The sequence below is a fragment of the Zea mays genome, chromosome 7, assembly GCF_902167145.1.
Source record: "Zea mays cultivar B73 chromosome 7, Zm-B73-REFERENCE-NAM-5.0, whole genome shotgun sequence".
NCBI lineage: Eukaryota > Viridiplantae > Streptophyta > Magnoliopsida > Poales > Poaceae > Zea > Zea mays.
In genome coordinates, this window is record NC_050102.1 from 78,366,519 (window position 1) to 78,438,424 (window position 71,906).

General features: G+C 43.6%; 3 protein-coding genes and 1 long non-coding RNA gene across 5 annotated transcripts; 3 read left to right on the forward strand and 1 right to left on the reverse strand.

Moving 5' to 3' along the window:
• The first annotated feature begins 4,538 nt into the window (after positions 1-4,538).
• On the forward strand, positions 4,539-7,576 carry LOC103632484 (uncharacterized). Its single transcript, XM_008654286.2, has 5 exons — positions 4,539-4,834; positions 5,075-5,211; positions 5,317-5,393; positions 6,924-6,971; positions 7,337-7,576. The coding sequence occupies exons 1-5, from the start codon at positions 4,539-4,541 to the stop codon at positions 7,418-7,420; spliced, it is 642 nt and encodes a 213-aa protein (XP_008652508.1). The 3' UTR covers positions 7,421-7,576.
• Positions 7,577-7,769: 193 nt separating this feature from the next.
• On the forward strand, positions 7,770-10,528 carry LOC103632485 (fumarate hydratase 1, mitochondrial-like). The gene is made up of 7 exons (XM_020541574.1): positions 7,770-7,783; positions 8,159-8,227; positions 8,331-8,361; positions 9,068-9,217; positions 9,532-9,642; positions 9,721-9,804; positions 10,364-10,528. Exons 1-7 carry the CDS (start codon positions 7,770-7,772, stop codon positions 10,526-10,528), a joined length of 624 nt encoding a protein of 207 aa, XP_020397163.1.
• An 817-nt stretch (positions 10,529-11,345) lies between these two features.
• Positions 11,346-14,148, forward strand: LOC103633936 (probable mitochondrial-processing peptidase subunit beta, mitochondrial). Its single transcript, XM_020540963.1, has 7 exons — positions 11,346-11,365; positions 11,453-11,603; positions 11,734-11,842; positions 12,635-12,733; positions 13,071-13,136; positions 13,235-13,342; positions 13,711-14,148. The coding sequence occupies exons 2-7, from the start codon at positions 11,599-11,601 to the stop codon at positions 13,795-13,797; spliced, it is 474 nt and encodes a 157-aa protein (XP_020396552.1). The 5' UTR covers positions 11,346-11,365; positions 11,453-11,598; the 3' UTR covers positions 13,798-14,148.
• Positions 14,149-25,432: 11,284 nt separating this feature from the next.
• Positions 25,433-28,559, reverse strand: LOC103632486 (uncharacterized). 2 transcript variants are annotated; one of them, XR_555951.3, is made up of 3 exons: positions 28,254-28,559; positions 25,877-26,191; positions 25,433-25,788 (listed from the first exon to the last, which is right to left on the reverse strand). It is a non-coding gene; the product is annotated as an uncharacterized lncRNA (long non-coding RNA). The 2 variants fall into 2 exon arrangements; XR_004851446.1 differs by having other exon boundaries at positions 25,433-26,191.
• Positions 28,560-71,906: the final 43,347 nt, after the last annotated feature.

Consider the following 71,906-nt stretch of genomic DNA (forward strand, 5'->3'; position numbering starts at 1 on the left):
CAAGAACAGCCAAATTTGGAGCCTGATAAAACTTTTGTTTCTTAAAGCAAATGCAAATTCGAAAGTCAATATCGTCTCGCAACTCCCATCCAGACTCATTTATTTGGACTCTCGATAGTTGTTATGTTATCCAATCGGTGTCCAAATCCGCTTTATCGATAGTCGGTCTACGTCCAAATACTTAATCTGAATCTGCATTGTCCCGCATAATCTCTTTGTGTCAACCTCTAATTAATTCTTATGCAAATCGACTTGTTTTCTTTATATCATAATTCCTCTCTATCTATCAAGTGTATTCTAAAGAATTCTAGAAGTTTAAAGCAAATACTCACATGAAAAGATAAATCCTATACACGCTTGAAACAGCTTGTCTGAACAAATGCAAATTTTGAAATTCAACAAAACCTTTTCATCTTGCTCAAACAACTCTATATCAACTCTACAACAAAAGTTATTAAGGGTTCATGTAGAGAAAATGCCAAGAAAATGTCGAGAAAATACCCCGATTGCCTTAAAAATATAGTTTGAAGCTTTATAATAATGCTACCTTGACCAAAGTGAAACTTTAATTTATATTCAAGATATGAGGTTTGCCTTTAATACAAATTGTAGAACCTGTGTTATACAACAAATTTTATATTTAAATAAAGCCTTGATTCAATCTCTAAGTATCCCAAACAGTGCCATCAATACAGAATAAAAATCTGATTTCAGAATTCGAATTCTTCTAAGTCTGAAATCAGCATCGTTCGGGTCGACGTTTCGCGTTCCCAAATTTTTGTTGAACAACTCAAGTTTCCCCAAATATAAAAGTTGTTAATAACTAATAGGGGCACAACATATTAAAAGATGACATTCATCCGATTTCGTTTGACATGCTTTGACATTCAGTTTTCACGAGTTTCCACTGTTTTCTGACCCACTGACAAACCAGTTTTCGTGGATCTATAACTTTCTAACCAGTGCCCGAATCAACTCAATCTCTATACACTATTTGTAGATTATACATCAAGGAAGATATTTTGTGCAGCGACCAAGGTTCAATTCCAAAAGGAAAATGCCAAAACTGGACGTCTAAAGTCGTCCTGCCATCACCTGCCAGCAGTCTGTCATGCCAGAGCTCTGCAGCTGCCGCCTCCAATGGCTGAAGCTCACCCCCTCCTTTTATACCCGTGCGCCAGCAGGTCCCTCGCCCCCCCTGGCATTTGCCTTCTCCCCGGCTTCCTCCCAGCCGTGGCCCTAGCGCCCTCGGCTCCACCCCCGCCAGGATGCTTAGCCCGGCAACCTGCTGCTCGCCATGGCTGCCGCAAGCTCCAGCAGCTCCTCTCCACGGACCGCAGCTCCTCTGCTCTTCCCACTTCCCCAAGACGGCGCCCTCCCCCACACCGGCTAGCCGCGTCGCAGCCGCAGCTCTACTCCGGGTCCGGCTCTGCGCGCAGCAGTGGTCATCTCTATTTTGTGCGTGGCATGGTGGTAACGTCCAGGGAAGTCCAAGGTAGAAGAAGCCCCTTCTCTGGATGACGTGTGGGCCCAAGGCAGGGTAAGGGTGTTTCAAATTCCAGATTTCGTAATATCTTCTAAAATTCATATCTTGAGTTTGGTAGCTCCAAAAATCACGAAACTTGTTTTGTTGCCTTCCTTATAAAATTCTCTGTCTATTAGATCTATAGGTTGGCATGTTTTAGTGGAAACGTTTTTCTGTAGAAATTCGTATTTAAAACTGGTTTAGAGAATAAACGAACTTGCATCTCTCCATAGTTTTAATTACAAAAATCCAAAAATGATGAAACTTGTTTTGTTAGTTAGACGTTGTCATACCCCATCAAGGAAAAATATAAAACTTATATGTTGTTCACTGTTTTCTTGGTGTGTTAATTAAAACAAGTTAATTAGAGAAAAGAAGGTTTATTTGCTCGTTATTTTTGGATCTGTAGCTCTAGTGCTCCAAATGGATTAAAATTTTTACAGTAGACCTTCTGTGTGATGCTTAGTGACTGGTAAACATTTCATGAATTGTGGTGCATGTATGATTAAGTTAGTGATTTAACTTGTCTAATGCACATTAAGTAGTTTTAAATGATTTAAAAATAATGTATAGATGTAAAAATGAAAAATGGTGTTCCACTGTCCTTGCATGACATTATAGTAGGCTAAGAAAACTTAATATGGTCATGCATTCACAGAAAATAATTAATTTTAAAATTAACTTGCTCTCACATGCTTTATTGCATTAACAAATTGTTATTTTTGTAGTAAATAAAATATAAAATCTGGGCATGTGAAATTTATACATTGGTCATGATTTGTTATTACCTATGCCTCATAAAAATTCCAGCCCCAAATTAGATAGTTTCATATGGTGCTAAAATGACACACATTTTATAATTATAAGAACAATTAGTGAAAAATTAGAAGTAAACAAGGGCATGCATGTTTCTTGAAATACTTAAGTGCCTTGATATAAATTGAAACTTTACAACTAGGTCATAATGATTTGAATTTAAGAAATTGATGATACTATCTCTCTATAAGTTTGCTTGGTGATTTAGTTAAGTGCTCTTGTGCTAGCAAACTGAAATTTATAGGTGTGCAGTTTTGGTTGTGTGAGTAATCTAGTAAAGTAAAGTGTGTTTTCTGTAGATATATGCTATATAAAATTTGTAGTTTACTTGTGTATGTAGCTTGTCCTAAAAATGCATGAGCTAAGAATTGATTGTTTAGAAGCTATACTTTTCACAAGTTCAGTAACTAAATCTGTCCAATTTCTGAACAGATTTCAGAGATTGCAATGGTTGCTTAATTTAATGTTGAAATCAGTTATTGGTGGTCACAAGAAAGTTGTAGATAACTTTATTAAATTTCTTGTGTTAAAATTTGACAGCTATAAGTCTGGTCGTTTAGAAGTTATGCTTTTCGCAAGTTTAGTAACTGAATCTGTCCAATTCCTGTACAGATTTCAGAGGTCGCATTGTTTGCTTAAGTTATGTTTAGAATCAGTCCTTGTCAATTATAAGAAAGTTGTATATAATGTTCTTATCTTACTTTTGTTAAATTATAATGACAATAAATCTGATAGTTTGAGAGTTATGAATTTTATAAGAGGATTGTTGTGTTCTGTCCACCGTCAGAACAGATTTCGAAAATTGTATTGTTTGATTTAGTTAAACATTGAATCACTTCAGGGTGATTATAAAAGTTATGTAGTGCTTGTGCCAAGCTTTCCAAAAAGTCTTGGATCACTCTTTTTGGTGATCTGAAGATTAAGTTGTGGATGTTTGAAGTGTGAAGTCTGAATCTGTCCAAATCTGGACAGCAAAGCCTTCTAGTGTCTTTTACTCTTGATACATGTTAAATCAACCTAAAATGTTCATAAATGATATGTAGACAATTTCATTATCTTTCCTGAAAGTCTAGGATCACTTTGTTTGGATACATGAATCTTTTGTTATGGATTTTTGAAGTCGCAAATCTGAATTTGTCCAAATCTGGACAGAGCTGTCGTGTTAACACTTTTTGACCTTGCTAAGTATTGAATCTTGTCGAGGTAAAAATACCAAAGTTGTAGAGCACTTTTTAAGCTTTCCAGAAAGTCCTAGTTTGCTATTGTTGGATTAATATTTGAAGAGTTATGATTAAAACAAACAACTGCTGTGCTGCTGTCCTAAATGTGTTAGAAGTGATTGATTGCTCTACTCTATTGTGTTTGACTTGAGTGACTGCTTGCTTGTTTTGGTTTTAATTGAACATGAGTAATAATGAAAGTGACTAATATAATTTGAGTTATATACAGGTAAGTAGTACATGTCTCACTAAGTTAGTGAACTAATTTTGTTGAGGTCCAATAAGTAGCTTGGCTTAATCAACACTTGGCAATGCAGTTATATGTTCGGAGAAACAAAATGATAATGTCTTGTCTTTGCCTTTCTGCTAATACTAGTAAGTAACCAACGTCATTAAAGTAGTATAATATGTAATTATGATTAAACTATCTCCTCATGTGTGTTCTCTAGGGTGTATGCTTGCAGTAGAATGCTGTGAATGATTGTGAAACCCGATTAAGTAACTATTCCTTTTTAACTAAGTCTGTCTATGTGTAAGTCATCGTAAATTTATGTGTACTTAACTAGTTTCATAATAAGTAGCCAATGAACGATTAAAGTGAATGTGATAAATGCTTGCACGTGTGATGCCGTGTTGCGCTGGTTAATTCTAGAAAGTAATTATCGTCTTTCTAATGGTATTGGTTACGTATACTCGATGACATGTAGATAACTAATGCTAGTGTGTGGTTGTTTACGGTGTCTTACGATTTAATGTTTAGTTCACTGCCATCTATTTTGGGATTGTCTTGTGATATATTTCATCATATCTCTACTACTTATTAAGATGGTAAGGGTAGCCTGCCGTTCTGCCATCCTGCAATCTCAACCGTCCGTTCACCGTTCTGCGATCTTAGCCGTCCGATCCTGCCCACCAATCCCACACGGCCTCTCCCACCCTGCCTTCCGCCGCCAGCCCGCATCTCGCAACCGTCCCACATGAGCAAAGAGCCCTCGTTCCCCTCCCCTTCCGCTCGAGTCCGTCGCCGTCGCCCTGCCCTCGTATCTCCTCCCACGACACCGGTGACAACCACAGGCCACCGTCCTGATCCTCATCCGGGTCATCCCCAGGCAGGCAGGTCGGCGAGGAGGGCAGCAAGATCGAGCCGTGCGGGGGCTCGGGACGGGAACAGGACAGGACCCCAAAATCTCAGATCCTTCCTGCTCGCCCGCCCGTGCCCGTCGGCGCGTCGTTCTTGCCGTCCGCGCCCCACCTCCGCCCTCTCCTCCTCCAGGTAGGTGAATGGTGATTGTTGCAACCGACCGTCTTTGATGGGCGGGGATTCTTCGGTGGGGTTGGTACGCGGTGTGGCGGCCGGATTCAGAGAGTGCTCTGCATACTCCCGCGCGCGCATTGGGTTTTGGTGTTTGGGATTTCATTTTCCCGAGGGTTCTCGTCTTCGCGGTGGCGACCATGGTTCATTCGGATTGGGACGGTGGATTTTTGACTCTCGTCTCTGCATCTGTTTCTGCAGGGGAATCAGATATGCCACAGGCTGCGCGATGGTGTTGTGGGTCTTTGGCTACGGCTCCCTCATCTGGAACCTCGGCTTCGACTTCGACGACAAAATCCTCGGCTTCATCAAGGGCTACAACCGCACCTTTAATCTCGGTATGGATGCTTGTTTTGCAGGCGCTTGCTTGGGTTTGGGTACACCCTCGTTGACGCGAACCTCAGCCTCAACTTCCTCCCTTGTTCTGTCTCCCACCCCCGCAGCTTGCATTGACCACAGAGGCACAGCGGAGCATCCGGCGAGGACCTGCACGCTTGAAACCGACGACGAGGCCATATGCGTGAGAAACCAACCACTTTGTGTTTATCCTTATTTTCCATGTTTGCAGTGTTCTTGTTGCGAAGATGAATTATCTAGCTTTTACTGCAGGTGGTGACACAGTATTACATGTGCAATTTAGATATGGATTTGAACGACTAAAATCATTTACTGAAATGTACCTAAATAATGTTCTGTTTGTGTAGCATCTTTGCATGCCCCCCTTTTTACACGGTGACACAGTGTTACATGGGCAAGGTACTTTGCATGGCCTATCGTCATGATTTCTTTCTGACAACAGATTGGTTCAACTTGTTTTCTTGCCATTAGCCATAATTACAGAAAAATGTTTTTAATGAATTGTTATTAAGTTTTGCGTCACAATTTCCATGTTCTCGCATGAATATGTAGCTCTGCATTGGCCTTGAAATCTTATCGAGGTCTTCACTTTGGACTAAGGAATTAGAAAACAGTGGAAGAATAGGGTAGGGAGTAATTTCTTTTTCTACTTGTATAGTGAGCTGTGTAAAATCTCATTACTTTAACCACTCCAATAGCTGTTAGCTTTGCACACCAGTTTGGCATGTTGGACCCATGGATCAGCTTTGCGTGACGACACAACATGCAGCATTATATAGAAGACATTGGCAGAGTTCCTGCATGTCGTGCCAGTGTTCCTGGTCGGTAAATGCAGTTGCACATGAAATGGGAATCAGGGTGATAATTCAGTGTTACAGGCAGGGGAAGGGAGCAAGAAGCAGCCCCACTTGGTCAGCGTTGATGATAGATCATCCGTCACAGACTTGGACTTCGACTTGGATGAAGAGGGGGCCATCACGTTATACAATTTTATTTTTTTCATTAGTTGTTGTGTTTGTTTACAGATAGTTCCAACTCACTTGAATTCTTGACAGCCTGTTGTGGTTCTTGCAAATTTGCTCATCGTTACCATCTTTGGTTGTCAAATATATTTCTGTGCTACAATTTTAGCTTAGGACCCTTATGTGTATCATTTCTACATAGAAATATTGTCCAAGAAAGGACTTGAATAGGTTGTCCATTTACTACTCTCACATGGCATCATCTGAAGATAACTCTTTGGCTTACTATTTATGTAGTATGCACGTGTAAAAATAAATGCCAAGCCACTTAGTTGAGTTTTAAAGTATGATTCATGCACCAAGATACTTGTAGAAGATATTATTGCAGCTTATGATCTGTTCGGGATCTCTACAGTGCAATTGTTAAGAGAATTAGACAATTATAGTATTGTTTCTTCCCAATTATTATTTGGAAAAATAGGCGGCATGCACTAGAATCAAGCCTAACCGCTTGGCTTGTTATTACATTGTGCTTCTACATTACATTGCTTCACTGTTTGAATTTCATCTCTATTTTTGTTAGTAGTAATAGTTAACATGTTTGTGTTATGCATTAGTAAACTTTTTTTGCTTGTAAGTTTCAAAGTATACACACTATTTTTAATGTGCAAAGTGGCATGCTACTTATTTCAGTTTATTGTTGCAAAATTAACCATTTCGGTTTGTTGTAGGTCAGCATGGTACAAGCCTACAAGGAGAAAGTTTATCCAAAAAACAAGGTATGTTTGGTTCATGCTAATCCTCACCTCCTTCCCTTGCTGCCGTCTCAGGTAAATAAGATGGAACTTTAAAAGAAAGTTCAGTTGCTATTTATGCATCAATTGCTTAACCTGTTTGTTTTGGTGACAAGCTACTATCAGTCGCGCCATAACTTATTGCATGTTTTCTCATGTATCGCTTTAGGACCGGTATTGCTTTAGGATGTGATATGGCATTTGACAACGTTTTTTTATTTAATTACTGAAATTCGAACGACTGGAATGCATTTTGTTACGTTTATTACACAACATTTTTTATTTGTTTGTTGCTGAAAGTAACATCAATTAGGAAATGAAATTTGTACTTGGTATTCGCCTCTGTACAGTTGAACTGCTGCAGCATGAGCCAGAAGTTGGTTATGAGCTACAATATAAGGTTCCCTTCCAGAGTCTCCCATGCTATATCGTGAATTTTCCCAAGCAAAGCACCTGCCAGGCGCCAATATGCCACCGGGGTAGCCATTAAAATACTTAAAATCAACTCCAAGGCTCATCGAACGTTATCCAGTGCTTCACCGTGTTTCTGAACTCCCTAAAGCAGATGTTGTCATGTTGGTCAGTTTGGTGTTGGTTTTTACTTGGCTTTTCTTGTTGCAGAGAATGTTTGAGATGTTTCTTAAATGATTTTATCTTAAATAATTCTACATGGAATTTGTTTTTACTCGTTCTGTACTAGCTTAGACCATTATTGAAGTTGACATTTTGTCAACCAGAATTGCAGGTTGTGGTGTCCACCAAAAGTCCAAAATTAGATAATCAATGTGTGTGGGAAGGTATGGCTGACAGTAGGTCTTATTTCATCAAGGAAGAGACTCTGGTCTTGAGAAAATGCTTACATGTGGAACTTAGATTAGACTGTTCATAACAGTATGTTGATATGTTCTTGTGATATTCCATGAAATGCTTTTTCTTTCTTAATAGTAACCTTACATTAATATGTATTCTACAGCCTGATGATAAGTATGAGTTCGCAGACTTTTCAGTTTGTGTCTTTCCCCATATACAGGTAGGAAAAATCAAGAATTATTGAGGTAGAGTCTTGACAAAGCTTCTTGCTTATCCTCTTGACCATACCAGTTCTTTTGATCTATGAATTTGTATGGCCTTTTCATTTATTTGACTGATGTAACCTCCCTCTTGATTCATAGGTTGAAGAGGATGAAGAGCCAAAAGAAGGTGAAGAGGCAAATGGTTGCTGAAGCTTCACGTAAGATGCTGTTAGCAAATCATGGGATTTCTTGTTGAAGTATGAGCTTTTGTTCAATTGCAATGGTAGTTTCACACTTCAATTTTAATGATAATTATATACCTTTCAATCAGTTTGATATTGAATTTTCTTTTCCTTGTGCCAGTAAGCTCATGCAAAAACGGACTCAAAGATCATACAAAGAAAGACACTTGATGTTTATAATCTTACATGAGTTTGTTTATAAATAAAGTTGTATCTAAACTTCAATGATCTATGAAAGATCACTCTTGGTTTTTGTTTTTAAATAAAGTATACTTAAATGATATATAGAAATCGTAGCAACACACGAGTATTTAACTATATATCTTAAAAGATGTAGGACTACTACAAAGTTCTAGAGGCAACTTAATTTTGATTTACAATACAATATATGGTTATACATATGTTATTGTTCCACTATTTTTTTCTGTTGCAACGCACGGGTATTTACCTATTCATATTGAATTGTAAAAGCACACGAAGACAGAATGATGATGAACATGAAGTTTAGGGCCACAGTCATAGTTTCCAGCATAGCAGTAGTGGTACCTTTTCTCGAGCAAGATCCGCAAGAACAAGAACATATTGATTCAGAGAATGAAGTCTTGTAATATAATCAGATGGTTTCCCTCGTCTACAATCCACAGTGGCTCTCACTTTTTTTATCAATTTCAGATTGCTCTGTAGATCACATTAGACACAATTATTTAGTGCCAGCTCGAACTTTTCTATATACTTCTAACATTTCACTTTGGTATTTTGTAGGCTACTTGGAAGTACTATCGTTTATGTATGGATTAATGGATACCTTTTCCTTTTTCTTTTGAAGTTGAATATGGACTATGGCCTTGATCCAACAATAGGGAAGGCCATAATACAGGCAGCTGAGGAGGTCGCAGAGGGAAAGTTAGATGATCACTTCCCACTTGTTATCTGGCAAACTAGCAGTGGCACACAAAGCAACATGAATGCCAATGAGGTTGGTGTCCTACAAATCCAATATTTTTTACCTAAAATCTTCCATAAAACGTCAATTTTAAAGTAGTATAGCTGTTGTTTGGAACGGTAGTCCCTGCTAAAGTGTGAAAAGTTAAACTTCAGTGTCCAAACACATGGTAAACTAAACCAACCTCCATTTGTGCTCCACTCTGCTGATTATCTCTAATTCTCTAATCTCTATGCAAAATAGTATTTAGTTTTCCTGTAAGCTAATGTTCATGTGAATTTTATTGTGAACCTAGCATGTTTCTGCCAGCTGTGCTATATTGTTTATGATCTCTTTTCTGAATTCAGGTAATTGCAAATAGGGCATCTGAGATCCTTGGACACAAGGGCGGTCAGAAGTATGTGCACCCAAATGACCATGTGAATAGGTCACAATCTTCAAATGATACATTTCCCACTGTAAGCTTTAACTATTTTTATTTCACTATTACTATTACTGCTGCAGATGTTTATTATTCATGGCGTTGACATTTCTAGGTAATGCATATAGCGACGGTCGTTGAGATACATTCAAGGTTTATCCCAAGTTTGCAACAGTTGCATGATTCACTTCATTCGAAAGTATTAACTTCTCCTTTCCTTAGGAATTATTTTACTATGCTTGTCAAATGCCTTCCATAATTATATTATGACTGTTTTGTACTATGCTTGTTAGTTGTTAATTGCCTTTTGTATAACTATATCATAACCTATTAATATTATATTATCCTACTGTGAATTTGTGCCTATTGATTATATCCATCTGCTTATTAGGGATTCAGATTGAAGTTGAAACATTAGAAATTTAGAAAATCATCAAAGATCTTAATATTTTGGCATTGCTTGTACAAGAACTACATAGTGTGGCTCCTAACTCTGTACAAGTTCTGTAGCAGTTCATTAGAGTCGCTTAATTCTTTTCCCGATTGAAGTTCGTATTAATAATTAGGTGTTAATTAGGTAACCCATAGCCTGGTGACCACTTCATACCAATTTGTACATGCTAATGCTAATGTGTAGGATCAGCTAACCTGACTGTGCAGACTGTTGAGTTTAAAGACATAATTAAAATTGGGCGTACACATACCCAGATGCCACCCCATTGACTCTTGGCCAAGAATTCAGTGGTTATACTACATAGGTAGGATTTATTCTATCATCTTTTGTTGTCTTATTTATTAACCATGGTCACAACTCTTGCTTCTGCTGCGACTCCGGCTACTGCTTCAGCTCCGACTACGGCTCCAGCTCCTGCTGCGGCTTCTGCTGTGTGACCAGCTCCTGCTGCGACTCCTGCTCCTACTAATTCTCCTGCCATCACTTCTTCTGTCATAACCCCGTGACCGGCCTGTCTGGGTTGTGGCTTCCCGACCACCAAACATGCCTGGGCTTTCTTGGACACCAAATCCACCTGGGCCCTCACGACCACCAAAACCTCCAGGACCCTCCCTAACACCACCATAACCAACAGAGCCACCAGCACCAGGTTCAAAACGACTACCACCAAGCCCATCCCAGCGACTCATCCCAGCAGCCTGTTTCTTGGACCTCCAGAAGCACTGCGTGCAGCCATGTCACGCAGCTGTGGAGGGACATGCTGGTTGGCACCTTGCAAGAGTTTCACCAAATCACCAGCATGTTTCCACTCTTGTTTAGAGAAAAAGGTGTACGAGACTCCAGTAACGCCAGCTGTTTCTGTACGCCCTATGCGATGCACATAGTCCTCTATCCCAGTTGGGAAGTCATAATTAATTACCACTCTGAAAAAACACATTGTGCAATACAAATGAGCAACAGAAATTTGTTAGTGTTCAGTAAGGTAATATTGGACAGTTGGACACTAAAATACTTTAAGGATTTAATATCTCACAATCAAATAAGCCTCGTCTGATATCTTTGATATCAAGTCCATGAGCAGCAACATCTGTGGCTACTAATATTGGAGCCCTGCCAGTTCGAAACTGATTGAGAACATTATCTCTTTCAGCCTGTAATTTATCACCAAGGATGCTTAAAGCATTAAAATTGCGACCAATGCCACGAGCAAGCTGGTCACACATGTGTTAGTGTAATCACGTTCTAGGTTTAATAGCATTTGCTAAAACTAGAGAACACATGTGTTAGTGTAATCACGGGTTCTGAGGTGGGTTCTACAAAATTTCACTCTATACTTAGTTGTGCTATTTGTCATGAACCCACATTATTTCACCATTGTATGCTCTCTTGGTAGGTTCGAATCATTGACGATGACATGCCCCTTGCTCAATTTGCTGTTGCTTTCAATGGAGCATCATGGGTAGATCCTGATTCTGTTGCACTGATGGTTATGCAATCAATGCTTGTTCATGGAACAAGAGTGCTGGTGGAGGAAAGCACATGGGGTAAGTTCACTCTTTTTGTCTTGTTCTTTGTTTTCACTATCATGTGTAGTGTGTACATGCCTGATCCTCATTTTCCATATTCTGTTACTGACCATATCTTTGCTATGTTACCCTGCTTTACTGTTTACAATTCGGAGCTTGTACAGAAAGCAGCAATCAATGACATTGCTGAGAGTGTAATGTCATTCAACATGAATTACAAGGACACTAGTCTTTTTGGTGTCTATGCTGTTGCTAAGGTTACTGTTGTATTTCTACCTTTGGTGAAGTATCCATAAATTGCCTGAAATAATATTTTATCCTATACATATTGTGTAGTTATATATGCCATCCATATCCGTAGACATGAAAGAAATGTGTAAACGCAACTAATTTATTTGTTAAAATTCCTTGAAAAGTAAGACAAATAAACATACCTTAGATACACACTATCTACATTCTCTAAGTATGTTTTTAGTGTTGTGCCTTCTCTTCCTATTAAATTCTCCCAGCTCACATAAACTTGTATATAAGTGTTACACAAGGTGTTGCAGTTGGGTCTGTTAGTGACAACAATGTTATTGGCACAATTCTAACCCCTTACACTTGTTGCAATTGAAACCAGGAGTTAGCATTTTTGTTTGCCATTGCTCTGATAGTTTTTGAATTTTGATGACGAAAGTTGGCTTCATTCTGAATTTCTGATCTTTATTTACATATCAAAATGATGGTTCTTTTTTCTCCATGTAAACAATAAAGAGAGGGAGTTTTGTTTTGTACTTCAATTTGAAATACTGAGCCCCCATGCGTGTGTGTACTTGGTAAATCCACTGCAGAATAGTCAAACTAAGAAGACTTATTTTTGTCTATTAATATAGCTTGCCCATCCCACAGTTCAATGCTGAATCAAGTTTTATTTCCCACTAATCTGTTGTAAACCTTAATTTTTGCTGGTACTGTGTGATGTTGCTTTTGTGCAATAGTATGCCTTATTTGTCAACCTTTTCCAGGTGATCATTGATCTTATTTGACCTTGCAAACTTGTTTTTCAGGCTGATTGCTTGGATGATTTGGCTTTTGCAATTATGCATGAGATGAGCAAATTGTCATACCGGGTTACGGAGGAAGATGTTATCCGTGCACGTAATCGGGTAATGTTTGAAGTTGTTATGGGAGAAAATTGTCATACCCATATTGTATCTCAGTTTACTCAGACACTGCATGCTACAAAGCTTGATGTATGGTGTTCTCTTTCTTTTGGGCTTGAGAGACAATCATAGCCTGATGATAATTTTTTCATTAATATGCTGGCATACGTTCAGCATAGTATCATGCTATCTCCAGCAGTTTACTCATCCCCACCCTCATATTCAAACTTCAGTCTACGAATAGTGCAATCTTCAGTGCAAAACTGTGTTTTATGTGACCATATAAGTGAACTGCTGGAGACGGTCTCACATTTTCATTGCTTTGTGATGACAATTTCAGCTGAAGTCCTCAATCCAACTCCACCTTGATGGTTCAACTGCTGTTGTCGATGACATTGGCCGCCAGGTATTATTTTGCTCCATTATTTTGATGTCCAACCAATTATTTTACACCAAATTTTAGTGATCAGCACCTACTTTTTTTTCGTTCCTCTCCTGTTCCAGCTGCTGACCTATGGACGAAGAATTTCTACCCCAGAGCTTTTTGCAAGAATAGATGCTGTTGATGCAAGCACTGTGAAGCGTGTTGCAAACCGCTTCATCTTTGATCAGGTACTTTTTTTTGCCAACCTACAACCTTCATCTTTATGCTTCCTTCTCTGGTGAACTCTAAAAGCTAGCCCGATTTCTCGCTGGGCTTAAGATGCACCCCTTTTGTTGTGAAGCATTATATCATGATGTTTTTGTGATCGACCTCTAGCGATAGGATTATTGTATGGTTTCATGTTGTGCTTCTTATGCTTACAACCAATCAATTGGATGATTTGAAAACAATCATGTCTCTTCAGCATGCATTTCAACGCTAAACTTCTACTGTCACCAGTAACTTAGTTTGGAAAAAAACAAAAACATGTTCTTTGAATTATTTCCTATCAGGCTTGAGAAAGCAATATTTAGTTTGTTTGCTTTTTTTGTTTCAGGATGTTGCTATTGCTGCGATGGGACTGATCCAAGGACTTCCAGACTACAACTGGTTCAGACGCCGGACCTACATGCTCCGTTACTAAGATCAATCTGCCGGTGTACCATGTTTACGGTGTGCAAGGACAAAGATAAAATTTGCCTCTTACGACGTCTGTATATCAAGGCCTCAGCACTGCACATCGCTTGCTGCGACAGAGGTTTTTTTCTTCTTCAGAATTTGTTTTATTTCTTTTCTTGCTCAGAATCCACAAATCTGCCAATAATGATAGGCAGGTTCGACTGACGTGGCTTACTTGGGTGGTCAGCCTATGTTATTTTTCTTACAATGAGTCATGACCCTTACCGTTCCATCTTTTGTTGGAAGGTTTTTACTTTGGCAAATAATTTGATGTGGCTCGTTATATGTAAAGATGGTACAGTTTTAGCTTGTGCAATTTTTTTTAAACCTTGTTGGAAGGTTATTACATAGAGCAGGTAACTGTTGCGAGAACTAAGCAGTTTGTACTGCTCCCAACCCTTGTAAACTAAGGTTTTTACTAAGCTATAATGGCGCCTCTGTCGCTGTTGTCCGACAAACCATCACTCGAGCTATTATATGATACCGTTGCAACGCACGGGCACTGACCTAGTTCATACATATGCATCATGCATCTCATTTAGGACAGAGAGATGATGATCGTGCAAGTGATGTGGTGCCAACCACAAGATGAAGTTGGTGGACGACCTGAAGAATGGACTTAACCAGTGGATGCTCGCCAAGCGAGTACCTCCCCCAGCAAACACTATCTAAGTGTTAAATTAAAGGCAAGCCCCGGTTTTATGCATAACCATTTATATATGCTATTTTACTACACTTAATGTTTGTAGGCTTGTACCGTGCACTTAAGTATAGGAGTTGCCTGAAACCCTAGTTGCATGAACTCAGGATTCCTTTTGAGATGGATACTAGTATGATAGGTCGAGTAGCTGCTATGCTAAATCAGGATCTCGGTAGAAGTCGAGTGATTTTTCTAGCACTCGCGCGAGGTCAGGAATTGGTTGTATCCATTTTGATAACAGAATGATGATGGTCTATGGACACGGATCCATGGGGATGCGTTGTCTATGAGACAAAATTGGAATAAGGATTAACGTGCGGATACCTGTGTCAAGCGTTTGAATGTACTAAACACATGTCGGGAAAAATGGTAACCGGTAAACCTAGTACCTGAGTGAAGCCGGGCGCAGACTTTATCCCTCATGCGACCTGAGACTGGGTCTCCCATTCTAGATATGGTGGGTACAAGTGCGGCCACTGCACGACGGCAGTCGGGGTCAGTGGAGCATTGTATGCCAAGGCAGTGAGGCCTGGACGCGAACGGGGAATCGATGGGGACGGTTGACGTGTGTGGGGACGGAGTGCCCTCACATGTCGTGTGTTTAGGTTTACCTTGCAAGGATAAAACTCGATTCGAATCGTCTGCTTCTCGCAGCTAATGAGAGTGCTTGATCCATTGTACTGCATTGAGTAATAAGTGGAAATGAGATACTGGCAAAATATGTTGATTGATATAATGTTTGATATCATGTATGAATAAATAGGTTCTCATCTAGTCTAAAATAATTATTCTATAACTTGAAAAGCTAAAGCTTGATTTTAGACTCAGCTAGTGCTTTTGGCAAACCAAACCCCTCAGCCAAATAGCTGCATGTCTAGAGGTAGAGGAGTAGACTCCTCACACCGGGTAAGTCTAGCTGAGTATTAGTATACTCAGCCTTGCTTGTGGCATAATTTTTGCAGGTACCTCCTTGATTTGGTTGATGGTGTGACTTGGCCTTCATCCCTGCCACCGGGATAGACGGTCAGGTGGGTTATTGCTTCCGTAGGAGAGGACCAGGAGGAGTAGCATGGCCAGGCTTCGCCATGATACTCGGTTTTCTCCGTTAGTTATTTCCGCTGCATTAAAATTTATGATTATTATTTCTGAAACTCCGATAATGTAATCACTAATGATACTTATTAAATTTGTGGTATTATGTTTTATTGTATTTCTCTGTGTCTCACCTTCGTGTGAGCTAGTGGTATTCGATCCTGGTAAGTGGCTTTATCGGACTAGATCCGAGGGACTGACGGGTTATTCCTGTTTAAGTGTGTTGCTCCCCTTAAGGGTGCGATTGGGCACTTAAGCTGGAATAATTCGGGCGGTTCCGTCACAGCTGGGGCTTCGGAAGTTAAGGGCAATGGGAATAAAAAAAGCCATCCTGAAAACTGATTCTCAAGTCATTTCTGGCCATGTGGACAAAAGTAGCAAGGCAAGAGACCCGAAGCTTGAAAGATATCTGGATACAGTTCGAAGGTTGGAGGCTTCTTTCGAAGGTTTTTCTGTTAAGAATATTCCAAGAGGTGAAAATGAGCATGCAGATTTACTAGCCAAATCAGCGGCCCAGGGGCTCCCTCTACCTTTGGAAGTATTTTTTGAAACAATAAAGGCACCTTCGGTTGAACTCATGGAGACAGCAGTGCTTACTATTTCTCCAGTACATAGTGAAGATTGGAGGACTGAAATTATATCTTTCCTCCAAGGTAATTGTCTTTCAGATGACGAAGCTTATAATAAGAGAATGGAGGCAAGGACAAGGCCATATGTGATAATAGAAGGGGAATTGTATAAACATGGAGTCTGTTCTCCACTTTTCAAGTGTTTATCAAGAGCTGAAGGTATTGAATTAATGAAGGAGATACACGCAGGTCTCTGTGGATCTCACATTGGGGCTAGGCCCTTGCTGGGAAAAGTGTTTCGACAAGGATTTTACTGGCTGAAGGCAGCTTCGGATGCAGCAGAGCTAGTCCAAAAATGTGAAAATTGTCAAAAATGTGCAAGAGACCAGAAACAACCTTCATCTCTCACTCAGCTAATACAGCCCACCTGGCCATTGTAAAGATGGGGCCTCGATTTGCTAGGCCCACTTCCACTAGCACAAGGCAATTTAAGATATGTTGTGGTTGCTGTAGAATATTTTTCTAAGTGGATTGAAGCGAAGCCTTTGGCCACAATAACTTCGGTCACAGTCCAAAAATTCTTCTGGCAAAACATTGTTTGTCGCTTCGGCGTGCCGAAGGCTATAACTGTTGACAATGGAACATAGTTTGATGCCGAAGCTTTCAAGGAATTATGTGATCAAATTGGCACGAAGATTCATTTTGCATCAGTCAGGCATCCGAAGTCAAATGAACTTGTCGAAAGAGCAAATGGCATCATAATGACGGGAATAATGAAGTTAATCTTCAATCAGCCCAGAGGTAAGTGGCCAGATGAGTTGATTAAAGTGGTGTGGAGTCACAATACAACCATATCAAGATCAACAGGTTTTACGCCGTTCAAGCTATTATTTGGTGACGAAGCTATAACCCCAGAAGAAGCTAAAGCGGGGTCAATAAGAACAACAACTTCGGCAAAAGACGAAGTTGATTATCACATGGCAAAAGATACTATAGAAGGGACTAGACTCCAGGCTGTGGAAAATATCAATAAATATCAAGCCGAAACAATAAAATGGCGCGATAGAAAAGTCCGGTTGAAAAATATTAAGCTAGGGCATTTGGTGCTTCGAAGAGTGGCTAATCCGGACACAGTAGGCAAACTACAGCTGAAGTGGGAAGGGCCTTTTCTGGTGGTATCTTCGTCAAGGCCCGGTTCTTACAGGTTGAAGGATATGGATGGCAACGACATTCCTAGATCTTGGAATGCGGATGAGCTTCGACGATATTATGTGTAAGTTGATGTAATCTTTTTTTCATTTTTTCCTATGGCACCCTTTTCCTTTCCTAAGGGGAGAAAGGTTTTTAATGGGGCCATAGCTTGTAATTTTTCTTTTCTTATTCAGCTCTACGAGAGCAAAATCCCCCAAAAGAATGTAAAATGTAACATCTGAGCGGGCACCATCGAGTGCAGAAAAAGAAAAAACCAGGGAGAAGCTCAAAAGTCGTCCCTAAGGGGATGCAGAGCACGACGAAGCTACAAAAAGTCGTTCCTAAGGGAGCGCAGCGTAAGTTTTTTGCTCAAAAGTGGTTCCTAAGGGAATGCAGAGCCAAATACCGCCGAAATAGAAGGCGAAGAAGTTCAAAAGACGTTCCTAAGGGGATGCCGAACTTATACCGCCGAAATAGAAGGCGAAGAAGTTCAAAAGACGTTCCTATGGGGATGCAGAACTTACACCGAAAAATAAGCGGTGAAGCCGAAAAATAAACGGCAAAGAGATTTCAGTCATTCCTAAGGGAATGTAGAGTCCGGATGTGGCTTCGAAAGCGTGTGTTTGGACATTCATTTGCACAATACATCACATCATTCATTGCATTCATACGCATTAATTTAGACATTCGTAGGATCATCATCATTATATCATAGAAGTACAGACAGTTGCTTCAGCTCTAAATGACAAGGCTTCGGCGAGAGAAAAAAGAAGCAGATTTATGCTTCGTTGTATATGAAAAGAAGGGAAGGTGTTTTTCGCCTTTGGCTCAAAAAATACAAGTTTCGTCCACATCAAAGCAGTTCATACATGGACGGAAAGGTAAAAATATATTACAAGGTATGGACAAATTTACAAAGTAGTGTCTGGTTCCTAAATTACAATATTTTTTACAAGGTTAATTCAAGAATTTCTCTAGAGTTTTTTCATAACAGTGTCTTCAGCTTCATCACTTCATCATCATCCGCCAAACTTTAGATCATTGCTCTTCGGCTTCGTCATCCTGAACATAACAAAGCGTTATAAGGTAAACTCAAGTTTCAAGGAGAAGGTAAGCACCAGGTATGAGTTTATTACCGGCTTGAGGTGACTTCGAGCTGTCACCAGCTAAGCTTTGCCCACCCTTCATCCAAATTTGTGTTATGAATCTATTTCCTTTGCTTCGAGCCAGGTTGGGGATATCAGTTAAATCTGCTAGTGATAAGCTGAAGTTTGGTCTCTTAACGATTTTCCCATGTGTGCAACCAGTTTTCATGAAAGCAACAGTTGTGCCCCGAGAAGCTAGAAGAGCACAGAAGTCACCATGCCCAGCTATAACTTCGTCAAGTGCATCAACTTCACCCTCAATGTGTTCGAAGGTGCCTGGCAGGTCTTCAACCGAAGGTTCAAATTTTTCAGAACTAGCTCCAACTGAGTTGAAGACCTGCTTCAGTCGTTGCACGCATCGGTTGCCGAAGTCTAGACATTTATCCTAAAGCTCCTTCAATGATTTCTGCAAATTTGAACTCTTTTCAACTTCAGCCTCAAACTTCGCATCAATTTTTTGCTTTTCTTGTTCGAAGCTTTCTGACTTTCTAAGGAGTTCACTATTCAATATGGCAATTTTGTCTTGGGCTTCTGCCAGCAAACCCTCCATTGTTTGAAGTTCAAAATCTTTCTTTTCAAGAGTAGCTTCATGATCTTTTATTTTGCTCTCTAAGCCTTCAATTATAACCTCATGTTTTTTATCTTCGAGGTCCTGTTGCATCCTCAAGGCTTTACTTAATAGCATACTCTGTGCAGAACAACCTTCGTAAGAAAATACCTTCAGCGTTAAAACAATGAAAAGTCGAAGAAAAAATTATTTACCTTGAAATTAGAATAGAATAAACTACTGACGATATGATGTCGTCGGTAGTGGCTGATGTCAGCCTCAAGCTTCGGGAAACCAATACTCTTCAACAGAGTACTGATAACCTTCACTCCAGTTCGGTCTCGGAGGCATCCTAAGCTTTCGTCGTCAATACCGCCGAAGAGCAATGCTCCTGGTTGATAGCCACATGACATAGCATAATCTCTCAGGTCCTCTTTTTCAGCCTTAGATAACTTTTGACCTATTATGTTTTGAAAATTGAAGTCCTTTTCCTTCAAAGTATCTTCGACAATCTCCTTCCCTTTTTCAGGCACTATGGCCAGGGTCTCTTCAGCAGCTGCAGTAGCTTCTTCCGCGGCCATATTCAGAAGCATTTTATCAATATCAGAAAATGTGCTCTTCAGATTTGTATCTTTGGCCGTTGCAGCTTCGGTAGTTGCAGCTTCGGTGGGAGCAGCTTCGGTAGCTGTAGCACCTTTGGCAGCAGGTGTTATCTTCGACACTGAGGCCGGTGGTGGTGTTTCTTCAATGGCTTCGATTATAGTAATAATCCTCCGCCTTTTCAGCCCAGCAGACTTCTTCGCTACCGAGGGCTCCTTCTTCTTCTGTAAAAGCTTCGTCAGATGTGGCCCCAGTGGACATAGCTTGATAGGCAAGGATTCAGTCATTACCTTTAGAATTTCCTCCACATCGGTAGCAGAAGGTGTTGAAGGAGTCTCTTCCTCTATTTCAGTTGTTTTTGGCTTTGGAGACGCATCTTTCCTCTTCTTCGGAGCAGCTACCTTCGGCTCAGGGCTCGATTTTCTCCTCTTTAGAATTTCTTCGTCTTCTTTCACCTAGCAGCTTGTCTGCTCAGAACACTAACAATCTTTTTTCTTTTTTGCCCTTCGGCACCCTTGTTCAATCGCTCATAGTCAGGATATTGAAAGTTCAGGGCATCCATCACCCGATTCAACCTTCGCTTCGGTCGGGTGCCGAAGGCCGCAGTCATCAGCTGATCTTCTTTTTTAGTGTAATTACCCAAAATTTCGTTGCACATGGTTTCTATCATTTCTAACCATTCTTGACATGGCCCTTTGAACTGTTTCTCGAATTTAAACTTATAAGGTAGTCGCACAAGTTCATTCTTCTCCTTTGTCCCCTTTAGCTTCGGCATATTCCATTCACTCAGCGTCGGGAACACCTTATAGGCCAGATATTCTTGGACTAGATCTCTTGTGCTGATCTGCTCGGCTACCACCCGGAATTCTGCCACAGCTTGTCGGCATGGTGACCCCGGCACCATACGGCATAGCGTCCTAGTCAGCCCGAAGCTTAAGCTCAGAGGGCTCAGTACTAGCGTCTTGAGCTTCTCCCTCTTCTTCTCATCGACCTTCACATAAAACCACTCATTTTTCCAACCAATTGGCCACTTGGTGCGATAGCTAACCACCGGAGTCTTCATATCTTTGCGGTAAGCGAAGTTGTAGCAACCAAAATTCTCATGAAGACCATCTTCTCTGGCCTTCGTCTGATAATGAAGCTCGTGCACTCGGCAAAAGGCTTCGGCATTCGGGTCTATTCCTTGGCTTCGGAGAGCCCAGATGAAGACGCTGAGTCTAACAATAGCGTTAGGAGTCAGCTGATGAAGATAGATTTCGTAATTTTCCAAAACTTCCCCAATCATTTCATTCAAAGGAAACCTCAACCCCGCTCTGAAGAAACTACTGAAAACTACCACCTCATCATTTTCCAGTGTCGGAGTGGTTTCTTCCCTGCCAAAACGAATCAGCTTCTTCTCAGCTTCTCCGAAGTAGCCTAGCTTTATCATCATAGGCATATCAGCCTCAGAAACAGTAGATTTTCCAAAGTCCAAGTGACTGGGTTTGGCTGGCATGAGAGTATTATAATCTTCCTCTTCTTCATCAACAACATCTTCTTCAATGTCAGCATATTCAGCTTCGGCAGCAGATGCACCTTCGTCAGCATCTACCTCTGTCACAACCATTCCCGATTGTTTCATCACTTCAGAGATCGGGGCAGTCTCTGTGGCTTCGGCCTCCTCTCTGTCATGGGTCACCCTAGCAGTTGAACGAACTCTGGCCATCAGGTGTTCAATTCCTTATAGTTCTCACGAATGTTGATGATTTTTATAGTTCTGACGAAGCTCCATCTTATGACGAAGCTAGATCAAAATGATGCTTTGCTTAAGAATGTGATGAGAAAGCTTCGGCTATGGTTAAATTTTTCAGCAGCACAATAGTGCAATGGCAATGAATGTTGTGGTAACTTCACACCTACCCGTCTGTTTATATAGTGCTGCAGGTGTGAAGGTGAATCGTCAAGTCGCTCGTACCCGCTCAACAGTCACCCGCACCCACTGAACGGTGGACCACGGTGCGTGGGAGATGAATCGCCAGATCGCGCGTACCCACTGCATGATGGGGCCACCTCGCTCTTGGATTATTTTAATTGTTTCTCGGCAACGAGCTCAGGGAAGGTGTTTTTCGGACCTTCGGCATTCCGAAGCCTAGGACAATTTTTCACGGATCAAGCTCGTTACAAAAAACGATCTAGCACCTCGAAGGGGCTACCGTTGGGGGTCTGCTTTGTAGCCGAAGGTCCTGTAAGAAGAAACACCTTCGGAAGATCAACACGGAAATAACGCCGAAGCTACCTTCTAGGGAACTTCGGCATAACGACATGCCTAAGACAAAGGGTTGCACCGACTTAAAGATGAAAGGACAGATTGACCCATGATTGTTTATGTCATGATTGTAATCTTTTGTAAAGGGTATAAATGTAATTTAACACAGGCTGCGCCCTGTGCCTATAAATAGATGAACAGTACCCCCATACTGCTAACGCTGATTTGTACTCGCTCGTGCATCACACTTGTTCTTTCTCCTTCTGTCAAGCCCAAGGTACAAATGTAATTCTATATTATTTCTGTTTATCAATGACAATATAATAAAAGATGAGTTAATAATATTATATGATTATTCATATTGTTTCTTATATTTTACATGCTTCTTCTTTCATTATCATATACTGCGATGATGAAGCTATGTCCTTCATGACCTTCGTCTGAAAATCATTATATCCTAAGGGAAATAAAGCTTCGAAGGACGAAGGGCTTTAACCTTTAACATTTTGTGTTGCCTTGTTCTTAATTCATAGCATTTGAGAACAAGTCCCCAACAATCCCCTTTTTGCCTTCTCGCCTGGCGAAGCGTCCACTGCATCGCACGGTGCCAGGTCAGTCCAGTCACCTAGAGAGACTGCACCGTCGCCTGCACGAGGAGCAGGAACGCCGATGCCAGGACCAGGAGCAACAGGACTCTTCCCCCTCGCCTCAGCAGGAGGTGGAGTCTAGGAGGCCGCCTTCACCTGCACCTCAGCCAGTGATGCCCCCTGCACCACCATAGGGCATCCCGGCTACTGGAGGAGACCCTGACGGAGACGGAGATGACAACGATGCCGGTGGCAGTTCGAGCCACAGTATAGAGCTCTCGACACCTTGTCGCGTCGGGCCTTCGACCGACACACTTGGTCTCTCGAGTACCGTTGTGTAGTCTACCAGCACCGTCGCGGGTTATACCCGGACCAGTGGGAGGCTACTTGCTTGGTGCGCCATCCGGACGATGATCTTCGGGGTGCATAGGCCTTCTCAGAGTACTATTCTATTACTAAGAGGATACTGCCGACGCAGCCATGCAAGATGCAGCACGACAGGCACTTTCCTAGTATGGCTCATTGTTCAGCGGGTAGCTGACGGCCTTGACCTGAAGTACTACCCTCCCTGTTCGACCGGCAGTGCTGGAGGTGTGATTGTCTCGCCTATTGGTGAAAGCAATCTCAGGCTGAACAACATGGTCAACCTGGCTGCCGTGCTCAACACAGAGCTGGACCACACCCTTGACGAGTTGGGCGAGGTTCGGGTGGAGGTTGCGGAATTGCGTGTTGAGTGCGCATCACGTCACTATTTGGATGGTGGTTCTCCTGCCCATGTTGGGATTCAGCACCCTTACCGCTCACCGCCCTGTGGTCGCTTCGACTATGGTACCCCAGACTGCAGGACCCGGATAGATTTGGATCCATAGATCGACGGAGTCGGAGTCTGTAATAATACTTAATTTAGTGTCTTAGTTTAGTCAGTATTAGTTAGAGTTAGCTTGCTTATCATATGTTGGAATGCTTGTCGTGATGAACATGTAATGAAGTTGGATCTTTGTAATGATTGTCATCAAGGTGTGGGAATCCCTTCAACTTGGTGTAGTTATTAATAAAATCAATTATTTAGTTGGGTAATCCATTTATTTCCACTTTCCTTTTTATCAGAGTGTTAGAAACTGGTATATCAGCCGAGCTCACGGTTAAGAGCAGCCTTGGGATCCTCTTTGATTAGAAGAACTTTGGTTATTTTTATGATGATGGTTAGCAATGATGGTTATAATTTTGATCCATGGTATTTCCTCTTGGAGGGAGTACTTTTGGGTAATAACTGGGTTTATTACTAAAACTTGGCTCTACTAATTGTAATAAATGTTTGACCAACTAAAACAACTGCTTAGCCTCAACCCCACATACAGCTAGTCCACTTTAGCCAAACGGGACATTTGCTGAGTACGTTGATGTGTACTCACCCTTGCTTTACAAAACACCCCCACCCCAGGTTGTCCCCACTGTACTCAGTGCTCGGGAGGTGATGCTAGAAACATGGAGGACTTTGAGGAGTTCCAGGACTACGACGAGTTCTAGCTTTTCTTAGTGGCAAATTCCCAGTCAGCTGCCTGTGTAGGCTTATCTTCTACGTATCATTTTCTGCACTTTGATATTAATGTTGAAGACAATGGTTATGTATTAGACTATGTGGATGTCTTGGACATCTTGATGTAATTAAAGTACCTTTCCGCTATTTATTTTGAGCAATGTGTGATGATGTCCAATTATGTAATCGTTGTGTACGTGAGTTTCTGATCCTGGCACGTACATGGTTCGCATTCGGTTTACCTTTCAAAAATCGGGTGTGACACTTTCTCTTGGTTGGATGCTGGCATCTGCCTTGGCAGATTTCGCGGGCAATTCTTGGCATAATGGCCTACATTGCCACTTGTGAAGCACTTGTTTCCATTCCCTTGGCGGAACTGCTGTTGCTGCTGCTGAGGTTGATTTTTCCTTGTAGTGGGAGCGGGGACACGGTTGGTTGCTTGCTGCTGCTATGGCGGCTTGATGACCCATCTTCCTGCTTGCTGCTGGAATCCCCCGCTCTAACTGTTGGAGACAATCCAGAATCTCTGGGGCGGAGCTGAGGGTCCTGACATTGGTGCCATCCTCTTCTTTTCTGCCCGGTGAGCTACAATAAAGTCTTCCTATGATATGGCAAGATTGACTAGTTCATTGAAGCTGTCGGCTCGAACAATGTTGAGGCGCTCACGTAGCTTGTGTTGAGCCCCCTGCGGAAGCGATCTCTCTTCTTCTCATCTAAATTTGCATGATAGTCCGCATACTGGCACAGGTCATTGAAAGCCTAGGCATACTGTAGCACAGTGCGGGTTCCTTGAGTCAAGGCCAGGAACTCAATCAGCTTGCGATCCAGAATTCCCGCTGGAATATGGTGTCCTCTGAAAGCCGTCTTGAATGCCTCCCATGTCACCACATGGTCAGCAGGTAACATGGCGTGGAAATGGTCCCACCATGTCCTAGCAGGTCCACAAAGCTGTTGTGCAGCAAAACGGGTCGTCGTGTCGTCAAGGCAAGCTCCCGTGAGGAGTGGGAACTTTGACTCCATAACCCTGAGCCACACATCGGCGTCTAGCGGATCCTCTGCCTTGGTGAACAAGGGCGGCTGCGTGCTCAAGAACTCCTGATAAGTCGCCACGACCGAAGGGCGTTGCGGCTGGCCTCCACCGTACTGTTGGGGGTGGGGCTATCGCTGCAATAGCTACCACATAATCTCATTCTGCTGAGCCATTAGCTCCTGCATTGTGGGAGCTGGAGGAGGTGGTGGGGGAACCTACTCGTTCTGCCCACGACACTGCCTAGCTGTCATCTGAAAATAGAAATTCTGCCGTTGTTATTTCGACTCATAGTTCCAACAGAATCCTTTATATTATGAGAAGAAAATGTAATAACATAGTACTGAAACCAAACGAGGATAATATAATTGCATTCATTGCTCATAAAAGTCTTTCCTGGGTTACAACAATTTAGGGGATTCACCCTTAAGCCTAGTCCAGAATTTGGTACCAAAACTAAGCTCACGTGGGTTCCTATCAATCATGTTCATCCTTAAGCCTAATATGTCAAATTAACCCGTCAACCCTGAGTGGTAGAGGCAACGCTGGAAGTAGGTGAAGGGGCACTCTGGAGGGAGTCGCTTTGGACCAGGAGTTGGCTCTAATTCCTCGAGATCCTCCTCTTCCTCGCTTCCTGCCTCGTTTGCCTCCATGTCCTGTTGGTGCATCTCTAGGTGGTTGTTGGCTTCCTCAAGCTCCTCCTGCACATCATGGAGCTGGATCTCCAGGATATCGATGGTGTTATCCCAGATTTTCACCTGCTACTCTAGAGTTGCGATGCGCTGGCTCAGCTGTTCCACTTACAGGCCTTTTTCCACCAATTCTGAAGACAAGTTGACCACGAAGTCCTCTCGTGTCACACCCGGATTTAAGGGACAAAGCCGGGTGCATCTCATACATGCGCCAAAGAAGACAACATATATAATAATAGAGTTTATAGAGATAAATGTCACAATAACATCAGATTACTTATTACATAGTGTAAGTCTTACAAAGTAAGAGATAAATATAGAACGAACTAAGGTCCATCCTTGGCGCCATAAAGTCAACTAGGAGATGCCACTTAGATCAAATAGAACTCCTCATTGTGCGGCTCCTCTTGAACCACCTGTTCTTCTCCTGTGGGGGGTGTGAGACAGCAAGGGTGAGCTCACACATGTTCATCGCTCAACAAGTTGTGGGGAATAATGTGGCATGAACTCACCAAAGGTGGGAGTTCATGTGAAGTGTAAGGCTGATCAACAAAATAAAGGTTGAAGCTGAGCATTGCTTTTATAAGTTGGTCAAAATTTTATTAGCAGTTACTAAGTGTAAGTAAATACCAAACCATAAAAATAATAGAACAAAATTAATAAATAATCCCATACAATGCAAATGACAAATTGAATTTAAGTTCCATCAATTAATCATGTGAGTGTCCGAGCCGCTCATGACCGTGAGCACGACTAGTATACCAGTTTTACACTCTGCAGAGGTTGTACCCGGTACCCACAAGTCATGTATCCCATGTTGCCAGGGTTTGCAAGGCCCTTAGACACTACCGAGATGAATGGCTAGGGATCCACTACGAGGCCTTTACAAAGTTCTACTAGCTTCCGAAAACCTGCTACAGTTTATGGGAAGAGCACTTGCAAGAATCCCTTGTCTGACCGCCATGGCAACAAAATCAACCCGAGAACCTCCCTGCATGCAATTCCCCTACTGCCCTTGCCCCTTTGGGTAAGGTAGTCTTCCACTAGCTTTCCAAATTAGTCAGCCAAGGGCGTCCCATACCACCCTTGTGGTGGCACTGTTTTCCCGGGTGGTTCTCTATGTTCCCATTAACATAATGATCTTATCATGAACAGTAAATAATAAACTGATAACAAAAGTGTGAACATGAGTAATGTATATCTCTATACCCAAAACAACATAAAGCAATAGCATGTACTACCCAAAAATTCAGTGGTAAAACATGGTATAAAGATACCCAAAACTAGGGTAACCTATTGGATCCCATCAAATTAACCTATGCAGATCATTATGATTAATAAGAACATGACTGGGTAAAAGAAGTGATCAAGGGCATAATTTGCCTTCAATGAGCTCCTGCTTAGCAACTTCTATCTGCTGAACACCGGAATCCCCAGCCACTGACTCTTCTACTCGCCACAATACAAACAAGCACGGTACATAGAGAAAATTAACATCACCACCAAACATGTAAACAAAATACATAATAATAATCTACACATTAAAATAAGATCATAGGAACATGAATCATTAATTTTGGAGTTATAAATTTTAAGTTACGAATTTCCAAAGGTTTTATGCATTTGATACAAGATTAATTAGGATATTAATTTTAATGTGGATTTCATGTCAAAACAGTGGTACTAATTGATAAACAATAATATTATAAAATTATATAAACTGGAATGACTCAATTTGGAATTAGTATGGATTTTCTATGAATTAAAAATAGATTTCCAATTCAATATTTCCTGATTTACCAACTCTCTGGATCGGGCGCATAGTTTCTAAAAAGGGCAGGGGTCTCTGCGCAAGATTTTCTAGACTCAGTGCATAGCAGCACGGGACTGCGGGTTTGTTCCAAATAAAACCAGGGTTTCTTATGTAAAACTCTCAATCGAAAGGGTATCACCCAATCTGAGCCGTGCAGTCTGAGATGACCGGCCCGGATTAGAAGCGACCGCGCTGCACTCCTACGCGCAACGTGATGCTAGACTAATGCACCAGATTTAAATAATCCTTAGATCAACTTCCACCCGCACGATTTCTATTCAACGTCACAGATCTAACCTACCCCAACCGGTGCCCTACTTCTAATCCGCTCCGTCGATGGAGGATCCAACGACGCCGTCCCCCGCACACATTCGGACATCCCGAGCGGCGGCGCCACGCCGGCACACGGCGGCGCCATGGCCGGCGCCCACGGCCATGCGCCCAGGACTCCTAAATCTCACCTCTACGCTGTGATTCATGCTGAAGGGATGAATACGACCACTCACAACAAGCCTAACCCGTGATCGACAAAGCAGGGAGCACCACCACGACGACGGGCGCCGTGACCTTCTCCCATGCGACCGAAGCGGCAATCGATGCCATAACCATACAAAATACATGGCCGGTGGGTACTACATGGTCCCTAGGTGACGACGAATCGAGTGGAGGCTCTTACCGAGGATCCCTGGGTGGAGGCGAACTCGACCACGTGCGGATGGAGCTTTGCTACAATGCCAGCGAGGAATTGACCCCCGATGTGCCCGACTTCGCGCCCAACACCGTTAAAAACTTGTTCTGCGCGCTGCAGCGAACTCCGTTGACTGGGCACGAGGTCGCAATCACGACAGCGATGACGTCACCAGCGCTCTGATTCTCTCAGTTCCCCGCGCGGTGCTAACTAGCGAAATTAGGAGAAGAGGAGAAAGAGGGGGAGGTCGCCCACTTATCCTACAGCGATGCCTACTGCGCGAGGATCTCACCCAGTAGTTACGCCAGCTGGAGCTGCGGGGCGACGGTTACAGCGTCCACAATGGCCGGCGACGCGGACATGGAGGAATCGGTCGCGGTGGGTGGGTGACTTGCGGGGCTCGGTCAACAGGAAGCTTGGGCGACGGATGACACAGGCGCCGTAAGATCGGGCCCAATCGTCAGTGCGTGACTGAGTCTGGCGAGCGGGTGAGGAACTGGTCTAGATCTCGGGCGCGCGACAATGGTGGCGTGATGCCCATATGGTGGAGAAGAAGGGGAGCCCCGGCTGACTGGTGGGCCCCAAGTGTAGTGAAGGAACTAGATCTCATCGTGGGCGTGGGCGTGCGGCCGACCAAATGGGCCCACACGACAGTACACGCGCGCGACTTACCTGGCTGTCCCACTTGTCGGCGCTGTGGGGGTGGAATTGGGCTGCACGGTCGGTTTCCCCCTGGTGGGCCGAATTGAGACCGAGCGAGCCCAGTCACTGTTTTTACCTTTTTATTTTGTATTTTTTTTCTTTTTATTTGAATCTCCAATTTGAATTTGAATCTTGCTATGAGTTTCATCTTTGAGTCAAATATACAAATTCAAATCCTAGTGTAGGAATAATATATTTTTATTTATATATATATTTTAATACTTATTTTTATTCACATAATATTTTCTTCCTTCTCTTTTCTAAATCCTAGAATTTCTTTTAGATCTTCAATTCCACTTTGGACTTTAATACATTTCTTTTTATATTATTTTTATATTGTCATACAAATGCACACAAAATGAAAACTCAGCATGATGCATAATTTAGTGGCATTCTTTTATTATTTATTTGTTTTTAAATGTGGTGTTCACATGTGATGGTAAAATAGAGATGGCACATATAAAGGAAATAATGTCTCCTTTAATATTTTCTTACAAATTGGGTATTACATCTCGACTGTTGAGGGTGATCTTAGTAGTCTGAGCAAGATTAGTGAGGTGTGCCATGGCGTCACTCTGTAGGGCTTGCAGGCGGTAAAGTGCACTCATACACTGAACAATGATCCTCCCAACCCGGTCGGGATGCATGGCCCACACATCTTTCACGTGGCTTACTTTGTTGCACCACATGGGGTCATCACTCTTCTCAGCGGGGAAGAGTCCCAGTGGGTGCATCACCATCTCCAGGGGATGGTATCCGGAGAAGGTTGTCAGGGCTTTTTGTGCTACGACCTTGGTGGTGTCATCCGCCCTGAACCCGAGGGTCTCGGAGTCAAGGGAAAGCCATCCAGGCTGCAGAGGGTGAGCCTCCAGAGTCAGCCAAACCCAACAACGTGGCACCCAATGCTCCTCGTACAACTGCACTGTGTACAGAGGGGTGTAGGGTAACCAGCGGAGCAGAGCACCCCCCACAAGATGGTGGGAAAACCCTCGTGGGAAAGGTAGTCAAAACTGAAGCGAGTGTCTCCTCCATTGACAGGGGTGGGTGAAGTCATCTGTGAAAGAGGGTTAGATGTAAGTGTTATGGTAGTGGTAAGGAAAACGTGTGCCTGGGTTGTTAAAAGGAGGTGGGTTAAATTAGATTTGCCTACTCTAACCCATTTCATTATTCATTATTAACAATGCCTGTTAAGTCCATAATTAGATGCATTTTCCCTTAGTTTCCAATTTCTTCATATTTTATGGTGCATGCATGCTGGAAGGAACGTCTCCTCACCGATCAGAGGGGTGCTTCTAGGGCATCCCTACTAATCTAAGATTGGCCTATATGGCCTACTTATTTAGCCACCTATTTCCCTTTACTCTTAAGGCCTTTCGTCCTAGGTCCAGCGTTCTAGTCCTCACGATCCAACACTGGTTTCTAAGCAAATTTTCACTTTGGAAAAGTTTGCATTCATGACTTATTGATTCTCTGTAATGGTATTCGCTCTGATACCAGCTGTGGCGGAACCGCTCGAATTATTCTACCTTAAGTGCCCAAGTCGCGCCTTAGAGGCAGCAACACACTTAAATCAGAATAACCCACCAGTCCCTCAGATCTAGTCTGATAAAGCCACTTACCAATGATCGAATACCACTAGCTCACATGAAGGTGAGGCATAGAGAGAATACAATAACCATGAAACCACAAATTAAGGTACTAAAGTTATTACATAAATCAGAGTTTTAACAAAAGATAACAAGTTCATAATTAAATGCAGCGGATAATCAATAACGTCAACATTGAGGAATAGGGCAAGGCCTAGCCGACTACTCCTCCTGGTCCTCTCCTGTCAAGGCAGCATCCCACTCGATCGCCCAACCCAGTGGCAGGGTGGAAGGCCAAGTCACACCATCAACCATATCCTGTAGCGTACCTGAAAAAAATATGCCACAAGCAAGGCTGAGTATACTAATACTCAACTAGACTTACCCGGTGTGAGGAGTCTAATCCTCTACCTCTAGGTTGAATTAATTTAGTACTCCACTACCCTTTAATGTTTTAGTGAAAATCTTAACAAGGTTTATGCTGAAGTTATTATGGTTAAGATATAACACGTCTATTGATTCCCTCCTTTTCCCTTTCTTACTCATGCTTTTTAGGGGAGGTTTGAACTACAACATAGTTTCAAAAATTTCCAAAAATTCTGTAAAAAGTACGGCAGCTTCTCACTGGTGTATCTATTCCAGTCTAAAAATTGAGGCTTAAAATGGGACTGGTTTTCTCTACACAAAAATACTAAAATTCACGGTAGAGAGGGTGCTTTGAAGTACAACTCTCCTCTAACAGTGAATTTTATTCTAAGGTTTATTTTTGCTGGTATCTAGGTGCAATAATATGACCTTATACCAATTTTTAGCCAATGATACCTAATGGTTAATTTATGAGGATTTTCCAAAGCTTTAGGGCTTAGTGGTGCTTTCTACTACTACTATATTTGAAAAATGTCAAACAACATATTTCCTAATTTTCTTATCTTCTTCTTTGTGTAAGAGCAATCATTCTTGAAGTTGGTTAATTTTTGCCCATAGGGAAGAGGTGGTAAAATTCTTGGAATATATGGTGTTTTTCATGCGGTAGGAGGTGAGGTACATTTCATCAAAATTTTACCATAGTCGTATATTTTTTCTGGTAGTTTACTTCATAAGTACTTAGGTAAAAATTTGGTTGCTCACTGTTTTCCATTTTTTGTCTTCCTTTTGATTTATTTGAAATATTGACTAAATCTAAGTTCTAATTGTTTAACTCACTTACTGTGAGGGTTTTTTTTTGGAGTTTACCATTTTTGTAGTGGCATGTAAGTGGTCAGGGATCTACTGAATTTTCTTTGCCATTATTGCATTTGCCCTTATATTTTTAATCATGATTTTTATTGACTTCTTAATGCCTAATAAAATTATAACTTTAGATCAGTACTAGACCTGGGTTGCATATATTTTTCCTATGATCTCTATTACTTAGGCATACTAGGAAAATAGGGTCACTATCTGGTTTCTATTTTCTATCTCCTTTCTCATTTTTCTAAAGTTTGGGCAGAAATAGTCTTTAATGAACATTTCTTATTTATTCTTGTATAATGGGGTGTTCATTATTTTTAAAAATGTATATACTAGGTGAGTATCTCCACAATTTTTCTCAAGTCCTGTATAGAAGTATTTCTATTTTTCTCTGTATTATTAAGGTTTGAGCAGTTTTCTTATTTAATTCAAAACTCTAAAAATTAGTACAGAAAATATGAGGTTTACTACTTTTGTTTGATAATGCATATTTCATAGAGCCTAACAAAATTTGTTTGACCAAATTCGGATGAGTATTCCTTAAGTTATGCATTTAACTATTTTGCTGCGAATTTAAAGAATTGAATTTTAAATGGAAAAGGAAAATCTACTTTGCGCTAGGGTCCCTGGTATATTTTTCCTGCGTCTCTTACAAGTAGGTCCTCGGGCTACTATTCAACCGAGTCTCTTACAATGCAGAAAACCCCCTAGTGTTAACCTAAATCTAACCCGCGGTCCTAACCTTATTGGAACAGTACCCACGGCGGAGAAAAGGGTGGTAGGGCTTACCGGCGGGTGAGGTGTCCAGTGAGGTCGAGGAGGTTACGGCGGTCACATCAAGGTGTGGGTCGGCGTCGGAGATGGCCGGAGTCGGCCGGTCCTCGTGCGAAGGCGGGGGAGTTCGTCGGCGACGAGTATTCCGGCCTGCTCACGACGGGATAGTTCAATTGGTTGGCTCGGGGAGCTTTACCAAGTGACGCAGAGGCGGTATACACGAGGAATTGGGAAATGGTGCAGTGACTTACCCGGTCCACGTTCTCCGGTGAGCGGAAGAAGTCCGACGTGGGTGATTCGGGGTTTCCAGTGAGGTTGCGCTGGGTTTGAGGGCTTTGGGAGCTTCACGGGTCTCTTGTGAATCTAACCGAACTGCTGGCGTGGACTAGGGACGACTGGGGTGAGCTGGCCACGGTGGCCGGAGCTCGGGCGGCTTAGCGGGTGGAGGAGCTCTCGGTTCACAGCCAATGCTCCAATGGATTGAGCGTGGTGAGTGTGCGAAGCTGAGGCAAGGACGTGCATGGGCTATTGGCCTTTATAGGTGCGGGTGCAAGGAGGGCGCGCGGCAGACTTGACCGTGCGTGGGGGCGAGCGCGCGCGCGGGTTGGGCGAACGCCGGCGTGCCGACCAGGGTCGAGCACGTGTGTGCGTTTCTTCTGCCCAAGTTCTGGCGCGAGTAGTCACTCATCCAAGCCTGCTCTTGCCTTGGTCAGTGCACAAAACCTCTTCCCCTTCCTATAAGCTACTGATTATGTGTGGGTGTCAAAGGATTTGGCCTACTGGTTCCAAAGATATGGAGCTCTCAAGTAGGGTCTGTCTCACAGCCCAAGCCCGAGGCAAATCTTTGGTTTTGTCGTGTCTAGGGTCTGGATCCTAATGCCATCTTCAGATATGTGGTAGAGGGGTTAATTTAGCACTTATTTGCTGATGGGAGCTCACAGTTTTGGATTAGGGATCATGGTGAACGCGCTCGAGTTTGGGTGAGGGGCTGAAATTCAGAATTCTATTGAAAGCCTCCAATTGAATGGCCTATTTGAGGGTTTTGAAAAATTCTTTTGGGCAAACTCTCTGACTGTTTTTTGTAGCTTATTTAGTGTATTACAACTTTCATAATTGGCTCAAGTCAAGATAATATAGTTTTCTTGGTCTTTATTGAGTTTTCTTATCAGTGCTCCATTGCCCTCTAGGAAGGATTATTAGGGTTTTGGCATTTTCTTTCTCCCTTACACTTCATATGGTTAAGGCATGGTTCCTAGGGTCAAAAAGACTTGATTACGTTCTTGCCTCTAAATTTTTGTGCCTTTTACTCAATTTACTTCACATGTGATAATGGTCACAAGGTGGGCATTGACGGAAAAACCTTGGGTAACACTGGGGTGTTACACCGGTGACTTTGCGCAGAGGCCCCTAGTCATTTGAATAATTGGAAAAGAGCCCGCGGTACTATACGCGTGCCTCTCTGACATTTGCACAACACCCCTCGCACTTCTGTTTCATCTCCAAACCAATCCCTGGCAACGACGCGCTCGCCATCCGGCCATCCCCTTGCTGGGACTTACCATGAACGGTGACGACTGTCTAAACCAAACTTTGGACTAGCATCCTCGACGATAGAATCCCCTCTGCCCACGACGACAGCGAACATCAAGGGCAGACCGAGGTGTTCCCGACGTTCCAGCGCAGTCTAGTTCAATTAATCGAGCCTACGAACAACATGAGACCCTAAGGATGCTAGAACACAAATTAGAGAAGCGCGAATCAACATGTGGATGGCTGGCCACGACGAGATGCCAACGGCGGCGAATTTGACCGATTTGGGAGAAGTACTGAATTTGCGGGCTATGGCGGCTAATCGGAGGCAGAAGTTAGTGTTCTGGCTTCGTAATAAGCTAACGGAGCAGGCCGCACACTCAATTTATAGCGTTCGCAAGCGGTGTCTCGGAATTTGGGAAAGGTAAGCTGGCGGCCGGAGAGGAGATGAGTCACCGGAGTTTACTAACTTGGCATTTACTGGGTAAAAGCGTACGGTCGTCACTGGCTATCCTTCCCAACCCGCGACGATGTGGTAAGACGGTTTAAGGCGTGTCGTGACCAAAGGAAACGATGGCACGACGACGGAGGTCGCGTGGCCACGTCGCCTGTAACGCCCCGAATTTGAGAGTTGAATTTTTTCTTCTCCAGCACTCACCAAATTCGGGCGTTACATCTCCTCTTTCTTTTTCTTCTCGCTGAGCCTTCTTCATATTCAAAGTTTTAGCGAGATGTAGCTCGAGATCTTGTGTAAGTAAAACCCTAGAAATACTTTCTTTTGTTTGTTGCACCATGCCGGTCCATGCATTTGTTTTGGTTAAGTGAATTTGTGAAATCATTCATTTGGAAAATAGATTAAAAAAGGGAAAACCTTTTTTCCTTCTCCCCCTCCCCCTCCCCTTGCGGCCCAGCCAGGCGAGCGGTCCAGCCGGCTAGCTCCCTCCCCCGCGGCCCAGCCGGCGCGCGCGGCCCAGCCAGCGCGCGCGGCCCAGCCGGCGCGCGCGGCCCAGCCGCCCCGCGCTCCCCTCACTCGTGGTGCGTGCGACAGTTAAGCCGCCGCCGCCACCCCCCCCCCCCCCGTGGGGCCCGCCCGTCAGCCCCACCCCTCCCCCAAACCTCCCTCTCTCCCCTACCCCGCGCACGTCTCTCCCTCGATGCCGCTCGCCCTCGCCCCCTCCCCCGCGCGGTAAGCCCCTCCCTCCTCTCTCCTCCCCCTTCCCTCCCCTTATCTGGCCATGGCGCCGTCCGATCGGCCCTGGCCCCCTCTCCGTCGCACGCGGTTCGGCCTCGGCCCCGTCCGCCTCGGCGTTGGCGGCCATGCGCGCGGCCACGGCGCGCGACCCGGCCTCGGCCCCGTCCCGGCGCGGCGCCCTCCCCCACGGTGCAGCGTCCCCCGGCTCAGTCCCGGCGCCCCTGCTCGGCGCGGCGGCGTGCCCGCGCGGCCCCACCCCGGCCCGCTTGGCCGCCGTCCCTGGCGCGCGTGCCCGCATCGCGACACGCGCGACGCCCCGGCCCCTTCCCCGCGGCAGCCCGGCCCCGGTGCCGCTGCTCGGCGCGGCGGCGCGCCCGCGCGGCCCCGCCCGCCCGGCACGGCTCCCCGGCCTCAGCCCCTCGTCCCGGCGTGGCCTCGCCCCAGCGCTGCCTGGCCTTGCTTCCCCGGCCGCGGCGCGGTTCCCCCACCTCGGTGTGCCCGCCCCTGTGCGGCCTTGAGCTCGGCCCGGCGTGCCTAGGGCGCGCGACCTTGAGCTCGTCCAGCGTGCGGCTCTGCGCGTTTGGCCTCGGCGCGGCCCCACTGCCTGCTCGCGGTGCGCAGCTCGGCACCGGCGTGCGCGCGGCTCGTTCGTGGTGCGTCAGCGCGGCCTTGCGTGCGCGCGTGCTCGCGTCGTGCGCGCGGTGCTTTGGCACGGCTCACCGTGTCCTCGGCGCGACGCGTAGCGTCCTGTCGCGGGTGACGTGGTCGTCTACCCCTAGACGTGCCTGTCTACCCCTAGCCACTCGTCTACCCCCCGTGTATTCTATGCGTAGTGATCACATTATTTATATTAATGAAATGGAGACTCAACTCAGAAATTGATTACGTTAGTTATTTCATGTAGTTAATTATCGACTTAGTTTAATATCAACCAATTGGAAATAGTTATAATTCTATCAGTGCATGTGATTAACAATTGTTAGTGTAACTAGTGGAACTAGATCACGTGATGATTAATTATGCATCTACCCGTAATACGCTTCGACTATAGCTTTAACCACTGTGAGACCTTCCTTCTTCTCTTTCTAGCCATTGCGAATGCAATATCGTATGTCATATCTTATGCATATTTGACTTATCTGCTCTCTTGTATGGTGTACTATTTATTTCCTAATTCAAATGGATGGATGCATATTTGCGCTCGCATAGAGAACGGTCTGGTTGAGGAGTCTGAAGAACTCGCAGGAGAAGCCCTTGAGCAGCAGCTGGTTGGTGGAGGCAAGTGTCCCTTGACCCATCTATGTCCTATACAATTATACAATTCACTTTTCGTATTTACACAGTTTATACCTAAGGATTGACTAGCTTTTGTTATCCATGTCCTTGTTTACCTATTTGGGTTGGATTATTATGGTTTAGCTTTATGCTAGTGCTTAAAACTAATCAATGAACATGATGAGATTTATCAATGATACGTTGTTTCCCTTATTTATTATGATATTATACTTGTGGCATTTAAGGGGGCTCGAGCGATTTCTCGAGTGCCTCTCCGTAAGGACCTGTTTGTTGGATGACCGCCCAGGAAAACAGTGCAACCATGAGGGTGGAGTGGGACACCCTTAGCTGAATAATTAGAGGAATCGGTGTGTAGTTCGCTTAGCCGTCGTGCCGTTAATGGGGCTCGGTGTATGTAGCTCGCTTTGCCAAGGTTGGTTCGCCCCTTGGGGAGGAGTGCGGTGCATTTAGGAAACCTAACGGGCGGCTACAACCCCAGGGAGTCTTTGTAAAGGCTACGTAGTGATACCCTGCTGGGTCACCTTGGTAGTGATCAATGAAGAGTCATGATCTCCGGGCAGAAAGGGAATCATGGCTTGTGGGTAAAGTGCGCAACCTCTGCAGAGTGTTTGAAAACTGATATATCAGCCGTGCTCGCGGTTATGAGCGGCAAAGGGAGCTCCATTGATTAGTGACACTTGATCAGAGATGTTCAGATTACATGTGGCAATGAGAATGATGGTATGGCATTGACTATGGTAACGGTAAGTGGTACTCTTTCCGTTTGGAAAGGGTACGTTTGGGTTAATAACGTGGGTTAATCCTAAAACTTGGCTTTCTCTACTAGTAATAATAATCTGACCAACTAAAAGCAACTTCTTGACTTACCCCCCACATAAAGCTAGTCCACTACAGCCAAATAGGACACTTGCTGAGTATGTTGATGTGTACTCACCCTTGCTCTACACACCAAACCCCCCCTTCCCTAGGTTGTCCGCATTGCAACCACTGCTCAAGAGAAGATGAAGCCATGGAAGGAGACTTCCAGGAGTTCCAAGATTACGATGAATTCTAGGTGTGGGTTAGCGGCAACCCCCAGTCGGCTGCCTGTGAAGGCCGCGTGTATCTATGTTTCGTTTTCGCACTTTGATTATTATTAAAGACTATGTGGATGTCTCAGACATATGATGTAATCGACTATTATTCCCCTTTTATACTATGATTTGAGCACTGTGTGATGATGTCCAGTTATGTAACTGTTGTGTACGTGAATTGCTTATCCTGGCACGCACATGGTTCGCATTCGGTTTACTTTCTAAAAACCGGGTGTGACATTGCCGATGCAAGTGGGTACGACGACTAGGCAGTACAGTGCCCCAAGTTCATCCTCACGCGAGATCTTTTCACCCGCCACGGTTATCCACTTTACATAGGCACGAATCGCGACGGTCGGCGTGAATCATGGCGCGGAGATCACCGACGGCGACAGGTTCACTGAATCAGTGATCTGATTCAGGTTACTGTACCATGGGAGCTCCATTCAGTGCGCCTGACCGAGCAAGTTGAGGAGCCCCGTTCTCTAATTTCCATGTAACAACCCCTAATTCATCTGTAGCAAAATTGTTCTTCTACAAACCAGCTTTAATTTTGTTATAGCAACCTCGATCAAACATCCACTAGATCCTATTCCAAATCGATCTCAAAGTCCATCCGAGCACACTATCAGTCGAGTTTCAGTTTCAGTGGTAACTGACAACACAATTTTAGGTCCATTTTTCTCCACTTTCCATACAACTCCAAGGCTTGGTCACTTAATCAAAATTAAACTACTAACATAGCTCTATCATTTTGTTATAATGACCTAGGGCAAAATCTTCATGGATTAAGAGATACAATGTCATAAACTTGTCCTAATGTCACTGATTTTCAGAGTTTAAGCCACATAGTGACTTGAGACTTTTTACAATTAACTCCACTTTGTTCCGCATCACATGAAAATCTTCCAATGTAAAAGTTGTTTAGTTTTTGATACTCTACCACTTTGATATAGACACTTTGGTCCAAAAGTGTATAGAAATTGAAATCACCTTATAGGGCACAAATTAGGGTTTCCAAGGCTCTTATTATGGTTTTGAGTATTCTAGGGTTTGTGTGCCACTCAAATCCATCAAGTTTAGTCTTTTATGAATATTCCACTAAATTTTGAGATAATACTCAATTTGGTATCACACATACCCATATACCTCAATCCCATGGTTAAGTACCCTACTGTAGGGTTAGGAAGCACTTCAAGTCATCACATCACAACTTGTTTTTGAAGTTTTAGCCTAGTGGATGCATTCTAGGTGTAACAAACATAAAGACATGTCAATGCATATGATGCCATGCCCATGTTTTAGTTCTTGTAACACCAGGGGTGTTACATCCTTCCCCCACAAAAGAATCTTGTCCCGAGATTTAAGGTCCTAGGGTAAGTAATGGAAAAGGAAACACGTCACAACTTCATTTCCTTATTTATCTTGCAGAGCAGGGGGTGGGGCGAGGTTTGTTCCAACTTTATAATAAAGTACATAAATCTTACAGGTTACATGAAGCTAAAAACTAAGTAAAATTCTTATCTAAAAAGTCTTGAGTCTCCCAGGTAGCTTCGTCTTCAGTGTGTTGGTTCCATTGTACCTTATAAAACTTGAGAGTCCTCTTTCGAGTGATTCTGTCCTTCTGATCTAGAACTCGAATGGGATGCTCTGAATACGTCAATTTTGGTTCCAAAGTAACATCCACCACATCTATGGTTCGATCAGGAATCCGAAGGCATTTCTTTAACTGAGATACATAGAACACATTATGCACCGTAGATAATGATTCGGGCAGTTGAAGTCTATACGCCACTGGCCAACATCGCTCAAGAATGGGGAATAGGCCAATATATCGGGGTGCCAATTTTCCTTTTACCCCGAACCAGTTAACGCCCTTCATCGGTGATACTTTCAGGTATACATGATCGTCGGCTTGAAAGACCAATGGTCGACGTCGTTTATCCGCATAATTTTCTACCGAGCTTGAGCTTCTTTCAAGTTGTGTCTTATCCGTTGAACTTTTTCTTCCGTTTCTTTAACCAAATCAGGCCTGAAAAACCACTGTTCTCTGGGTTCTGACCAATTTAAGGGTGTTCTACATCGTCGTCCGTACAGAGCCTCAAACGGGGCCATCTTAATACTTTCTTGATAACTATTATTATAAGAAAATTCTGCCAATGGCAAACAATCACCCCATTTATGTGGAAATTCCAGGACACATGCCCGTAGAATAATTTCAAGTATCTGATTTACCCTCTTAGTTTGCCCACTTGTCTGAGGATGATAGGTCGAACTGTGGAGTAATTTAGTACCCAAGGATTTGTGCAACTCCTCCCAAAACTTGGATACAAATTGCAATCCCCGGTCCGACACTATCGTCTTTGGAACCCCATGTAAAATGAGAATACGAGCAATATAATGTTCTGCATATGCAACCACTGGATATTTCATCTTGTCGGGAAGAAAATGGGCAGTTTTTGTAAGTCGATCAATTATGACCCAAATAGAGTCAAATCCTTTAGCTGTCTTGGGTAATCCCACAATGAAATCCATACTGATATCTTCTATTTCTAGGCTAGGATTGGCAAGGATTGTAATGGTCTAGCGACCTTCATATGTATTGCCTTGACACGTCTACAGGTGTCACATTTTGCCACATAGCGTGCAATTTCAATTTTCATTTTAGTCCACCAATAATGTTGCTTGAAGTCTTGATACATCGCAGTGCTTCAAGGGTGAATGGAATACCGACTAAGATGAGCTTCGTCTAGGATTTGTTGACGGACTTTCGCATTCTTTGGCACTACTATGCGATGTTTAAACCATATTACTCCTTGATCATCTTTCCTAAAGCAATTAGCCTTACCGGCCTCCATTTTCTCATGAATATATTTCATACCCTTATTTAACCTTTGAGCATCAATAATTCTATGTAAAAGAACTGTCTCAAGCTTCAAATGTGTGAAAGTTCCTTGTTGTACTATCCCCAGATTTAACTTTTCCATTTCTTGACATAAAGTGGTGTCAGGTGTCCTTACTGTGAGACAATGACAAGAAGATTTACGACTTAAAGCATCTGCCACCAAATTAGCCTTTTCTGGGTGATAATGGATTTCCATGTCACAATCTTTTAATTAGCTCGAGCAACCTTCTTTGTCTCATGTTTAGTTCTGACTCGGTAAAGATATACTTCAAACTTTTGTGATCCATATACAAGTGACATATATTCCCTAGCAGATAATGACACCAAATCTTAAGGGCATGAACTAACATAGTGAATTCCAGATCATGGGTGGGATAATGTTCCTCATGCCAGCGCAGCTGCCTTGAAGCATAGGCTATTACTCGTCCTTCTTGCATCAGGACACATCCAAGTCCACTGCCTGATGTGTCACAGTACACATCAAAAGGCTTTTCAATATCCGGTTGGGCTAAAATCAGTGCAGTGGTCAACAATACCTTGAGTTGTTCAAAGGCCTTGTTACACTTAGAGGACCAGTCAAACTTAGTATCATTCTTCAATAACCTAGTAATGGGTTTAACAATTTTGGAGAAATCTGGAATAAATCTACGGTAATACCCAGCCAATCCAAGGAAACTCCGAACTTGGTGCATTGTAGTGGGTGATTTCCATTCCAGAATATCCTTGACCTTGCTGGGATTGACCACAATCCCTTTGGTAGACAAAACATGTCCAAGAAATTGGATTTCCTCCAACCAGAACGCGTATTTGTTGAATTTGGCATAAAGCTGATGTTCTCTTAAGCGCGATAACACGATCCGCAAATGTTTTGCATGCTCCTCTTCATTCTTGGAATAGATTAGAATGTCGTCAATGAAGACCACCACAAACTTGTCCAATTTGGGCATGAACACCGAATTCATCAAGTATGTGAAGTGTGCTGGAGCATTTGTTAACCCAAAGGACATAACCAAATATTCAAATAATCCATACCGTGTGGTGAATGCGGCCTTGGGTATATCTTCGGGTCGAATACGGATCTGATGATAGCCCGATCTAAGATCAATTTTAGAAAACACTTGGGCTCCAGTAAGTTGATCGAATAAAATATCGATCCGAGGAAGAGGATACTTGTTCTTAATAGTGACTTCATTAAGGGGTCTATAGTCCACGCACATTCGAAGAGTCTGATCCTTCTTCTTGACAAAGATTGCTGGACATCCCCATGGTGATGAACTTGGTCTAATGAACGCTTTCTCCAACAAGTCTTATAATTGTGTCTTGAGTTCCGCCAGTTCATTGGGTGGCATACAGTACGACCTTATGAAAATAGGAGTCGTACCGGGCTTCAATTCGATCACAAACTCCATGTCCCTTTCCGGAGGTAACCAGGGCAAGTCTTCGGGAAATACATCCAGAAATTCACATACCACCGGAATATCCTAGATTTCTTGTACTATGGCCTCAAAAACTTGTCAAGATGTTTTTACTGGGATAGCTACAGGGATAGACAATTGGACTTCTTCATGACCATAACTCAATTGAATGATTCTTTGATCTGCATTGATGATGGACTTATTTTGAGCTAACCAATTCATTCCTAGAATTACATCTATATCTTATCCCTTCATAACAATCATGTTTGTAGGGAACTCACGCTCGACCAAGGTCATGGGTACATGGAAGACTACTTCCTTAGTAAATATTTGACCCCCAGGTGAGTGAATAACAAATCCCTCCCTTGATTTAGTGCTATGTATGCAATGCTTCTCCACAAAAGTCTTGCTCATTAAGGTATGCGATGCACCCGAATAAAAAAGGATAACTGGTGGGTGGTTGGCAACGAAAAATGTACCCATCATCACCGGTTCTCCTTCCGGTGTAGTCGCCACCTGGGTATAATAAACTCGCCCAGTTTTCTTCATATTTTTGCCCGCGGAGGGTTGACCATGTTTCCCTTTCCTTGATTTGCGTTCCCAGAAGTCTATTGAAAGTTGGATTTGTTCAGCTTCGGATAAGGGCAGTCTTTGATGAAATGCCCAGACTTTCCACAATTAAAGCAACCACTTGAGGAACTGGGAAGGGCAGGGAAATGAGAACCAGGGGAACTCGACTGATTGTTCTGGGTGGGGGCAGGAGTGGGATGGATGAACATGGGTTGCCTAAAGGGATATGTGGGTGGACAAGGAGAAGAACGGTTTGGGCTGAAGGGAGGAATTATCAACCTTGTCCGCTTCTCATAACCCTGAGATGATCCTTCACCCACATATCTTTTTGACTTTCCTTGTCCCGAATTTTTGGCTTCAACTGACAGTGTTGTGCTTACAACCCTGCTATAGGTAAGATCTAGACACGTAGCCATTTTGCGCTGGAGTCTATCATTCAACCCTCTCATGAAGCAAATTTTCTTTTTTAGATCTATGTCCATTGGTCAATAGCATATTGGGAGAGGTGATTAAACTTGTTGAGGTACTGCATCATGGAATCTCCCCCTTGCTTTAGACGTATGAACTCCTCTAGCTTCATCTGTAGCACCCCTTCCGAAACATAATGTTCCCTGAACACCTGTTTGAACTCTTCTCACGTGAGCTGATGTCCTGCAGGCTGAATGGCTGAAAAATTTGACCACAAAGTGCTGGCAGGGCCTCTCAACTGCTGGGCGACAAATAAGGGCTTCTGTATTTCAGTACATCGGATTAGCCCAAACTTTTGCTCCATAACCCGTACCCATTCATCTGCTTCCAGAGGCTTTTCAGCCTTAACAAAGAGCGGTGGACGGGTTTCAGAGAACTCTAAATATGTGGTGTTTCGTGGCCCTTAAGGTTGACCTCTACCTCCATGTTACTGAAATTGATTTCCCACCAATTCACATTGGAAATGCGTGTTGTCGGCGGTAGCGTTGACTAAGGAAGCGATAGCCTCAACTAGTGTAGGAGGTACAGGTGGTGGGTTGGGAGTTTCCTCCCTGCCGCGGGAAGTTCCAGTCGCGTCATGAGCACGAGTTCTTCATGGTATCTGAGGAAGAAAAACATCCTGAATTATTACATGCCAAACGTACACCATCTTTATTACATTGTGCTGACATATAATAATTATACATACTCATTAGTACAACTCAACTTACTTATTTACTTTACATGAGGACACTACTTAAACTACACTACTCTAATTATCCTAGTCCTGTGCCGCTCCACTGCCAGCTTTAGGAGAACGTTCATCTGCGAGGTTCAGGGAAGGAGGGGCTTCAAAAAGGTCCAACTCCCCATCAGGTCCTCCATTAGCTGCTCCAGATGGTCTAGCTCCCATAGCTGCAACTTCTGGTGGCACATTTGGATGCAGCCGGTCATATAAAACGTGCACCTCTTCATGTATGGTGTTACAATACACTTGCAGATTTTCCAAGGATGCGCTTAGTTCCACTACCCGGGCTAGAGCCTTGGCCTCACAATCCCAAGCGAAAGAGCGCGAATTTACGGCCCAGTCAATGGCCGTGTCTCGTTCCGCAATTTCCTACTGCAAGCGATGAACTTCCGCTGACAGTTCAGTAATGCGACAACTGTCTCGCGCACACTCCCTACTCCCATGGCGTAGCTCTAACATGAGTCGCGCCACCCTGGCCTCCAGATCCCCTATTGGGTCGTTACTTCCACTGCTGCTCCCCTCATGTCTAGGAGCCATTTGATGCCGGGGTACACCATAAGGTCCGGTTGCTTTGCGCTGGGTGGTCTTGGTGCGCGCCAGGGGAAAAACTTATTTAGTGTAGTTTAAATATGATGCATGCATAACCTAATAATCATGGAATCAACTTTTTGTTGATCCCTATTTCCTATGCATGCTATTATTTAGCACTCTGTTACTCGACTTCAAAATGTAAGTTACTACTAGAAAGTGGCAAGATAAGAATGAAAGAATGTTTTAAGGTAAGTATTTTAAAAATCTTTTGAGGTACTGAGTAATGTCCGAAGAGACGGGCTTTGCTCCGATACCAGCTGTCTCGGAACCTCCCAAGGTATTAGGCCCACCTACAGATGTCCTTGTCCTAAGGACCTCAGACAGTCATGCAGGTGCGCATAATTACTCGGCAAGTTCGGTTATCTGTATCTTCATCATATCGCCATAGAGCACTTCACCCATCACGCAGACATTACACATAATTAGAGAAGAGAATGAGCGGAAGGATTACAATAATTTAATTTACATTCAAACCAAAATATAGCGAGAGTATTTATTACATAGTCGATGTTCGAGTGCAACACTTATTATTACATAACTTGGAGGCAAAACACCCTCCCACAAACAAACTTAGTGATCTTCCTTCTGCTTTGGCACCACCTTAGAGCAGAAACAACAAAACTCGACTGTTTCATCACCTACAACAACATGGGTTCGAAAACCTTGAGTACGGAGTGTACTTTCGCAAGTCTTACCCGACAAAGGAAAAAGAGTCTCAAGGATATGCTGGCTTTTGGGAATCAAGGTAAAGCTGATCAAGAATTAAAGACCCTGTTTGCAGAAAAGCTTACTAAGAGTGGATCCTTAAAAATCCATTTTTTATTATCAGGTTAAGCAATTACCTGCATCTAGAGTTCTTTCTATCCTAGTTCAAGCACTTAGCCTGTACTAGCTGTCTTTTATCATTCCTTCAGTTCACTGGATTGCTACGTGTAGGACAGTGACCAAGTCTTCATGTCCAAGAAGTAACGGTGATCCGAATCGATTAATACCCAGCTGGGTGTCACACCCGGGTTTTAGGGGTCCAAAGCCCGGGTGCGAACATAAACACCAGGTGTGCTGGGACCAAGTCTCACACATATGATGCATAGTGGCACAGGATCGAATGTCACATCTTTACTATATAACAGGAGTTCTATACAAAATAATTAAATAATTACATCATATGAGGAAACGATCCAGCAACCCAAAGTTGACTGGGAGACGACGACCTAGACCTCTCACGAACTCGTTGCAGCATCCTCCATGCGCCTCAACCTGCAGTACCTGTTCTTGACCTGTGGGGGGGGGTGAGACAGCAAGAGTGAGCTCACATATGTTCATCGCTCAACAAGTTGTGGGGAATAATGTGCATGAACTCGCCAAAGGTGGGAGCTCACGTGAAGTGTAAGGCTTACCAAAGAGGATGGTTAGAGCTGAGCATTGCTTTTAAAGTTGGTCAAAATTTTATTAGCAATTACTAAGTATAAGTAAATACCAACCCAATTAAGTAGTAGAACAAAAGTAACAACCTCACCTGCGATGCAATGCATATGACAAATTGAGTTTAAGTTCCATAATTTAATCATGTGAGTGTCCGAGCTGCTCATGACCGTGAGCACGGCTAGTATACCAGTTTTACACTCTGCAGAGGTTGCGCATCTTTACCCACAAGTCATGTTACCCATCTGCCAAGGGATCGCGACTTCCCAGACACCTCTACCGAGGAGGCGAGGTAGGGTAACACTACGAGACCTTTACAAAGTTCCACTAGCTTCAGAAAACCCGCTACAGTTTATAGGAAGCTCCAATGCAGGAATCCCTTGCAGGACCGCCATCGCAACAAAATCCTCCCGAGGGCCTCCCTACACTGACCACTCCCCTACTGCCCTTGCCCCTTTCGGGTAAGGTAGTCTTCCACTAGCTTTCCTAATTAATCGGCCAAGGGCGTCCCATTAAACTCTTGTGGTAGCACTGTTTTCCCGGGTGGTTCTCCATGTTCCAATTAACATAATGATCTTATCATGAACAGTAAATAGCAAATGATAACAAAAGTATGAATAATATGTATCTCAATGCCCAAATCCACATATAGCACTAGCAAGTACTACCCAAAAAGTTTAGTGGTAAACAAGGCATAAAGATAGACAAACTAGGGTAACCTATTAGGTCCCATCAAATTAACCTATGCAAATCATTATGATTAATTAGAACATGAGTGGGTAAAAGAAGTGATCAAGGGCACAACTTGCCTGAGACTTGAGATTCCAGGTACCAACTTGCTCTTCAGGTGACTCGTAACCTCACTGCTAGTCGTAGCAATACAAACAAACATGTATAGGAAAAATTAACATCACACCAAACATGTAAATAAAATACACAGTAAAAATCTACACATTAAAATGAGATCATAGGAACTGGAATCATTAAATTTGGAGTTATATATTTTAAGTTATGGGTTTTCCAAGGTTTTATGCATTTAATATAGGAATAAGTGGGAAATAAATTTAAATGTGTATTTCATGTAAAAACAGTGGTACTATTTGATAGAGAATAATATTACAAAATTATAGGAACTGGAATGGGTCAATTTGGAGTTCATATGCATTTTCTATGGATTACACAAGTTCTAGGATTATTTTTACTCATAAAAATCTATTTCTTAATTTATTTTATAAGTTTTCCCACTGTCTGGACTAGGCCTCAAATTATGGAAAGTGCAGGGGCTACGGTGCAACATTCCCAAGACTCAGAAAACCCCAGGCATGGACGGCGGGTTGATTCGTATTTTTCTCGAGGGCTCTTAAGTAAAATGTCTAGGCCGAAGGGGTATGGATCAATACTGGCTGCCCGATCCGAAACGGACGCGCGAGATTAGATCAGGCGCAAAACGAATCGGTACGCCCAAAGAACCGTTGGATCGAGATCCAGAGGCCCAAAATTTATGAAACCTTATCTGGTTACTACCGTTCGATCTGCGATTCAACGGCAGGGATCAGTCCAAGCGAAGGGGTACACGCGGTTGAATCTGGGCCGTTTGCGGCCAGATCCGCGGCCGAGAGCCCATCCCTTACCTCTGGTGACCGCACGGCGACGCCAACAGACCCGCACGGCGGCGCTCACCGGCGAGCGCGCTCCACAGCCCGCCACCACCCCAAACCCAAATTAAATTTCGCTGCGCACCGAGAAGGTCATAGCGGACATCTACGTGGGATCATACCTGCGCTCCGAGAGGTGGTGAGGCCGGACCACGACGATGGGCGCAGCTGCGGCGGTGGGAGCAGCTCCGGTGCCGAATTCACGCGCCAAATGTTGCCCACGGATGAAATTGTACGGCTGAGCACGCTCTGCGCACGATATCCCTCCCCCGAGCCCGCACGGCAAATCACCACTCTCTCTGTTCCCCTTTCTCGCTCCCTCTCGTCTGGCGACGGCGCGGTCCGTCGAGATGCCGAGTCGCTGTGTCCCTCGTATGCACGCACGGCTTGAGCACCCGGTGGATTCACGAGTTGGATGACACAGGGCTTTATACTCCGATTGGTTCGGTCAGTGGCGGATTCCGCGGAGCTCAAGCAGGTCCGCCCATGCCGAGCACGCGCGATTCGCGCGGCGAAGGAAGAGGGAGATGGGTCAACGGCTGACCAAGGGGGCCCACACGCAGCGAGAAACGGGAGAACCACGCGCGCAAGCGGCCGATCCAGGGGACCCCACCCGTAAGCGAGAGGGAAATCGGAAGCGCGTGAAAGAGACTGACAGGTAGGGCCCAATCGCCAGTGCTTCACCCGCGCAGGCACGAAGTCGGCCACGCGCGTGCGCTGAAGACTGGGCAGTGGGCCCCACGCACCAGTGAGCCCGGGCGCGATGGTGTTAGGTAACTGGGCCGAAATCAGGCAGAAACGGCCCATGAAGCCCTTTTATTCTTTTCCATTTTTGCTCTAATTTCTTTTCTCCATTTCCAAGTTAAATTTGAATTCAAACTTAAATTCAAACTTCTATGGCTCATCACTTCAACTTATATTTGTGAAATTAGGGATATTAATTCTGAATATATTTATTTATATATATATTATTTATATTTTTTTATATCCCTTCTCTTTTTCTTATTTCCAAACTCTAATTTCCATTTAGGGTTTGATCCAACCTTTAGAATTATTATCTCATTGTTATTATCCTTATTATTTTATTTAATGTGCAAACATATAAAACTCCAACATGATGCATATTCTTTTTTATCATTTGTTTTAATTCATCTCCAACTTTTATGTATGCTCTTTTTATGATGCAAATATGGCACATAAGATAAGGAATTCACTATATAATCCTTTTATACAATTTTGAGTATTACAAATCCTACCCCCTTAAAAAGAATCTCGTCCTCGAGATTTGTAAGAAAAGGGATATAATAGGTTTGGTCTAGAATTTTAGTTTCTCATTTGGTTTTGGGAATCAAAGTTTTGTTCAAGTTTTTTTTAACAGTTAGTAGATGATATGAATATTGTATGTCTAGATATTCATTAGGTCAGGTACGGTTATTGCAAGTAGAGGTTGTGGCAAGGGTATAATAAGGAAAGACTTCCTCCTAAATTATGGATCTTGATTCCGCTGGCGATTCAACTTGATCTTTGAAGTCTTGAGTTGATGCTTATCCTTCTTTGACATGGTTGGTCTTCTTTGGCCTTTATTTCTTGGAGTTGTCATCCGAGTTAAGGACATATGGCTAGGACATATGTGAGTAGGATGGATTGTATGGTGTAGGTAGGTTAGAATCTCTTGCTAGGTTAAAATTGTGGGGTTATGCAACTATTGGATGGTTAAGGTAGTTGCATATGGCCAAGTCGATCTGTCATTCTTAATTTAGTGCAGGGTGAACTAAGTTAAGACTCGTTCTATAGGAGTAGAGTCTAATCTATTTCATCAGTATTATCTAACATGTTTGATAAGTCACTTTAGATTAGATCAGATCTAGGTTAGATTGGTGTGACTAGTTTGACTAGATAAGATCTTATTTATTTTAGGCTAGATCATGGTTGTTACACTAGCGTGGGATAAATATGCTAATTAGGGCAAGATGAATCCATAAGGATAAGGTAGAATCCTTTGAGGTCAGTTAGATCTATTAGGGTGACATAAGATCTTTTCAAGATAAGATGAGTATCTTTTAAGATAGGATGGATCTATGAGTGTAAGATAGAATCTTTCTAGATGAGATGGATATTGTTAGGCTAGATACTTTAATGAGGAATAATCTAGTTTGTCTAGCTAATTTTATAAGCATTTTTCTTTATGCCTAGATGTATAGGCAGATGCAATTGTGGACATTAATCCACAACCCATCACACACAATCAAAGATCCAAATCAAACAATTATCATAAGAACAAGCATTCAAGCCTATAGATACCTATAAAAATAGTTTTGTTTTTGTTCCTAAGATTAGGTCTCCTATTCCTAAATGTCACTTTAGGTACGGGATTTCAAAGTGTGAAATCCACATTTGTCTTTAGAGAGAAAAGGTACGAATAATCAGAGTAAAGCGGAAATAGATGAGAAAAGATTAAGGGAAGTTTAGAAAAGAATCAGAGTAGTAAAGGTAAGTAGACAATGGTTGTCCAGTTCTATCTAGGTTTCGTCCTACAGTCAACATTCCACTGATACCACTTCTGTCACACCCGGGTTTTAGGGGTCCAAAGCCCGGGCGCGAACATAAACACCAGGTGTGCTGGGACCAAGTCTCACACATATGATGCATAGTGGCACAGGATCGAATGTCACATCTTTACTATATAACAGGAGTTCTATACAAAATAATTAAATAATTACATCATATGAGGAAACGATCCAGCAACCCAAAGTTGACTGGGAGACGACGACCTAGACCTCTCACGAACTCGTCGCAGCATCCTCCATGCGCCTCAACCTGCAGTACCTGTTCTTGACCTGTGGGGGGGGGGTGAGACAGCAAGAGTGAGCTCACATACGTTCATCGCTCAACAAGTTGTGGGGAATAATGTGCATGAACTCGCCAAAGGTGGGAGCTCACGTGAAGTGTAAGGCTTACCAAAGAGGATGGTTAGAGCTGAGCATTGCTTTTAAAGTTGGTCAAAATTTTATTAGCAATTACTAAGTATAAGTAAATACCAACCCAATTAAGTAGTAGAACAAAAGTAACAACCTCACCTGCGATGCAATGCATATGACAAATTGAGTTTAAGTTCCATAATTTAATCATGTGAGTGTCCGAGCTGCTCATGACCGTGAGCACGGCTAGTATACCAGTTTTACACTCTGCAGAGGTTGCGCATCTTTACCCACAAGTCATGTTACCCATCTGCCAAGGGATCGCGACTTCCCACACACCTCTACCGAGGAGGCGAGGCAGGGTAACACTACGAGACCTTTACAAAGTTCCACTAGCTTCAGAAAACCCGCTACAGTTTATAGGAAGCTCCAATGCAGGAATCCCTTGCAGGACCGCCATCGCAGCAAAATCCTCCCGAGGGCCTCCCTACACTGACCACTCCCCTACTGCCCTTGCCCCTTTCGGGTAAGGTAGTCTTCCACTAGCTTTCCTAATTAATCGGCCAAGGGCGTCCCATTAAACCCTTGTGGTAGCACTGTTTTCTCGGGTGGTTCTCCATGTTCCAATTAACATAATGATCTTATCATGAACAGTAAATAGCAACTGATAACAAAAGTATGAATAATATGTATCTCAATGCCCAAATCCACATACAGCACTAGCAAGTACTACCCAGAAAGTTTAGTGGTAAACAAGGCATAAAGATAGACAAACTAGGGTAACCTATTAGGTCCCATCAAATTAACCTATGCAGATCATTATGATTAATTAGAACATGAGTGGGTAAAAGAAGTGATCAAGGGCACAACTTGCCTGGGACTTGAGATTCCAGGTACCAACTTGCTCTTCAGGTGACTCGTAACCTCACTGCTAGTCGTAGCAATACAAACAAACATGTATAGGCAAAATTAACATCACACCAAACATGTAAATAAAATACACAGTAAAAATCTACACATTAAAATGAGATCATAGGAACTGGAATCATTAAATTTCGAGTTATATATTTTAAGTTATGGGTTTTCCAAGGTTTTATGCATTTAATATAGGATTAAGTGGGAAATAAATTTAAATGTGTATTTCATGTAAAAACAGTGGTACTATTTGATAGAGAATAATATTACAAAATTATAGGAACTGGAATGGGTCAATTTGGAGTTCATATGCATTTTCTATGGATTACACAAGTTCTAGGATTATTTTTACTCATAAAAATCTATTTCTTAATTTATTTTATAAGTTTTCCCACTGTCTGGACTAGGCCTCAAATTATGGAAAGTGCAGGGGCTACAGTGCAACATTCCCAAGACTCAAAAAACCCCAGGCATGGATGGCGGGTTGATTCGTATTTTTCTCGAGGGCTCTTAAGTAAAATGTCCAGGCCGAAGGGGTATGGATCAATACTGGCTGCCCGATCCGAAACGGACGCGCGAGATTAGATCAGGCGCAAAACGAATCGGTACGCCCAAAGAACTGTTGGATCGAGATCCAGAGGCCCAAAATTTATGAAACCTTATCTGGTTACTACCGTTCGATCTGCGATTCAACGGCAGGGATCAGTCCAAGCGAAGGGGTACACGCGGTTGAATCTGGGCCGTTTGCGGCGAGATCCGCGGCCGAGAGCCCATCCCCTACCTCTGGTGACCGCACGGCGACGCCAACAGACCCGCACGGCGGCGCCCACCGGCGAGCGCGCTCCACAGCCCGCCACCACCCCCAAACCCAAATTAAATTTCGCTGCGCACCGAGAAGGTCATAGCGGACATCTACGTGGGATCATACCTGCGCTCCGAGAGGTGGTGAGGCCGGACCACGACGATGGGCGCAGCTGCGGCGGTGGGAGCAGCTCCGGTGCCGAATTCACGCGCCAAATGTTGCCCACGGATGAAATTGTACGGCTGAGCACGCTCTGCGCACGATATCCCTCCCCCGAGCCCGCGCGGCAAATCACCACTCTCTCTGTTCCCCTTTCTCGCTCCCTCTCGTCTGGCGACGACGCGGTCCGTCGAGATGCCGAGTCGCTGTGTCCCTCGTATGCACGCACGGCTTGAGCACCCGGTGGATTCACGAGTTGGATGACACAGGGCTTTATACTCCGATTGGTTCGGTCAGTGGCGGATTCCGCGGAGCTCAAGCAGGTCCGCCCATGCCGAGCACGCGCGATTCGCGCGGCGAAGGAAGAGGGAGATGGGTCAACGGCTGACCAAGGGGGCCCACGCGCAGCGAGAAACGGGAGAACCACGCAAGCAAGCGGCCGATCCAGGGGACCCCACCCGTAAGCGAGAGGGAAATCAAAAGCGTGTGAAAGAGACTGGCAGGTAGGGCCCAATCGCCAGTGCTTCACCCGCGCAGGCACGAAGTCGGCCACGCGCGTGCGCTGAAGACTGGGCAGTGGGCCCCACGCACCAGTGAGCCCGGGCGCGATGGTGTTAGGTAACTGGGCCGAAATCAGGCAGAAACGGCCCATGAAGCCCTTTTATTCTTTTCCATTTTTGCTCTAATTTCTTTTCTCCATTTCCAAGTTAAATTTGAATTCAAACTTAAATTCAAACTTCTATGGCTCATCACTTCAACTTATATTTGTGAAATTAGGGATATTAATTCTGAATATATTTATTTATATATTTTTTATATCCCTTCTCTTTTTCTTATTTCCAAACTCTAATTTCCATTTAGGGTTTGATCCAACCTTTAGAATTATTATCTCATTGTTATTATCCTTATTATTTTATTTAATGTGCAAACATATAAAACTCCAATATGATGCATATTCTTTTTTATCATTTGTTTTAATTCATCTCCAACTTTTATGTATGCTCTTTTTATGATGCAAATATGGCACATAAGATAAGGAATTCACTATATAATCCTTTTATACAATTTTGAGTATTACACTGGGGATGTCCAACCACACGACATATGTAGCACTTAACCCTTGCATATGTCAACTCGCCACCGGGTTTCTCAAGACCAGAATGGGTTCACGCCAACCGAGAGCACAGATACACCACCGTCCAGCCTCTTGCCACAGAGGGTACACGTTACTCTCGCCATCTCTCCACTCCCATTGTGTGGTGACCTTTCTGGTATTGGTCCGATTGAGGCAAAGGTTACCCATGACGAGGCATGTGGCCACTTAAAAGGTCCTCGATCATCAAGCCTACATCGGTTCGGTCCTTAATCGACTCAGACGGAGACACTACACCGAGACTTCCTTCTCGTGCAAGTCACCCGCCCGGTCTCGTCTTTATCATTTACAACCCAAAGTTTGGTACCTGACAGAGGTACATCTTTTCAGATGTTGAACCCATCACAGCCATGATGGATTCATCATCACAAGTCTTTTCTTTGTAAAAATTCCTATCCCATATGAAGCATCAGAAAACTTTTAAGTAAATCAGGTAACAAGGAATGGTAATCAGTTTCCAAGGAAGGAAATGCAGCAATTGTTTTAGCACACAACTCCTATCACCTAATGCATCATCTCAAGTGATGAAGAGTTTAAAACAACAAGGAAAGGGGTAAATGCACCGAGGCTTGCCTTGTGTTGCAGGAGGTTCCGGGTCTGTTCCACAAATGTCAAAGTAGAAGTGGTTCTCTGTGACGGAACCTCCCAAGTCATTAGGTCCACCTATAGTTGTCCTTGTCCAGTGAACCTCGGACAACCCTGTAGATGCACTTGACCACTTGACAAGTTCGGTATCTGTATCCTTTACCTTTCCCAAGAGCGTTTCACCTGTCACACAGATATTACAACACATCGGAGGAACGAATAAGCGGAAGCAATTACAGTAACTTAATTTACATTAAAATATAGAAAGATTGTTCTTATTACAGACCAACGATATATGAGTGCAAAAGTATTATTATTACAAACTCGGGAGGCAAAAACCCCTCCCGTATAGAAGTATAATGTTTTTAAAAGGAGGACAACATCCTCCCGAGGCTTCACTCTTGAGATTCTTCCTTTGGCACCACCTTAGAGCAAAAGCAACAAAAGTTTGCTGCTTCCTCACCTACAACAACATGAGTTCGAAAACCCTGAGTACGAAGTGTACTTTCGCAATTCTTACCCGTCAAAATAAAAGACTCTCAAGGATATGTTGGCTTGAGGGAGTCAAGGTAAGGCTTAATCAAGAATCAAGACTCTGTTTGCAAAAAATGCTTACTAACAGTGAATCCTTAAAAATCTTGTTTTATTAGCAAATTAAGTCATTACCTAAATCTAGAGTTCTTTCTACCCTAGTTCAAGCACTTGGCCTATACTAGCCATCTTTTATCATCCCTTTTAGTTTGCTAGAATGCTACGTGTAAGTCAGTGACCAAGTCTTCATGTCCGAGAAGTAACAGCGATCCAAATCGATTAATACTCAGCTGAGGATCTCCAATCACACGACATATGTAGAACTTAACCCTTGCATATGTCAACTCGCCATCGGGGTTCTTAAGACCAGATCAGGTTCACGCCAACCGAGAGCACAGATACACCACCGTCCAGCCTCTTGCCACGGAGGGTACAAGCTACTCTCGCCATCTCTCCACTCCCATTGTGTGTTGTCTTATTCTGATATTAGTCTGCCCGAGGCAAAGCTTACCCATGATGAGGCATGTGACCAATTAAAGGGTCCTCGGTCAGCAGGCCTACATCGACACGGTCCTTAATTGACGCAGACGAAGACACTACACCGAGACTCTCTTCTCGTGCAAGTTACCCGCCTGGTCTCAGCTTTATCATTTAAAAACCCAAAGTTTGGTACCTGGCAGAGGTACACCTTTTCCGATGTTGAACCCATCATGGCCATGATGGATCCACCATCAAGTTTTATTTTTGAAAACATCCCATCCCACTTGGAGCATCATCTTTTGTCAAAACAAAACATTTTGTTTTTCTAGAGGAAGACTAAGCATTAGAAAAACCTTTTCATAAAACAGGTGATCAAGGAAAGGTAATCAATCTTCTAAGGAAGGAAATGCATCAATTGTTTAGCACACAACTCTGATCACCTAATGCATCAAGCAAGTGAGAAAGATTTTAAAATAGCAAGGAGGTGGCAAATGCACCGGGGCTTGCCATGTGTTATAGGAGAGTCGGGCTCTGCACCACAAATATCGAAATAAAAGCAATTCCCGACACGTGGGTCTTTAGTCGGTGGTGCAGTCTCCTCTTCAACTGCTACTTCTTCCTCGTTTTCTATATATAACCATATATCATTATGAATGCTCATGTAATGCTTATGAAAATTCAATGATAATTAAGGTACATCATATTAGGTCTTGAAATACAATTTTCCTTCACGATACTCCAGGAAACTAGGGTTTTTGGAGTTAGTTCTTTATTTCAGAGGGCAGTCATTACCTAGAAGACTAGGGTTTTAGGTTTAGGGATCAAACAATGTCCAAAGCAATCCAAACTTCACCCAAAGTTTCTGAATATCATTTTAAGCTTATCCAAAAAGTTTGGTGATTTTTTCAGTCTTCAAATATTTCCTAAAATTCCATGAGACTAGGTTTTGGCTATTTTAAATACTTCATAATTCCTAGTTTGGACTAAAAATCTTGAACCCATTTTTATTAAATACTATAGGAATTTAGGAGTTCAACAAAATTGGTCTCATATTTTTAGCATTTTTCTACAATTTTCTATGAATTCTCTAATCCTGGCAGAAAAAGAAAAAGAGAAATAATGAATAGTGATGGGCTGAAACTGGCCCAAGTCAGCCCGTGAACAGGCAAACGCGCCCTCGCGCGCGCCCGCGGTGGACAGTTTGCATAGAGACCCCTGGCGATTTAAACAACTTGAAAAGGGGTCACGACACTATTTATATGTTTCACTGACGTTTGCGGAAGACCCCTTCTACTTCTGTTTCTTCGCAGTGCCAAGTCCACGACGGTAGACGGAGACGAGCGTGTCTCCGGCGAGTCTGTACTGGCCGAAATACGCCAAGACCAGATCCCTAACTTAGCCGGCACCGAATTCTACCCTTGGCGACACTAACCCCTCAATCAATTGCACCAATCCGGTCTGGAATACGCCTTCTTACGACGACGACGAAAACCGAGAAGAAACTATGGTGTTCCAGGCAATTTAGTGTGGTCTAATTCAATCCACCGAGTCTACAAGCAACAGGGGACCTAAGAGATGCTAGAACAGGCAACCTGAGGAGGGCTGGCCACGGGGAGAGGCTCCACGGCGGAGTTCTTGACCGATTTGGGGGAAATGGGAAATTTGGAGGCTCTGGTGGACGATCGGAGACGAGAGCTTGTGCTTTGGATGTGTAATTACCCTACGAAGCTCATGGCATGCTCAATTTATAGAGTCCGTGAGCGGTGGTGTCCAATTCGAAGAGATTGCGCTGGTGGCCGGGAAGAAGAGATGAGTCACCGCGGCAATCTACCGTGGCTATCATTGGTTGCGAAGCTACGACGGTTACCGGGCAGTCACTACGGCGCGCGACGATGTGGTAAATGGCCTAAGGCGTGGCGTAACCAGAGACAACGGCGACAGCCCCGGTGATGATCGCACGGCCACGTCGCCGGGCAAGTGGGCATAGCAACAGGGTGGCCACAGTGCCCCAAACTCATCCGCGACGAGATCTTTTTACTATCGAGCACAATCCATCCATCTGAAGCGTGAATTGTGGCGGCGGATGCGAATCCTGGCGCACGGTTCACCGGCGGCGAGGGGTGATGCATCTGAAGATTTTTTGGTACTGTACCATGGCCACCACCTTCAGTCGTTCTGACAGAGCATTTTGCAGCGCGATTTGCTTCAGATTTACCAACTCTCTGCATCAAAGTTGTAGTCCTATAATCCAGCTACAAATCGACTATAAAGACTTGGCTCATTTGCCCACTCCTTTGAGCTTGAATCGAGTCCAAAGTTGATCAAATCTCACTGTCAGTAAAAATTCAGGCTATAGGGGTGACTGACAGCAGTACTTGGAGTCCATTTAACTCCATCTTTTGTACAACACTTATGCCTGATGACTTAACCAAAGTTATACTCCTTTAGTAGCTCTATAATTTTGATGTATTGACCCTAGACAAATTTCTTGTAGATTTAGAAATATAGAGCTCTAAAGTCAGCCCTATTCAACTGAATTCAAACTTAGCCATATGAGAGGTATATGGTGTCTTTTTGCTAATAAGCCCAAATCTCATAATTTGATTTGCAAATCCTCAAATGTGTGAAACATATGATTTGAGGTGCCCTAATACCTTGGTTTTTTCACTTTGGTCCAAAGGTGCACCAATTTTACACTTAGCCCCCTAGGGTTCCAATTTAGGGTTTTCTAGGGTCTTTTCAGGGTTTTTGGCACTTTTAGGGTTTGGATGCCACTCAAGTTCTTCCAAGAGAATATATTAGGATCATTTCTCATGTATTATGAGGTTTTAACTTTTTTGGGCTTCACTTATATCCATAATCCCAGATTTAGGGTTAAGTACCTTATACTAGGATTAACGATACATCAAGTCACATCAGTACAACAGATTTGAAATTTTTACCTAGTGAATGCACTCTAGGTGTGACAAACACATGATATGCTGATGCTCATGATGTTATGCTCAAGTTTTAGTGACAGTAACACCAGGGGTGTTACATTCTCGATTGGTGGATTCTCCACTTGAGGGACGCCATCTTCTTCAACTACAACGTCTTCCTCGTTTTCTATACATAACAGTACATATACATGAATGCTTATGTGATGCTATGAATATGTAGTTACATAATAGAAACATACTAAGTTGTATATTGAATACAACTTTCCTTCACGGTACACAGTAGCCACTAGGGTTTCATAAATAAGTATTTAATCAGTATTAGGTAATTAAACCCTAGGATGCTAGTTCATTGGGTTTGGGACCAAACAATGTCCAAATCATTTCAAACTCCGCCCAATGGCTTTAATCATAAAACTAAGCTCACCCAAAAAGTTTTATTATTTTTGGCGCTACTAAATTAATTCTAAAATTCTAAAAGGCTGGGTTTAAGAATCTTTAAATGCTAAATAATTCCAGGTTTGGAATAAAAATCTTGGAACTATTTTCATTAAATACTAGATGATTTTAGGAGCCTAGCAAAATTGGTCCCATAATTTTACCCTTTTTCTAGTATTTTCTACAATTTTTCCAAGTCTAGTAGTAAAAAGAAAAGGAAAAAGAAAGAATAGTACTAGGCTCATTCCAGCCCGAACCGGCCCACGACCAGGTAAAACGCGCCCGCGCGCGCTCGTGCTGGTGACTTTGCGCAGAGGTCCCTGGCCATTTGAATAACTGGTAAAGAGCCTGCAGTACTATTCACATGTCTCTGTGACATTTGCACAACACCCCTCACACTTCTGTTTCTTCTCCAAACCAATCCCTGGCAACGGCGCGCTCGCCCGCCGGCCATCCCCATGCTAGGACTTTCCATGAACGGCGATGACTGTCTAAACCAAACGTTGGACTAGCATCCCCGATCCCAAGCAAACCTAGTCCATGCCCTAATTAAGCTAGTCCAACCTAGAATCCCCTTTGCCCACGACGACGGCGAACATCAAGGGCGGGCCGAGGTGTTCCCGACGATCCAGCGCAGTCTAGTTCAATTAATCGAGCCTACGAACAACATGAGACCCTAAGGATGCTAGAACACGAATTAGAGAAGCACGAATCAACCTGTGGATGGCTGGCCACGGCGAGATGCCAACGGCGGTGAATTTGACCGATTTAGGGGAAGTACCGAATTCGCGGGCTATGGCGGCTAATCGGAGGCGGAAGTTAGTGTTCTAGCTTCGTAACAAGCTAACGGAGCAGGCCGCACACTCAATTTATAGCATCCGCAAGCGGTGGCTCCAAATTCGGGAAAGGTAAGCTGGCGGTCAGAGAGGAGATGAGTCACTGGAGTTTGCTAATGTGGCATTTACTTGGTAAAAGCTTACGACCGTCACGGGCTATCCTTCCCAATCCATGACGATGTGGTAAGACGGTTTAAGGCGTGTCGTGACCGAAGGAAACGACGGCACGATGGCGGTGGTCGCATGGCCACGTCTCCAATGCAAGTGGTTACGACGACTGGACAATATAGTGCCCTAAGTTCAGCCTCGCGCAAGATCTTTTCACTCGCCACGATTATCCACTTCACATAGGCACGAATCACGGCGGTCGACGTGAATCGTGGCACAGAGATGACCAGTGGTGACAGGTTCACTAAATCAGTGATCTGATTTAGGTTATTGTACCATGGGAGCTCCATTCAGTGCGCCTAACCGAGCAAGTTGAAAAGCCCCGTTCTCTAATTTCCATGTAACAACCCCCTATTTTATCTGTAGCAAAATGGTTCTTCTACAAACCATCTTGAATTTTGTTATAGCAACCTCGATCAAACATCCACTGGATCCTATTCCAAATCGATCTCAAAGTCCATCCGAGCACACTGTTAGTCGAGTTTTAGTTTCAGTGGTGACTGACAACACAACTTTAGGTCCAATTTGCTCCACTTTCCATACAGCTCCAAGGCTTGGTCACTTAATCAAACTTAAACTACTAACATAGCTCTATAATTTTGTTACAATGACATAGGGAAAAATCTTCATGGATTAAGAGATACAAGGTCATAAACTTGGCCTAATGTCACTGATTTTCAGAGTTTAAGCCACATAGTGACTTGAGACTTTTTACAATTAACTCCACTTTGTTCCACATCACATGAAAATCTTCCAATGTAAAAGTTGTTTAGTTTTTTATACTCTACCACTTTGATATAGACACTTTGGTCCAAAAGTGTATAGAAATTGAAATCACCTTATAGGGTACAAATTAGGGTTTCCAAGGCTCTTATTAGGGTTTTGAATACTCTAGGGTTTGTGTGCCACTCAAATCCATCAAGTTTAGTGTTTTATGAATATTTCCACTAACTTTTGAGATAATACTCAATTTGGTATCACACACACCAATATACCTCAATCCCATGGTTATGTACCCTACTCTAGGGTTAGGAAGCACTTCAAGTCATCACATCACAACTTGTTTTTGAAGTTTTAGCCTAGTGGATGCATTCTAGGTGTAACAAACATAATGGCATGTCAATGCATATGATGCCATGCCCAAGTTTTAGTTCTTATAACACTAGGGGTGTTACAGCAAGCTAGCACCTCGATCATCGGACCGTACCAGATTCAGGCAAGACATGGAGAAGTGGCATTTCTGCTTAGCCTACCAGCGAGTCTGTCAGCAGTGCATGATGTGTTCCATGTGTCTCAGCTAAAGAAGTGTTTGTGAGTACCATAAGAGCAACTACCAACTAAGGATCTTGAAGTTCAAGAAGGCCTAACATATGTCAAGAAGCCAACTCAAATTCTGGAAACAACTGACAGAGTCACTTGAAGAAGCACCATCAGAATGTGCAAAGTCAAGTGGGGCCATCATTCAGAGGAAGAAGCAACTTGGGAAAGACAAGATGGTCTAAAAGCTAAATACCCCAAGCTCTTTACTAACCAACCATGAATCTCGAGGGCGAGATTCTTTTTAAGGGGGATAGGTTTGTAACACCCTAAATTTGGGGTATAAAATTTCTTCTCTAGTACCTAGCAAATTCAGATGTTACTCCTTTTCTCACCTCTATAGTTTTTATTTCCTATACTCTAATAGGATTTTGGGTTATTTATGGGAGAGATGTATTATTTCGTTTCTTGGGAATGTTAAAACCTATGGTACAAATGTTTGCATCATGTTGAGCCTAGATTATTCTTTTTGTTTGATACACATGTTTGAATTATTTGAATTTGAATTGTGGTTTGGTTTGATCTGAATCCCTACAGAAAATAAAAAGAAAAGCAATTGGAAATTCAGAAGAAAATGGAAAAAACTATTTCAGCCCAAGACGGCCCAAACCAGCCCAGCCAGCCCCGCGCGCACGTCCGCTTCACTCTGACAGCCGGGTCCCGCATGTTAGCGCTCGCCATCGCGCCCTCACTCCCTCTCACCCTCTGCCCGATGGGGGCCAGCTTGTCGGCGCCAAAACTCCCCCTCGCACGCGCGCCCGCTTCCTCTCACTGTTCGGTGAGCCCGCCCTATCATCATTGACCGCCCGTCGCGAATCCTCTCTTGCTGGCCCACGGATCCCACCTGTCAGCCCCCTCCGTTTCCATAACCTCCCGCTTGCACACCGCGTCGTGGATGCGCCCACGTTGCGCTTCTCACAGCCACCTTCCCACGTGCCCGACCCTCTTTTTTGAGGCTGCGCCCCATTCACTTAGTCCCCTCTCCCAATAGCGCCCCTCTACATAGCTCCCGCACCCCTCCCTCACACAATGCGCGCTCGAGAAGTGCCATCGCCGTCCGCCGTGATCTCGGGTTCGTTCCGTGGCCGCCGTCGAGCCTTCGCCGTGTCCGTTGCCCCGGTGAGCTCTGTCTCCTCGCTAGAATCTCAGGACACCCCTCGGTTTGCCCCTTCCCCCTCTATTCCTCTCTGCTCGCGCTCACCGGACTCCCCACCGTACAATCGTGTCGTCGTAGCCGTCGACCCGAGGCTCCGCTGTGTTCTCACCGTCGCTCAAGCGCCCCAGAGCCTTCTCTCGAGGTAACCCACCTCCCCATGCCACTGATTTCCCATTCCCTACCTCGGTGCTCGTGCAATTGCTCATCGGACTAGGCTAGCGTCGCCGCCGGGCCACTCCGACGTAGACCGCCACCCTCTGGTGTCTCTGCGCTGCTGTCATGCCCACGACCGCGTTCGCCGTGTCATCCTAAAACCGCCCATGACCTTCCTAGCGCCCCAAGACCCCTGTTGGGGACTTGTTCTCAAATGCTATGAATTAAGAACAAGGCAACACAAAAATAGGTTAATGGTTAATGCCCTTCGTCCTTCGAAGCATTATTTCCCAAAGGATATAACGATCTTCGGACGAAGGTTATGAAGGACGTACCTTCATCATCACAGCATAAATCAATGAAAGACGAAGCATACAAAACATGAAAAATACCATGGATAATCGCTATAACATATATTTTATTATGTGATTATGAATGAGTAAGAACAATATCGAATTACATTTGTACCTTCGGCTTGACAGAAGGCAAAGGTATAAGCGTGATGCACGAGCGAGTACTAGTTAACGTGAACTACGAGGGTACTGTTCATCTATTTATAGGCACCTGTCGCAGCCTATGCGAAATTACATTCATGTCCTTTACAACTAGTTACAATCATGACACAAATTATCATGGGCCGATCGGTCTTTTCATCTTTAAGTCAGTGCAACCCTTCATCTCAAGGCATGTTGCTATGCCGAAGCTCCGTGGATGGTAGCTTCGGCGTTGCTTCTGTGTTGATCTTCCGAAGGTGTTTCTTTTTACAGGACCTTCAGCGACGAAGCAGACCCCCAACAGTAGCCCCTTCGCGGTGCTATATCGTTTTTCATAACGAGCTTGATCCGTGAAAAATTCTCCAAGGCTTCGGAATGCCGAAGGTCCGAAAAACACCTTCCCTGAGCTCGTTGTCGAGAAACAATTAAAATATTCCGAACGCGAGGTGGCCCACCATGCAGCGGGTACGCGCGATCTGGCGATTCACCTCCCACGCACCGAGTGGTCCATCGTTCAGTGGGTGCAGGTAACTGTGTAGCGGGTGCGGGTGACTTGACGATTCATCTTCACACCTCCAGCACTATATAAACAGACGGGTAGGTGTGAAGTTACCACAGCATTCATTGCCATTGCACTGTTGTGCTGCTGAAAAATTTAACCATAGCCAAAGCCTTTTCATCGCATTCTTGAGCAAGACATCGTTTTTGATTTAGCTTTGGCATAAGAGAGAGCTTCGTCAAAACTGTAAAAATCATCAACTTCATAAGAACTGTAAGGGGTTCAACATCAGATGGCCAGAGTACGTTCAACTGCGAGAGTGACCCGTGACGGAGAGGAGGCCGAAGCTACCGAGACTGTCCCGATCTCCAAAGTGATGAGACAATCGGGACTGGTTGTGTCAGAGGAAGCCATTGAACAAGGTGCATCTGCTGCCGAAACTGAACAAGATGTTGAGGAAGAAATCTCTGATGAAGAAGAAGAAGATTATAGCATTCTAATCCCGTCGAAACCTAGCCACTTAGATTTTGGTAAATCTACCATTTCTAAAGCTGATATGCCCATGATGATAAAGCTGGGCTACTTCGGAAAAGCTGATAAGAAGCTGATTCATTTTGCTGGGGAAGAAACCATTCCGACACCGAAAAATGATGAGGTGGTAGTTTTTAAGAGTTTCTTCAGAGCGGGATTGTGGTTTCCCTTGAACGAGATGACTGGGGAAGTTTTGGATAATTACAAAATTTATCTTCATCAGCTGACCCCTAACGCTATCGTTAGGCTCAGCGTCTTCATCTGGGCCCTACAAAGCCAAGGAATGGACCCGAATGCTGAAGCTTTTTGCCGAGTGCATGAGCTTCATTACCAAATGAAGGCCAGAGAAGACGGACTGCATGAAAACTTTGGCCGTTATAACTTTGCATATCGCAAGGATATGAAGGCCCCGGTGCTTAGCTATCGCACCAAGTGGCCAACCGGTTGGAAAATTGAGTGGTTCTATGTAAAGGCCGATGAGAAGAAGAGGGAGAAGATGAAGACGCTAGTACTGAGCCCGCTGAGCTTAAGCTTCGGGTTGACTAAGCCCCTGTGCCGCATGACATCGGGGTCACCATGCCAACAAGCTGTGGCAGAATTCAGGGTGGTAGCCGAACAGATCAGCACCAGAGATCTAGTTCAAGAATATTTGGCTAACAAAACATCTCCGACTTTGAGCGAATTTAGCATGCCGAAGCTAAAAGTAACGAAGAAGGGACTTGAGCTTGTGCGACTTCCTTATCGGTTTAAATTTCAGAAACAATTTAAAGAACCTTGCCAAGAGTGGCTGGAAATGATTGAAACAGTATGTAATAAAGTGCTGGGAAGTTACACCAAAAAATAGGATCAACTGATGACTGCGGCCTTTGGCACTTGTTGGGGGCCTGCTTCGTCGCCGAAGGTCCCATAAAAAGAAACACCTTCGGAAGATTGACACAAAGCCGAAGCCATCAATCAGAGAGCTTCGGAGTACATTTCCAAACGAACCGACTTAAAGATGAAATGACCAATCGGCCCGTGATAACTTGTATTATAATTGTAAACCTTTGTAAAGGGCATGAATATAATGTCTCACAGGCTGCGTCCTGTGCCTATAAATAGATGAACAGTACCCCTGTACTGTTTAGGCTATCTAGTATTCGCTCGTGCGCAACGCTTGGATTTTTTGCCTTCTATCAAGCCGAAGGTATAAATGTAATTAAATGTTGTATTTAAACACTTGAATTCATATAATGAAGATATATGAATAATGTTATATAATGGTTCATGTTAACTTTCATGTTTCATATGCCTTGTTTTTCATTATCACATACCATGATGATGAAGGTACGTCCTTCATGACCTTCATCCGAAGATCATTATATCCTGAGGGAAATAATGCTTCGAAGGACGAAGGATATTAACCTTTAGCATTTTGTGTTGCCTTGTTCTTGATTCATAGAAGTTAAGAACAAGTCCCCAACATTGGCGCCCACCTCCGGTGAACTCACTTCCACTGTCCAACTGATGGCTTCGTTCAACAATGAAGCTGAAGTAGCTTCGGCTACGAAGATGGTGCTCCCGATAACAGGCGGTTCATGTTCAGAACCGGCCAACAAGAAGCAGAAGAAGGAGGCTTAGAGAAGAGTGCAACATGTTGGGGTGCAGGGACCCTTCATCAAGTCAAAATGGTCCCACATCCCAATCACCTTCTCCCAGGAGGAGCTTTAGCTCAAGGATTACCCTCACAATGATGCTATGGTTATATCTTGTGTCATCAAGGGATTTCTGGTCCACAATGTTCTGGTTGTGTAACACCCCTGGTGTTACTATAACTAAAACTTGAGCATGGCATCATAAGCATTGGCATTGCATATGTTTGATACACCTAGAGTACATTCACTAGGTAAAAATTTCAAACAAGTTGTATTGTTTTAATGTTTTTGCAAATAGAACCCTGGTTAAAGGACTTAACCCTAAATAGAGGTTAAAAGGGTAAAACTTAACCCAAGTTAAGAAAACCTAAAGGTTTAGGGTAAAAGTCATAAAATGACCCTAAGAATAAACTTGAATCATATTTATACCCCTGGGATACCAGAAACCTTAATTGGAACCCTGGAAAACCCTGAAACCAAACCCTAGGGGCTTATGTGCAAAATTAGTCCACTTTTGGACTAAAGTGAAAAAACCAAGTCAGATAAGTTTCTTAAGTCATGTGGGTCACTCATATGAGAATTTACAAGCCAAACCTTAAGTTTTGGACCAAATTGCAAAAATCACCTCTTAAGCACTATAGAGCCTAAGTCTGAAATCAGTGTGTTTTCTTCAACTTTGAGCCCTTATATCTTACAAATTAATAAGAATTTGCCCTTGGTTACCACACCAAACTTGCAGACCAAACAAAGGATAACAACTTTTCTTAAGGTTGTGAGCATAGTTGTTAAGGAATATTTGGAGATAATCCCACTTAAAATCAGACTGTCAGGCTGACTGATGACTGAAACTTGGTCTGACAGTGGGGTGGGTCAATCTTTGAACCCAGATTTAAGCAAGATCCAGTGCAAGTTTGGGTATGATTCCCATAACAAAGTTGTAGCTGGATCATGGGGCTATAACTTTGGTACAGAAAGCTTGCTCAGTCACTGCACAAAATTGGGAGTAAATAACCCTGCAAATCACGCTGTTAGGTCGGCTGATGATCTTTGCCATGGTACAGTGACAAAAGATCTGCGGTGCCGTGTATTTCACCGTCGGTGACTCGCCGCCGCGATTCGTGTCGCCGCTGGTGGTCGATCTCGTGCTACGATTCGTGCATTGGGTACAACGGATAAACTTGACCGGGTAAAAATCCGAGGCAGGATTGAGCTACGGCTAAGACCGCCGCACTTCACCGCCCCAGCTCACCGTCGGTTGAATGACCTCGTCACCGATAAGCTACCGCCGTCGTGCACCACGTGTCTCAGCGCGGAACTTCCTCGCCGTGACTCACCGGTTGCATGCCCGGCGATCACCGGAGTCACTGCCACGGTGAAAGCCGCTTTTCCCCGGATTGAGCTCGCCTCCTTTCTCCGGCTGCCACCGCGCCATCCTCAATTCGAGCGCCACCATTCCTGGGAGCTATAAATCGAGCCCGCCGTTAGCTCCGCAACCTCATCACGTACCCCACCGTCCAGTATCACCCCCAATCCTGCAACCGGGTGCTCCAATTTCAAATTTTCCCCAACTATGTTCTAAAGCACCGTGGGATCGAGCTCACCGCGGCCGGCCCGATTCAGGTCAACTCATGTTGCGCTGTTGCTCGTTCTAGCATCCCTAAGCTCTTCTCAAACTCCCCGACCTTGTAGATTGAACTACGAGCTCTCTGGTCGCCGGGAACACGGCGATCTTGCCGCCATGCTCTCGGTCACCGTGGCCAGAGCTCGGGGATTGGTTATTTGTGCAATTAAGTTAGGGGAAATGGTTAGGCTAGTCCCAATTTCATGTCCGCCGCTCGGAGACCCCAGCCGTAGCCCCAATCGGCCGGTATAGAACCTCGCCGGAGCTCCTCCGCGCGCTGCCGTCGTCGTGGACGTGGGCGTGTAAAGAATTAGAAGTTGGAGGGCTCTTCTGCAAATAGTCAGTGACTTGATTAAACAGTGAAATAACCTGTTCTTAGTTAGTAAAAACGTCGAGGTCTTTTCTGTAAAGACACCAGCGCGGGCGCGCGCGCGGGCGCGCTTTCCTCTCTGGACCTGGGCCGCTGGGCTGAATCCGGCCCAGTTCTATTAACTCTTTTCCTTTTTCTTTTTCAGCAGAGATTCAAAAATATGTAGAAAAATGTAGAAAAATGCTAAAATTGTGAAACTAATTTTCCTAGGTTTGTTATTTTCTATAGTATTTAATAAAAATAAGTTGGTGATTTTTAGTGGAAGTAAGAAATTTTAGGGTATTTAAAGTAGTTAAAAGTCTTGGTTATAGATTTTTAGAAAATAATTGATAGGTCCTAAAATGCCCAAAATTTTTATATGAGTGTTATTCAATATTGAGAAGCCTTAGGTAAAGTTTGAATTGATTTGGACCTTGTTTGATCACCAAACCCCAAAACACCCCCCCCTGCCCTATGAACTCCTTTACCGACTCCGGAAACCCTAAGTTCCCGGAACTCCGTGAAGGCAAGTTGTATTCAAGACATAAATAATAAGTTTATGTTATCTTTGCATTCTCATGAGCATGACATGGCATTCATTCTTATATATATACCTATATGGTTATATTTAGAAAACGAAGAAGAGAGTGAAGTGACTCAAGAGAAGACATCACCACCTTTGGAATCTCAGGCAGGGACTTGGCTCTACTTCAACATCTGTGAGTCCGAGCCTGACTCACCTACTAACAAAGGCAAGCCCCGGTGCATGCAACCCCTTTCCTTGTGTTTTTAAAATACTTTTTGCACACTTAAGTCTAGTGAAATGTGCATTAGGTTCATAGGAATTGCTTGAAACCCTTTGATGCATTGCTTTCCTTGATATCCATACCTTTATAGATACTTCTGTGAAGTATCAAAATATGATTTACAAAAATGCTTAGCCTTGCTTAGATCTTGTGGATAGAGGTTGTCCTTAATTTAACTCGAGAAAGGATGGCTTCTACCTGCAAGAATATTTTCATTTGGAGCAATGGTGGGATCTTACTGCAAAGATCCCTGTGATGCTCTTTCATCCTAAGGAACAGACACAATCCTAAGGATGGAACTACTTAAATTGTGACTTGGGGTAGGAACAGGTGATGTTCTACCCAGGTTGATTAAGGATTAACGCGTATGTAGGCTTGATGATCGAGGACCCTTTAACTGGTCACATGCCTCGTCATGGGTAAGCCTTGCCTCGGGCAGACTAAGGCCGGAATAAGATAACACGAAATGGGCGTGGAGCGGTGGCGAGAGTAGCGTGTACCCTCCGTGGCAAGAGGCTGGACGGTGGTGTATCTGTGCTCTCGGTTTGCGTGAACCTGATCCGGTCTTAAGAACCCCGGTGGCGGGTTGACATATGCAAGGGTTAAGTGCTACATATGTCGTGTGATTGGAGATCCTCAGCTGAGTATAATCGATTCGGATCGCCGTACCTTCGCGGTCATGAAGACTTGGTCACTGCCCTGCAACCTAGAGTCAAGATGTGAACACAATGGATAAGAATGATGTTGTCTTGATGTGATGTGAAATTAGACTAGACGCAAATGGAGTCTATTAATACTTAACATGGCGTTAAAAGATTGAAAGTAAGGACTCACTTTAGTAAGCTACTTCTGCAAAAGTATAAGTTGATTTTTGCTAAAGCCTCTCCTTGACTCCTATTTATCCAGCATACCCTTGAGAGTCTTTTCCTTAGTCGGGTAAGACTTGCTGAGTATTCCATACTCAGGGTTTATCCCTTTGTTGTTTTTAGGTGAGGAAGCGACAAACTTTTGTTGCTTCTGCTCCAAGGTGGTACCAAATGAGGAAAAAGAAGACTGAGGTGCGGGAGGACTCGGTCCTCCACTTAGGATCTTTGTCTATAACTTCTCGGGAGGAGTTTGTGCCTCCCTGGTTTGTATTATATTACTACTCTGCACTCACTATTAGTCTGGTCTGTAATAACATAACTCAAGCTTGTTTTTGAAATAAATGTAAGATTATGTAATTCGCTTCCGCATTCCTTTATCTCCGATGTTCTGTGATGTCTGCAAGACGGGTGAGACGTTCCTGGTGAGGTAAGGAAAGATACCAAACTTGTCAAGTGACTTAGGAACATCTACAGGGTGTCTGATGTCTGTTGGACAAGGACAACTGTAGGTGGGCCTAATTACTTGGGAGGTTCCGTCACAGCTGGTATCAGAGCGTAGCCCTTCTTTTCAGATATTATGAGACATCTTCAAAAGGATTTCCAAAAGTCTTACCTAAAAACTCTTTTCTCTTCTTACCTAAGTATTCTGAAGAGTCTATCTTAAAGACCAGATAGGAAGAGTGCAATGTATAGAAGGTTGAATCAACTAAGGTTGATTCTGTAATTACACATGCATCATGTCATACAAACTTTAAGTTAAACCCCATGCGTAGCTAGTTTAGTACATGATTCATCTACCTTGTTTATACATCCTTAGTGAATAGAGTGTATCCGTTGCCCTTCTCTATAAATGAATCAACAAGAAGCTCCTACAGGAGTTGGAGAGTTTCTACGAGATTTTGGTATTCCAGTGGTCCTGTGGCGACTACTTCAAGAGGTCGGATATACCGAAGCACCCAAATACCAGTGGTCACGCACTGATCTTAGAGGACAACCATGGTATGAGGTAGTAGTGCGTATTCCAGAACGTGCTAGAAAACCATCTTGGCCGTATTGGATGTTCCATGCCGAAGGAATGACTCCTTGGGAGGGTGCTCAGGTAGCTGCCTTAGAGGTACTAACAACCATTTGTTACCAAAAAAGGGAAGAGATACAAGCCACATCGATGAGGTTGTTCCCTGCAGTTGCCTTAAGTGACCCGTTGGTGTATCATTACCAGGCCCGGTTAATGGAAAGCATTCCTATTGGGCAGGATTCCGTTGAATCGGCATCTGCTCGAGTTTTGATGGCCGTGCTAGAATTGCAACTTACTCGGGGGCACAGTCGTCAAAAGTGGCAGCAGTTGTACACTGGGAGCTATGCAACATTTAAGATGATGGAAAAGGCCAAGAATAGTGCTTGTACTCAAGCACAAGAATGACTTGAGGAAACGAAGGTTCAAGCGGAACAGGTTATTGGACTAGAGCATCAGGTGACAGAACTTCAGATGCAACACCAAGCTGATCAGAATCGCATTAAGGAGCTTGAGCATCAGCTAACTAATGCTCATTCTAAATTAAAAATTTTGAGTAAGCAACAAGAAGAAATTTGTCTGTATGCTGTTGCTGTTAAAGAAGACCTTAAGGAAACCATGAGCTTCATAAGCCATCAGGATCAGGCGATCAAAGAATTGAATCGTGCTCATCCCATGGAGTTTCAAGTAGCACAACGGCTTGTCAACCATCTGCAGCAAGCAGTGCATAGGCTCAATGTTGCCTTTTATCCTACTCCTGCACCGGCGGACTAAGGGTTCCTTGGAAGAATGACAACAAACATCTAGCAGATGGTGTAGCTAGAGAAGATGTAGTAGATCAATGTAATAAGGCAGGTGTAGATAGACCAGCTTGGTAATAAAAACAGGTTAAACTTTGTTGGAAAGTGTTTTCCTGTTTTACCTGGATCATGTAACATGTGAGCTTTTATATGACTATGGTGTAAGAAACGACTGCCGGTTTATGAAGCAACTTTTAATATCTATAGTAGTTTCTCAAAATTCAAGAGTTAAGATGGCTATTCCTTTGGATATTCCATGTGGATCACCATGTTGCCTTATTAACCTAACCTAGGAAAGACATGTTATCTATCGAAGGCCTACCAACTTAATCTTTGACCTGGTGATCCCTATGATGGGCATAGAAATATGCTTGGGCTGAATTAACAGTCTCCAATCATACTTCTTTCATCATGTTTAGGTTATGGCCATGCCTTGTTCACTTCCTTGGGCCATGATCTATTTGGATCTCTACTTGTGATCGTACTTACAGGTGGAGTCTCTTTTGTACCTTGTCATCTTTGATCAGTCTATTTGTGTTGTGTGAGATTCCTTATTGGTTATGTCTGGTATTGGCGTTATGACTAAAATTGATGATGCTGCGCCAAAACCGAGGGCCTCTTGTGGGTATACACACAAGGTTGTGCTGCTCGATGCACGTTTGTATCACAGTTAGTAGTCATAATCCATTATGAGATTATATCAATATGTTATCTCTACGCAAATCGTTCTTATCACGTGAGATCCATTATTGGTGCCAGTTTTGTAATGCTGTCATGGTTAAGGACTTATGGTACCACGGCGAAACTGAGAGCCTCCTGTGAATGTACACACAGGATTTTGCTGCTTGGCGCATGTTGGTATCAAGGTCTCTGGTCATGATCCATTGTGAAACTACACTGATATGTGAGCTTCTGTGGACTCCTTCCTTGAAACAATTTCTATGTTGTTTGATAAGTTATCAAGCAACATCTGTCATTTCCATTGGATCAAAAGGCCATACCACTTTCATGTGTGGTCTTATTTCTTTTGATCTTGGTAGTGACTACTCACACAAGTTCCCTTTGCATCCTTTGTGTAAAGGTGAAGCCTTGGATCTTTTTAGTGTTGGATAACAACTGATTAGCTCCCAAAATGGAGACTGGTTTTCCCTGCTACTGAAATGCAGGAGTTTGTTCATTCGCTCTCTTATTTGATCCATGTATTTCCGAACCAAGTCGATTCATCTTGCATGGAGAAACGGATGAACAACCTGACCAAATGGATTTCTATCCGAATGCATGACCTTTGGCTTGCAAATGTGAACTCTCAACCCTTGGCTTACCGATGGTACTGAGAGGACTTGCTC

Coding starts and splice junctions, on each gene's coding strand:
- LOC103632485 (XM_020541574.1), top strand. Junction 8,362..9,067: donor ATTTTCTTTTCCTTGTGCCA/GTAAGCTCATGC, acceptor TTTCTTTTGAAG/TTGAATATGGACTATGGCCT. Junction 9,805..10,363: donor ATGATTCACTTCATTCGAAA/GTATTAACTTCT, acceptor TATACTACATAG/GTAGGATTTATTCTATCATC.
- LOC103633936 (XM_020540963.1), top strand. Junction 11,843..12,634: donor GTGTCTATGCTGTTGCTAAG/GTTACTGTTGTA, acceptor CTTGTTTTTCAG/GCTGATTGCTTGGATGATTT. Junction 13,137..13,234: donor TCGATGACATTGGCCGCCAG/GTATTATTTTGC, acceptor CTCCTGTTCCAG/CTGCTGACCTATGGACGAAG.
- LOC103632484 (XM_008654286.2), top strand. CDS start 4,539: ATGAGCAAAGAGCCCTCGTTCCCCTCCCCTTCCGCTCGAGTCCGTCGC. Junction 4,835..5,074: donor TCCGCCCTCTCCTCCTCCAG/GTAGGTGAATGG, acceptor CTGTTTCTGCAG/GGGAATCAGATATGCCACAG. Junction 5,212..5,316: donor CAACCGCACCTTTAATCTCG/GTATGGATGCTT, acceptor CCACCCCCGCAG/CTTGCATTGACCACAGAGGC.